Here is a 72,089-nt window from a genome sequence, read left to right on the forward strand (position 1 = left end):
TAGCCTGCTTAATCTGTAAAGCCCTCCTACCCCGATATCTAGGTCTGGTGAATGAAGCCCTGATTTGAGGACGCTATGGAGAATGAGGGCTCCTGGATGAATTCCCAGAAGGCCCATCCTGACCAGCTCCCGGCCAGGTACCACGCCTGCAAGGGCAGGGGCAGCATCGCACCGGCCTCCTAAGTGCCGACCCTAAAGCGGGAGTTCTCCATCAAGGACAGTTTCCTCAGAAGTACCCTAACCCCTTGGCCCTGGGCAGGGTTCTGGCTGGACATAGTCTGGAGTGAGGATCTGAGTGAAACCGCGAGGGCGACATTTCCCATTCAGACAAGGAATCTAGCAGGACCGGGTCCGACAAGTCTGCTCGGCCACTTCCACCCCTCTAGGCACCGGCCCCGCCCCCTCGTCCCTCGCAGGAGCCCTGGTTTCAGCCAGCCCCCGGCAGGGGCGCGAGCTGTCTGGAGAGGGGCAGCCGGTATCCATGACATGTCCTCTGGCGGCGGCTCCCGGGGCCTCCTGGCTTGGCTTCTGCTCCTTCAGCCCTGGCCCGGGCAGAACTGGGCGGGCATGGCGGCGCCACTCCTCCCCTCCCCTCTCCTTTCAGAGGAGGGCGGCGAGAACCCCGAAGCGAGCCCGGCTCCAGGACCTGCGGCGGGCCCCCCGCTCAATCTGTTTACGTCCTTTCCAGGTGACTCACTGCGTGGGAGGCCCGGAAGCGGAGGTTGGGGCGCCAGGCTGGGGCAGGTGCTACCTGGGAGCCTGCGGTCCACGGCCCGGGGAATCTGAAGTGTGGTTCGGGAGCCACGGGGGACACGGCCTCTTTCTTGGCTGTCGTCGGGGCGCCCGGGAGAGTCAAGTCCTGTGTCTTTGAGTGAGTTCTTCATCCTACACTATCCTCCCCCCAGTGTGTGGCTGAACCCCTCTGAGAATCGTGGGAGGAGTGGACGCGGAGGAAGGGAGGTGGCCCTGGCAGGTGAGAGTGAGGACCAAAGGCAGGCACATCTGCGGCGGCACCCTGGTCACCGCCACGTGGGTGCTGACGGCAGGCCACTGCATTTCCAGGTGAGGAGCGGCACGCGGGGCTGGGGGGCCTTCTGGGGCCAGGCCGGCCCTCTCAAGCACCCAGAGTTCCATTGCCCTGGCAATTTGGCGACAAAGAAATAAAACTCACAGTGAAGCCGGAGTGCATCGGTCGTCTTGCTATAGGCATGTCTAAGTCGGGCAGACAAACCAAGTTTAAGAGTGATCAAGGAAGGGTTTTTGGTGATGGAGATGGGGTGGTAGGGACAGTGGCCCGGGAGGTTGAGGCCAGTTTCAGAAACATTGGAAATGTATGGAAAAGGCACAAAGGATGTTTCCCAGGCCTTCTCTTAGAGGCATGTCCTCTCTTCCACAGCCGTTTCCATTACAGTGTCAAAATGGGAGATCGGAGTGTCTATAATGAAAACACAAGTGTGGTGGTCCCAGTCCAAAGAGCTTTTGTCCACCCTAAGTTCTCAACAGTTACAACCATTCGAAATGACCTTGCCCTTCTCCAGCTCCAACATCCTGTGAATTTTACCTCAAACATCCAGCCTATCTGCATCCCTCAGGAGAATTTCCAGGTGGAAGCTAGGACCAGGTGCTGGGTGACTGGATGGGGCAAAACACGAGAATGCAGTGAGACTTCAAGGCAGGAAGCAAACATGGGGCAGAGAGGAGGCACCCTTACCCCTGGAGTAGACATGAAGGCTACAGAGAGGGGCAGGGAGGCAAACTGCCTGGTGGGTGGCAGGTGGTGAGGGGCACACAGTTTAGCAGCAGTCAGGGTCATGGTTCCTGGTTGGCTTGGGTGACATCAGAAACTGGGTTGAGTTCTTTTGTTGCAACACAAATATTTGATGGCAGCCAGTTAGGAAGACTTCTGTCCTGGAACTGGAGTTGCTCAGCCAGGAGAAGAAGAAACACATGGGCAACATCTCCTTCTGTGGATTTGTAGGGGCACTGTGCTTGACTGGTTTGGGGGATTTTTAGGTTCCCTGGACAGAGCAAGATGCTGTAAAGTTCTCCCCAGGAACAGCTCAGAGGGTGATGAGCTGTCTGCCAGTCAGAGCTGCTCCTCATTGGAAGCACCTGCTTTGGTGGATAGGGTATTTCCTGTTCCTGGGGATGTAGAGAGAACCAGAAGACTCCTATGGGTGGGGTGTAGGCTCTCCTATCCCTGGGTAGAAGCTGGATTTGGTACTTCTGGGGCATTTTCTGCCTAAGAGTCTATGATCCTGCTCTAGACAGTAAAGATGCTTTACTGATGCACAGAACACACTCTCACTATTACTACTGATACTTAGAGTGACGATACTTGGTTGTCATTTCTCAAGTTGGCAAGGCCTTGCCTCTACCTCTCCTGAAATATTCTTCCTGTTCCTGTCTTGCTTTTGTTTCTTACATCCTCCTCTCCCCATGTCAACTTTGGGCCTTCTGTGTCAAATGAGAATAATACTCACTGCCTTGCCTTTTTCCAGAGGGATGCTGGGTGCTTAGGGGCCTATTGTCCACTTGTGCAGATCTGATGATCTTCTTTGATAGGAGAGAAACTTGCATCAGAAATTCTTCAGGAGGTGGACCAATACATCATGCGCTATGAGGAATGTAATAAGATAATACAGAAGGCCTTGTCATCTACTAAGGACATAATAATAAAAGGGATGGTCTGTGGCTATAAAGAACAAGGAAAGGATTCTTGTCAGGTAAATTCATGGATCCTTTCCCCATTCCCAGATGGCAGAGTCTAGGTTATTTGCTGCTTCCTCTATTCACGCCTAGTTGAGTTAAAGAGATTCATAGAGGGAAACCTGCCATGGCTGCCCTAATTTGGCTTGGTCTGTTCTTTCAAAAGGGAGATCACACTCCCTGGGGGCACTGCTGGCATGTGGGAAAGTTGGGGTGGGTAATACTAATAACATATGCTGTACTGATTGAGGTTCTCCTATGTGACGCTCACCATGCCAGTATGGACATTAACCCTCATTATCTCAGTTAAACCACACCACAACCCTGCAACATAAACATCACACCCCTTGTATGAATGTGGAAGGTGATATCCAAGGACATTACTTCAGGATCCTCCTGTGAGTACCAACTCCCAGACCCATGCTCTTCCCTCGGCACCAAGCTGCCTTCCTGAGGAGGGGGCATTAGAGAATGAGTATTTGGATTTCTTGGAAAGAGGAAAACAGCATTGTAAGAAGAGGGAATAGCATGTACAGTGGCTCAGAGGTCTGATGGAACTTCTCATGTTAAGGGACACTTTACACATTTGGAGAAATGAGGCAGCAAATGTGGCTGAGAAGTGGGTTGGAGTCAGAATGTGTATGGTTTGGAGTGTGGTGCCAAGTTTCTAGATTTTGCTCTGGCATGACTTGGGAGGGAGGCTTGGTGAGCATAATTAGATTTGCCTTTTAGATAAATGACTCCCTGAGCTGTGTGGTACATAGACAGAAGTCTAAATTCTTGTTTTCATCACCTAGGCTGTGATAAATGGAGTCCTGAGCAGTGCCTGGGGCAGGGAGGCCGGTGAAGGTATTTTTGAGGTTGACCCATTCATTCTTGTTGACTGACTGTATGTAGGGGTGGGGGTGAGGGAGAGGTTCAGGAGGACCCTGTTTTTCTGACCGAGACGATTGGTCAGCAGAGGAGGTTTGGGAAAGGACACGCAGAATTCTGCTTGAGTTGGAGGGTGTGGGGCTGTCTGAGAGTGGAACTGAAAATATGGAGGGAGCTGGCTATGTAGGTTAGGAGTTGTAGAGAAACTTCAGGCTAAATATGAGGATTTAGGGGGCTGCCATGCAGAGGTTCAAGACGTTTAACAGCCACTATGGTTTGGAAAATGAGAAGCCATCATTTTCTCAGAGCATATTAAAGTTTTCCCGTTAACTTTTTAGTTCCCATGCTCACATATTCAGTTGTCATATTCACAGAAATCTGGGTGATGGGGCCTTTGAGGTGCCAGAGGAAGCCCTACGTATGCCTGTCTCCTCAACACCTTGTAGTACAGTCAGTCTGCTCTGATATAGATCCTATTCAATTTCTGAAGTTCGTTTCTTTCTCTTTCTCCAGGGAGATTCTGGGGGCCCCTTGGCCTGTGAATATAATGACATGTGGGTCCAGGTAGGGATTGTGAGCTGGGGCATCGGCTGTGGTCGCCAAGGGTTGCCTGGAGTTTATACAGAAATTGGCGTCTACAATAAGTGGCTGATTGCAGGGGTGGATCAGGCTACCTGTTTGTATCCAGCAGTGTTCCTCATCTTACTCCTGCATCTGGTGCTGCCCCTGGGCATCCTGGTGGCCCAGTGATCGCCCCAGCTCACTCCCCTTTTGTTTCTGAGTCTCATACTAGGCCTCTCCTCCAACCTCCCACTCCTTCTCAATGCCCTTTCTGAAAATCCCAGTTGGAATCCATGGGCCCTCTGGAGATCCATACAATAGAGCACAGCAGGGAGACTGGCGCCTGGAAAGTGCCCCTGCCTGGTGCTCTGGTCACCTGCCTCAGCCATGCCTGCACCAGGGCTGTGCTCTGGCTGGTGGGAAGGAGGGTGTGAACCAATTCCAGCTAGAGGACCAGCCGCCCTGCCAGGTGGGCCACAGTGACTCATCAGTATCTGGGGGAACATCTATCAAAGAAGAGACATCATCAACAGTGAAGCAAGCGTTAGATGTTGTTCTGGTTTCAGGGCTCCCACCTAACACTTTGTGAAACCAGCCAGCTGGGTGATTGCTCAGAGTGAAGGAGGCGTTACCAGGTCCCTGCAGAGGTGTGAGGCCTGGGACTTCCACTCTAGGCTCAGTTGTCTGGGGCTGGGAGAAGTTCCCCTGCAGCCCAGTGTGGATCCATCTGTGAGTGGACAGCCTCTGCCACACTAACTCTCTTGGGGCAACCCATTCTTGGCACCCCCTTCCTCAGTGCCCTAGTGGCCGCTTTCAGGGACACTACAAGTTGTATTGAGGCAGTTATGGAGTGCGGAGTTTTCAGAAATCAACTAAATAAATGTTTGGAGAGTCTCCTGTGTTCTCCACGTCTACTGGCCTGGTTATTGGGGACACTGAAGAGAACTTACCTCACATTAAGCTTAGGAAGATGTTGATGATTCATTTTAAACTAAAGAGTGAGAGAGGAAGTCTCTGCCTGCCCAGTTGTGAGTTGGATGGATGGTTTTAGACAGTTGGGTTTTGCTGCCTATGCTCTCCATGGCCATCAGCATTTCCGCATGGAGCTTTGTAGCTGAGTTTGCTAGTCATTGCATCTGGGAAGGAGGAAGCGAGAGAAACTGGAAGCAAGAGAGTGGTCAGGGCACTACACCCCAAACTGCAACCTCCATTTTCTGCCTATTTCTGCCCCTCCTTCTCCAAGCCTTGAGCACCAGATCACTTTAATCAGGCTCTATGGAAAACACAGGGCTGAGGGTTAGGGAGATGACAGATTGGGGTGCTTACTGATTCTGGCTCATTTCCCTCATTACCCTATGGGTCCCAGGGTAGTTCTTTGATATGATTCAGAGCACATTATTGCTTCCAGTTTCCTTCTTTTTTTATGAAACATTGAAGTTGCCTCCTTTTAGGAGAGGATTAGTGTGTTTTGCCTATGGAAAGAAGGTGCATATGAATATTTACTTGAATAAAGATTGGTAGAGGCTGGACAGTGGCTCACACCTGTAATCCCAGCACTTTGGGAGGCTGAGGAAGGCAGATTGCTTGAGCCCAGGACTTCGAGACCAGCCCAGACAACATGGCGAAATCCTGTCTCCACTAAAAATACAAAAATTAGTTGGGCATGTTGGTGCATGCCTGTAGTCCAAGCTACTCAGGAGGCTGAGGTGGGAGGATTGCTTGAACCTGGGAGGTCGAGGTTGCAGTGAGCCGAGATTGTGCTGCTGCACTCCAGTCTGGGCAACAGAGTAAGACTTTGTTAAAAAAAAAAAAAAAAGGGGTAGAGATTGGTGGATAACTACTGTTCTGATTACTATCAGATTAGATTTGCATGTTATTGAACCTCATATAAATGGAGCCATATAGCAAATGCTCTTTTGTATCTGGCTTCTTACCCTCCACATATTTTTCCACACATTGTTTTTCAGATTCATCCATATTGGACCTAGAATTAACTGATGCAGATAACTATTGGATTTCAAGACCTACTATAAAGGTATGGTAATTAAGACAGAGTTGTATTGGCATAAGGTGTTGTGCTGGAGCCCTGTTGATTCTAATAGGGATGGCACCGTATCCATGAGGCTGAAGAAAAGAGCTGGAGGCAGTGAATGAGACATAGGGTTTATTGGAGGGACTTACATACAGGAGTGGTCCAGTGGCAGCAGGCTGGACAGGAGAACTGCTACTGTTTGTAAGAAACATGCATTTTCACCTAGCACCCTCCACCTAGCAACCTCCATCTAATCCAAAACAAAGGGCCTTGATCCCCCTATATGGCCTGTGTTCCAAGGGATGGGCTGGGGGTTCAGATGTCCTTCATAGGTAAGGAGGAAATCTCCAGGTTGGCCACTCCTGGATTCCTTAGCTCAGGACTTTGAATACACATTCTTCTTAGATGGTAGGGTCATTCTCCAGGTACGCTTAAGTTAAATTATTGCTTTCAGGTGCATTTGCCATACGTATATATATCAATGAAACAGGACAGAGAGTCCAGAAATAGGCCCCCACCCATATGGCCAATTGATTTCAACAAAAGTGCTGAGGTAATTAATTGGGGGAAAGGGTAAGTCTAATAAATGGTGCTGGAATGATGGGATATTCCTATGCAAAAAAAAAAAAAAAAATGAGCCTTGATCCTTATCTTGCATTATGTAGAAAAATTAGCTCAAAACATATTATAGAACTAAATGTAAAACCTGAATTTATAAAACTTCTCTAAGAAAGCTTGAAGAAAAATCTTTCTGATCTTTAGCAGGCAAAAATTCTTTAAATAAAATTCAAAAAGTATGTACCACATAAGAAAAGAATGATATATTGGATCTTAACAAAATTAAAATCTTCTGCTCTTAGAAAGACAGTATTAAGAAAATGAAAGTAAAAGCCACAGACTTGAAGAAGATAGCAACAATGTTCACTGTTAAAGAAAAAATTATTCAGTAATATTTATTAAAGCACAGCAAGGAAGACTTTATTGAAGACCATCAAAACAGGTTTAGGGATCACTGCAATAGGGTCTCCCAGCATGAGGAAGAGAGACTGGACTCAACTTTGAATATGGCGTAGACATGTGGGAATTTATAACCAAAGAGCAGTGTGGGGATCAGTGGATGGAAAATTACTGAGAAGAAACGTCAGGGGTGTCTTAGTTCATTTGTGTTGCTTTAACAGAATACCACCGTCTGGGTAATTTATAAAAGAAGATTTATTTTTTACAGTTCTAGAGGCTGGAAAGTCCAATCTTCAGGTGCTGGCATCTTGTGAGGGCCTTCTTGCTGTGTTATCCTGTGGCAGAAGGCAGAAGGGTGAGAGAGAGAGAGAGAAAGAGAGAGAGAGAGAACTTATAACCTGAAGCCTTTTCATAATCAGCATTAATTCTGTTATAAAATTTGATTATAATGTATTAATTGGTGGAGCCCTCATGACCTAAACACTTCCCATTAGGCCCATCTCCAAACACTTTTGCTTTAGGGATAAAGTTTCCAACACATGAACTTTGGGGGACACAGTGAAACCATAGTAAGGGGTAAGGGGGATCCTGGCTAATCTGACCTAACAGGATTCTTGCATAGGCCAGAGTGATCAGACATCACCTGGGAGATGGGAGAGGGTGAGGAACCTGATCAGATAATGAGGATAATCAGATATCAAGAATGGGAGTTTTGGCTAAATGGACTTAGCAGAATTCTTTTGCTAAAAGTAGATCTTATGAGGAAGTGCACAGAGAGACCCAGGAGAAGATTTAGAAGCCTGACAAAAGTTTGGCCAGGCAAATAACTTTTGTCACCATTCAAAGACTTATATATGAATGTTTATCGCATCTGTATTCATAACAGCCAGGATCTGGAAACAATCCTAATGTCAACAGTTGACTGATAAACAATGAAATACTACTCAGCAATAAAATAATTAACTTTTGTTTATTTAAAAATAAATGAAAAGAAAAAGTAAATTACATTTAAAAAGTAAGAAAAAGAATAAAAATAAACTATGAATACACAAAATAACATGGATGAAATTTAAAAAACATTATGTTGAGTGAAAGAAATTAGACTCCCTCAATTTAGATTGCAAGTAGTCTTCCAAGTTAGCAGAACAATTGAGGACTTTCCTATTGCTGGTTAGAGACTGTCCCTCACCACACGTTTGTCCTTTATGACTTCTTTGGTTCAAGTGCTATGTCTTCGCTTAATGACCTTTAAGGTTCCTCCTATAGGTCAACAGCATGCACTTTAAAAGCTACTGGCCGGGAGTGGTGGCTCATGCTTGTAATCCCAGAACTTTGGGAGGCCGAGGCAGGCGGATCACGAGGTCAGGAGATCGAGATCATCCTGGCTAACACGGTGAAACCCTGTCTCTACTAAAAACACAAAAATTAGCCAGGTTTGGTGGCTTGCATCTGTAGTCCCAGCTACTCGGGAGGCTGAGGCAGGAGAATCGCTTGAACCTGGGAGGTGGAGGTTGCAGTGAGCCGAGATTGCGCCACTGCACTCCAGCCTGGGTGACAGATCAAAACTCTGTCTCAAAAAAAAAAAAAAAAAGCTAGCTTTAACTTTTACACACACATAAAAAGCTAGCCTTACCTTTCACACATGTTACTTTCCTGCAGGTCACCAGTTGCAAAACAGAAATTTAAGACTACTAAACACTTGGGTCTTGAGTAGCCGGAGGAGTAATGAAAAGGAAAGAACGAAGATTCTGAAGTTACCCAACTTCTTTTCTTCCCTACATTTCTATGTGATTGCCTTATCTAAGAAAGTCAGATGTCTCACAGCAAGGAGTATGGGAGGAGAAGGGAGTAGCCAAAGAGATTCTGAGATAACTTCATCGCCAGATTGATTAGGAATTTATCAAAATCTGGGCTAACTCTAGTCTTTGGTTAGACATTTTTTTTAAAACAAAAAGAGTGATGTGGAAATTTCAGATCAAGAGACCTAGAAATCAGTCCAAGCATTATTCTATTACCTATTTTTTAAAAGACACAAAATGATATTGTAGGGCCATTAAGGAATATTCACTAAAGAACTTCCTTTCCGACTACAAACAATTAGAAAAAACTGGACAGAATAAAATAAATAACTTCAGATATTAGGACAATAGCCAGTATAGTTCTGTGATCCTAGAGAGAAGGAAAACAAGTGAAGTGAATTCTATAATTATATTGGCCTCCTTTGTGGAGGCAATTTTCAGATGGCACAGAGAGGGAAACCCAAACAGGACACTGATATCACTAAGTGAAGGAGACAGAGATTGGAGTTCAGGAAGGCTAGGTATCTGGAGTTTGCAGATCAGAATACTGTAGAGCAGAGGTTGGCAGACTATGGTTGTGGACCAATTCAAGACATAGTCTTTTTTTTTACAGGCCTAAGATAAGAATGATTTATACACTTTTAAAAGACTTGTTTTAAAAAAAAGAATATAGCAGAGACTATGTGTGGCCTACAAAGCCTCAAATACTTACTATCTAGCTATATATAAAGTTTACCAAACCCTGCTATATAGGATGAAGATACACAGAGAAAGTTCCAGAAATCTGCAGAGCACTCCCTTTTAGTCTTTGGCTGAATGTTAATTTGCACATGAATAGGGTAAATTTCCAGATGACTAGGCAAAGAACAAATGCTAAGGAGCCATAAGCTGAGCAATTATCAGAACTTACACAGTACGAGGAGACATTCAAGATTCATCCAACCAGAGAGGAGAGATCTCATTGAATACTTGGGTGATCAGTAGAGATCCTACAAGATTCATACCTTAATATCAAGGGTAAGGTAGCTGATATGGTTTGGCTCTGTGTCTCCACCCAAATCTCATCTTGAATTGTAATCCCTGTGTGTCTATGGTGGAACCTGGTAGGAGGTGATTGGATCATGGTGGTGGTTTCCCCCATGCTGTTCTCATGATAGTGAGTGAGTTCTCATGAGATCTGATGGCTTGAAAGTGTTTGGCAGTTCCCCATTTGCTTGCTCTCTCTCTTGCCACCATGTAAACTGTGCATTGCTTCTCCTTTGCCTCCCACCATAATTGTAAGTTTCTTGAGGCCTCCCCAGTCATGTGAAATTGTGAGTCAATTAAGCCTCTTTTGTTTGTAAATTACCCAGTTTCAGGTAGTGCTTTTTAGCCGTGTGAAAATGGACTAATACAGAAAATTGGTACTGGAATAGTGGGGTATTGCTATAAAGATAACCTGAAAATGTGGAAGCAACTTCGGAACTGGGTAATGCAGAGAGGTTGGAACAGTTTGGAGGGCTCAGAAGAAGACAGGAAGATGTGGGAAAGTTTGGAACTTCCTAGAGACTTGTTGAATGCTTTTGACCAAAATGTTGATAGTAATATGGTCAGTGAAGTCCAGGCTGAAGTGGTCTCAGATGGAGATGAGGAACTTATTGGGAACTGGAGCAAAGGTCACTCTTGCTATGCTTTAGCAAAGAGACTGGTGGCATTTTGTCCCTGTCCTAGAGATCTCTGGAACTTTGAACTTGAGAGAGATGATTTAGGGTGTCTGGTGGAAGAAATTTCTAAGCAGCAAAGCATTCAAGAGGTGACCTGGCTTTTTCTGAAAGTGTAGAGTCAGCCATATGCATTCATAGAGAGATGATCTGAAATTAGTACTTACGTTTAGAAGGGAAGCAGAACATAAAAGTTTGGGAAATTTGCAGCCTGACCATGTGGCAGAAAAGAAAAACCCATTTTCTGGGGAGAAATTCAAGCCAGCTGCAGAAATTCACATAAGTAAGGAGGATCCAAATGGTAATAGCCAAGATAATGGGGAAAATGTCTCCAAGCCATGTCAGAGATCTTCATGGCAGCCCCTCCCATTACAGGCCTGGAGGCCTAGGAGGGAAAAATGGTTTTGTGGGCCAGGCCCAGGACCCTGATGCTCTGTGCAGCCTTGAGACATGATGCCTTGTGTCCCAGTTGCTGACACTCCAGCCATGGCTAAAATGGGCCAAGGTACAGCTGAGACCATTGCTTCAGAGAGTGCAAGCCCCAAGCCTTGGCAGCTTCCACATAGTGTTGGGCCTGTGGGTGTACAAAAGACAAGAGTTGAGGTTTGAGAACCTCCACCTAGATTTCAGAGGATGTATGGCAATGCTTGGATGTCCAGGTGGAAGTCTCCTGCAGGGGCAGAGCCCTCATGGAGAACCTCTGCTAGGGCAGTGCAAAAGGGAAATGTGGGGTTGGAGCCCCCACAAAGAGTCCCCACTGGGGCACTGCCTAGTGGATCTGTGAGAAGAGGGCCACTGTCCTCCAGACCCCAGAATGGTAGATCCACTGAGAGCTTGTACTGTGTACCTGGAAAAGCCACAGGCACTTAATGCCAGCCCATGAAAGCAGCTGCAGGGGCTGTACCCTGCAGATCCACATGGTTGGAGCTGCCCAAGACTTTGGGAGCCCACTCTGCATCAGTGTGCCCTGGATGTGAGACATGAGTCAAAAGAGATTATTTTGGAGCCTTCAGACTGCCCTGTTGGGTTTCAGACTTGCATGGGGCCTGTAGGCCTTTTGTTTTGGCGAATTTCTCCCATTTGGAATGGGAACATTTACTCAACGCCTGTACCCACATTTTATCTGGGAAGCAACTAACTTGTTTTTGATTTTACAGGCTAATAGATGAAAGAAACTTGCCTTGTCTTAGATGAGACTTTGGACTTGGACTTTTTGAGTTAATGCTGGAATGAATTAAGACTTTGGGGACTGTTGGGAAGGCATAATTGTTTTTTATTATTTTATTTTATTTTTTGAGACACAGTCTCATTCTGTTGCTTAGGCTGGAGTGCAGTATCATGATCTTGGCTCACTGCAAGCTCCACCTCCTAGATTTAAGTGCTTCTTATGTCTCAGCTTCCCAAGTAGAGTAGCTGGCATTACAGGTGTGTGCCACCACACCCAGCTAATTTTTGTATTTTTAGTAGAGATGAGGTTTTTCCATGTTGGCCAGGCTGGTCTTGAACTCCTGGCCTCAAGCAATCCACCTCCTTTAGCTTCTCAAAGTGCTGGGATTACAGGTGTGAGCCACTGCACCTGGCCCATGATTGGTTTTTAAATGTGAGAAGGACATGAAATTTGAGAGAGGCCAGCAGAATGATATGGTTTGGCTGTGTTCTCACCCAAATTTCATCTCAAATTGTAATCCCCATGCATCAATGGAGGGATCTGGTGGGAGGTGATTGGATCATGGGGTGGTTTACCCCATACTGTTATTGTGATAGTGAGTGAGTTCTCACAAGATCTGATGGTTTAAAAGTGTTTGACAGTTCCCCCCCACTTGCTTTCTCTCTTGTTGCCGTTGTAAGCCATGCCTTGCTTCCCCTTTTCCTTCTGCCATGATTGTAAGTTTCCTGAGTCTTCCCCAGCCATGTGGAATGGTGAGTGAATTAAACCTCTTTTGTTTATAAATTACCTGATCTCTGGTAGTTCTTTATAGCAGTATGAAAATGGACTAATGCAGTATTCTTAGCATAAAGGCTGCTCTAGACTCATCCTAACAGACTTCAGAATCAACCTCAATTAGATCAAGATGAATTGCAAGTAATTTAGCTGTCTGCCAAATTTCAACATTTCTTAAAGAAAGACAATGTAATTGAAATAGTCAACAATGTAACATTTAACAGTGGTCAGCATTTATTAAAAATTATAGATACGTGAGAAGGCAGGAAATTGTGACCTGTAATTGAGAGGAAAGTTATTTAATAGAAACAGGCACAGAAGTGACGGAGATTAAGACAAATACTTTAATATATCTATTATTAATATTATAAATTTGATCAAGGATTTAGAAGAAAACATTAACATAATTAGGAGAGACATTGAAGATGTAAAAAGAGCCAAATAGGACCATTTGAGCTGAAAAATACATCTGAAATGAAAAATTAACTGGATGGTTTTAGCCACAGATTACACTGCAGAAGAAAATATTAATGAAATTGGAGGCATAGCAATGGAAACTATCCAAACTGAAGTACAGACCAAAAAATTTGAAAAAAATTAAGTATGTTAATTTCACCTGGGGGTCTATAGCAAGTAGTGTGACATGTGAAAAACTAGAGTACAGAATGACAGAAGAAAATAGTGGGAGCCAAAAATATATATTTGAAGAAATAATAGCTAAAAATTTTCAAATTTGATAAAAGCTAAAAGCCACAGATTCTAGAAGCATAATGAATCTCAAGCAAGGTAAACACAAAGCCACACTACAGAATATAATAATTGAATTGCTATTTAAAACTCAGTTGTAGAGTTTAAAAGCAGCTGGAAAAAAGGACATATACAGAGAAACAAAAATAAGAATGATTACAGACTTCTCTCCAGAAACAATGCAAGTCAGAAGACAGTAGAGTATCATCAAATGCTGAAAGGAAAAAAAGTGAATGTAGAATTCCATTATTAAGTAAAAGTATCTTTCAAAATTGAAAGTGAAATAAAAACTTTTATAAACAAAAGCCGAGTGAATACCTTCCTGGACTTCATGCAATGTTAAGGAAGTTCTTCAGGGTGAACAGAAATGATATCAGGTGGAAATTTGTATCTGTACAAAGAAATGAAGTGGACCAGAAATGACAGCTTTGTTAGTAAATATTGAAGCCTTTGTTTTAAAATTTCTTTTTTATTATTTTTTGAGATTGTCTTGCTCTGTTGCTCAGGCTGGAGTGCAGTGGCATGATTATGGCTCACTGCAGCCTCGACCTCCCCAGGCTCAGGTGATCCTCCCACCTCAGCCTCCCAAATAGCTGGAACTACAGGCACACACCACCATGCCCATCTAATTTGTTTTAGAAATTCTTTAGGCTGGGTGCGGTGGCTCACACCTGTAATCCCAGCACTTTGGGAGGCCAAGGTGGGCGGATCACGAAGTCAGGAGAACGAGACCATGGTGAAACCCTGTCTCTACTTAAAATACAAAAAATTAGCCAGGCGTAGTGGCAGGCACCTGTAGTCCCAGCTACTCGGGAGGCTGAGGCAGGAGGACAGCGTGAACCTGGGAGGTGGAGCTTGCAGTGAGCCGAGATTGTGCCACTGCACTCCAGCCTGGGCGACAGAGTGAGACTACGTCTCAAAAAAAAAAAAAAAATTCTTTAGAAAATTACATCAAATGTGAAGTGGTATAATATTGTCTAGCCCGTTTTCATGCTGCTGATAAAGACATACCTGAGATTGGGCAATTTATAAAAGAAAGAGGTTTAATTGGACTTACAGTTCCATGTGGCTGGGGAAGCCTCACAATCATGGCAGAAGGCAAGGAGGAGCAATTCATATCTTACATGGATGGCAGAAGGCAAAGAGAGAGTTTGTGCAGAGAAACTCCAATTTTTAAAAACCATCAGATCTCATGAGACCCATTCACTATCACGGGAACAGCACGGGAAAGACCCACCCTATGATTCAATCATCTCCCATCGGGTCTCTCCCACAAGTGGGAATTATGGGAGCTACAAGATGAGATTTGGGTGGGGACACAGAGCCAAGTCATATCAATATTTGAAGGTAAGCTGTAATAATTTAAAGACATACTGAAAACACTCAAGCAACCACTAAAAAATAAAAAATATATACAATAAGGCAGTTTAGGATATTAAATGGAATCAAAACAAACAAACAAACAGTTAATCCAAGATTTGGCAGGAAAAGAGAAAAGATGGGATAGAGAACAAATGGAATACAGAAGAAATAGCAAGATGGTAAACTTAAACTCAACCACATAAATAATTACATTAAGTGTAAAGAAGCTGAATAATCCATTTAAAAGACACATTTTTAGATGGAAAAAGAAAGACCCAACAATATGCTGTCTACAGGAAATGCCCTTTCTTTTTATTTTTTTTTGAGACAGAATCTCTCTCTGTTGCCCAGGCTGGAGTGCAGTGATGCAATTATGGCTCACTGCGCTTCAACCTCTTAGGCTCAAGTGATCTTCTCACCTCAGCCTCCTGAGTACCGGAGACCACAGGCAAGTGCCACCACACCTGGCTAATTTTTAAATTTTTGTAGTGATGAGGTTGTACCATGTGGTCCAGGATGGTCTTGAACTCCTGGGCTCAAGTGCTTCTCCTGCCTTGGCCTCCTCAAGTTGGATTTACAGGTGTTAGCCACTGTGCCTGGCAGGAAATGTGCTTTAAATATAAGGCATAATTAGATTAAAAGTAAGAGGAAGAAAAATGATATACTATGCAAATACTAATACTGAGAAATATGTAAGGCTTTATTAATATTAGAAAAGTAGATGTCAGGAAAAGGAAGATAGCCATACACAAAGAGGGACATTTCATAATGATAAAATGTGTAATTCATCAAGAACACTTAATAATCCTAATTACAGAGTTTCAACAAAAGCAATAAAGCAAAAATTGACAGAACTGCAAAGAAAAATAGACAAATCTATAATTATAATGGGGGATTTCAACACTCCTTTCTTAATAATAGATAGAACCAGTAGACCAAAAAATCAATAAGGATGTTGAAGACTTGAGCAGCACTATTAAACAATTTGACTTCGTTGATATGTATAGAATACTTCATCTAACAACTGCAGAACAGATTCTTTTCAAGTGCACATGTAATATTTCTCAAGAAAGATCATGTCCTGAGCCATAAAACATGTCTTAATAAATGTGAAATGACTGAAATCATTAATAGTATGTTTTCTGATGAGAATGGAATAAAAAAGTAACAAATAGATATCTTGAAAAATCCCCAAATATGTGAAAATTAAAGAATACTCTTCCAAATAACTTATGTATCAAAGATAAATCACAAGGGAAATTAGAAAATATTTTGAACTGACTTATAATGAAAACATAAAATGTCAAATTTTGTGGGATGCAGCTAAAGCAATGCTTAAGATATAAATTTATGACTTCAAATGCTTATGAAAAAAGAAGAAAGATTTTAAGTTCATTATCCAAACTTCCACTTTAGGAAGCTAGAAAAAGAAAATTATTCTCAAATGAAAAAGAGGAAGGAAATAAAGACTGAAATGAAAATCAATGAAACAGTAAATGGACAACAAATAGAGAAGAAGCTCTCAAACATTTTGGTCTCATGATCACCTTACACTCTCAAAAATTATTGAGAATCCTAGAATCTGGTTGATGTGTTATATATCTACCAATGTTTACTGCTTTAGAAATTAAAACAGAAATTAAAAATGTATTTTATTATTTATTTAAGAATAAAAATAAACTCATACATGTAAACATGAATGACAGACTTTTATGAAAAAACTATATTTCCCAGAAGAAAAAAATTAGTGAAAAGAATGGTATTATTTTTTAATTTTTCAAATTTCCTTAATGTCAGGCTTAATGTCTCTTCTGCATTGTTTATTGTTTTGATTGAAGTTTATGAAGAAAACCTAGCCTCATACAGATACACAGTTGGAAGTGAAGGGGTAGTTTAATAGCCTTTTCAAGTAATTGTGCCTTTTCAAATTACTGTTTACACTCTGCCAGAACTTGACAAGTGGTAGATTTTTGTAATGTAGAATATAAAACTGAACTTTTGTACTCATTACGTTAAAATCTGCTGGCCCTTCACTGTGAAAGGGCCTTTTAGCCATGCATAACTTTGTAAAATCATTGGAAAATATTGGTTTACTTAGTTATGCAGATTTTCCAAAAGTTGACACATTTCATTATACAGTACTGTACAATATCAGAAAAGAATTGCCTTCACTCATATCACCACCAGTGTCATCAGAAAAGTCTTTAATTATTGGAAAGCTGTTGTGTTCATGGTAGCACATACACATTTTCCAAAATTCAAATTTTCACTTGAAAGCTCAAGTTTTAACATTGGCAACAAATACTTTCAGTCATTTTTCTTAAAGTCACAGATTCTAACTTAGTTTATTTTTGAGAAAAAGCCTGCCAAATACTTAGGTCGAAATAACAATAGTTCTATTGTGATTCATTCTTTGAAAGTAAAAATGATGTCCCATGATAAAACCAGCTAGTTCAGTTCACAACTCAAACAACTGCACATGTGTTTTCTTGAGTCAACATCATACTTCTGTGTACAGCAGCAGTGCTTTATACATACTTGCCATTTCATCACACAAAATAATTAAATGCATGTGCATTAAAAGATCAATACTTAATAAATTAGTAATTTTTACAAAGATTATTTATAAGATATACATATATGTATTTTTTAATAATATGTATGAACCCCAGTAAGGATGAGATATTGACCCTCCAGGGTAGAAGGGGGTTGATATAATCATCTTCCTACCAAATAGCTAGTTGGTTTCCTTCAGGAATGTAGCACATCCAAGGCTTGGCATTGCTTTCTGATGCTGACAGATTAGACATTCAGAGCAGTAGTAGCTAGATCATCTTTGTTCAGAGGAAACTCATGCTGTTTTGTTGGGTGAATGAATAGCCTCTAATCCTGCCAACACAATTATACTCTTTTCCTGAGCACAGTGTGTAGTGCAGAGGTTGACAAGGACAGGAGCTAGCTGACCTCTACTGGAGGAGTCATCCTATCCACTTGGTTGTTGAATGCTTCCTCTTCAGCGGATACCCATTGGTGGGCATTGGTATGAGATTTTAAAAAGCCACACATATTATACCCACTCCTATAGGTCTAGCCATGTGCTTCTTCCCCAGATGTTTGAATTTTGCTCTAAGGCCCAACCAACCAGACAAGCCATTCATCACTGCTTGAGGGTCCATATATATTCTTACTCAGGCCACTTCTCCCTTTACAACAAGCTGATGACCAGATGTACTGTGTGAAGCTCTACATACAGGATTTCCTCTCACCACTGTCTTTTAGGGCCACTCATGAATGGGGGATTGTGATAGTTGATACTGAGTGTCAACTTCACTGGACTGAAGGATGCAAAGTATTGATCCTGGGTGTGTCTGTGAGGGTGTTGCCAAAGGAGATTAACATTTGAGTCAGTGGGCTGGGAAAGGCAGACTCACCCTTAATCTGGGTGGGCACCATTTAATCAGCTGCCAGGACAGCTATAATATAAAGCAGGCAGAAAACATGAAAAGACTACTCTGGCCTAGCCTCCCAGCCCACATCTTTCTCTTGTGCTGGATGCTTCCTGCCCTCGAACATCAGACTCCATATTCTTCAGTTTTAGGACTTGGACTGGCTTTTCTTGCTCCTCAGCTTGCAGATGGCCTATTGTGGGACCTTGTGATAGTGTGAGTTAATACTTAACAAACTCATATATATATGTCTTCTGTCTACAGAACCCTGACTAATACAGATTTTGGTACCAGGAGTGGTTCTAAAGGAACAGAATATTAAGGATGGAGTTCTTTCATTGGTTTTGGGGTTTCTGGAGTTGGCTGCTTAATATGATTAGACCCAAAAATGCGGACTCTACTTCTAAACTTTTTTTTTTTTTTTGAGATGGCATCTCACCCTGTTGCCCAGGCTGGAGTGCAGTGGTGCGATCTCGGCTCACTGCAACCTCCGCCTCCCGAGTTCAAGCGATTCTCCTGCCCCAGCCTCCGGAGTAGCTGGGATTACAGGCATGGGCCACCACGCCTGGCTAATTTGAAAAATATTTTTAGTAGAAATGGGGTTTCACCATGTTGGTCAGGCTGGTTTTGAACTCCTGACCTCGTGATCCGCCCGCCTTGGCCTCCCAAAGTGCTGGGATTGCAGGCGTGAGCTACCATGCCCAGCAGGACTCTACTTCTAATAGTATGGAGAACACTGATAGTCCTTGGCATGAACTGTTTAGAGAGTTATGCAAAATAAATGCATTTGACATTCCTGATTCACCGTTCATGAAAGGCAAGGACTTTAGTGACTCTATACATATAACCTTTGACCATATGTGGAGAGCGAAGGAACATAATGAAGCTGGTTGTTTGCTCTTAAGTTCTGTGGACAAAGTGAAGAAAGAAAATGATGAACTCAGGGATTCTAACACCCAGTTTCAGAAGCAGATACTGAGCCTCAAATCTGCCAAGATTGCCCTGAGTGAGAGTCTTATCTCCTGTAGAGAAAGAGCTGAAATTGTGGAAAAACAGACATAAGCGCTTATCATGCGAGTGGCTGACCTGCAATGAAATGTGCATGCACAGCCTCGCCAAGTGTCTACTGTTAAAGTGAGGGCATTGATTGGAAAAGAATGGGACCCTGCAACTTGGAATGGGGACTTGTGAGAGGACCCTGATGAAGCTGGGGACACTGAATTTGTAAACTCTGCTGAACCTTTTTGGCCAGAAGAAAAGCTTTCCCATCCCCAGTAGTGACAACATCCCCTCCCTGACCCATGCTGCCATCAGCCTTTCTACCTTTCTACCTGTGCTGCCTGAGGCAACAGTGATGGCCTATTCTGAGGCAGTTGCCAGACAATGTAATGTTGATTCTCCTCAGGAGCCACCCCCAACACCCCCATTTGCTTCTAGACTTGTAACTAGACTAAAGTACTGGTGGGCCCTTAGAGGTGAAGTTGAGAGTATGACCCATGAGAAGGTGCACTACACTTGAAAATAACTACTTGAGTTTTCTCATTTGTATAAGCAGAAATCTGGAGAATAGGCATGGGAATGGATATCAAGGGTGTGGGATAATGGTGGAAGGAACACAGAGTTGGGTCAGGCTGAATTTATTGCTTCGGGCCCACTGAGTAGGGACTCTGCATTTAATGTTGCAGCTCAGTGAGTTAAAATAAGGTTCTAATAGTTTATTTGCTTGGTTAGCTGAAATATGCATTAAAAGATGGCCCACTGTGAGGGAGCTGGAAATGCCTGATCTCCCTTGGTTTAATATAGAAGAAGGCATCCAAAGGCTTAGGGAGATTGAGATGGTGGAGTGGATTAGTCACTTTAGATCTACCTATCCCAGCTGAGAGGGTCCAGAAGATATACCCTTGATCAATGCCTTGTGAAATAGATTTGTGAGGGCAGTACCTGCATCTTTGAAGGGCCCTGTAATTGCTCTTCTCTGTATGTCAGCTCTAACAGTGGGAACTGCAGTCACTAAACTACAAAATTTAAATACATTGGGAATAACTGGATCCCAAGGTGGCAGGGGCCAAGTGGTGGCACTCAACCATCAAAGGCAAGGTGGACATAGCTACTGTAATGGGCAGCAGAGGCAAAGCTGCAATCAGAATAGTCTGACTCGTGTAGAACTCTGGCATTGGGTAATTAACCAAGGTGTTTCTAGAAGTGAAATTGATAGGAAGCCTGCTGCATTCCTACTTAATTTGTATAAGCAGAAAACTTCTAGATCGGATGGACAACAGACTAATTTGAATTATAAACATAGAGAATCATGGCCCCTCAATCAATTTGCAGACTTGAGCCAGTTTACAGACCCAGAACCTCTTGAATGAAGGGGAGGCTGGGTCCCCTTGAGGAAGGACCCCATTACACTACCGACAACTTATGCTGTTAATATTTCTCCCATCCTTCCCCAAGGAGACCTATGGCCTTTTACCAGGGTAACTGTGCACTGGGGAAAGGGAAATGGTCAGACATTTTGGGGACTACTGGACACTGGTTCTGAGCTGACATTGATTCCAGGGTACCCAAAATGTCACTGTGGTCCAGTTAAAGTAGGGACTTATGGAGGTCAGGTAATTAATGGAGTTTTGGCTCAGGTCTGACCTCGGTCCAGTGGGTCCCTGGACTCATCCTGTGGTCATTTCCCCATTGCCAGAATGCATAATTGGCAGACATACTTAGCAGCTGGGAGAACTCCCACATTGGCTCCCTGACTGGTAGGGCGAGGGCTATTATGGTGGGAAAGGCCAAATAGAAGCCCTTAGAGCTGCCTCTACCTAGAAAAATAGTAAATCAAAAACAATATTGCATCCCTGGAGGGACTACAGAGATCAGTGCCACCATCAAGGACTTGAAGATGCAGGGGTGGTGATTCCCACCACATCCCTGTTCAACTCTCCCATTTGGCCTGTGCAGAAGACAGATGGATCTTGGAGAATGATAGTGGATTATCATAAGTTTAACCAAATGGTGACTCCAATTGCAGCTGCTGTACCAGATGTGCTTTCATTGTTTAAGCAAATTAACACATCTCCTGGTACCAAGTATGCAGCCATTGACTTGGCAAATGCCTTTTTTCTCCATTCCTGTCCATAAGGCCCACCAGAAGCAATTTGCCTTCAGCTGGCAAGGCCAGCAATATACCTTTACTGTCCTACCTCAGGGGTATATCAACTCTCTGGCTTTGTGTCATAATCTTATTCGGAGAGCCCTTGATTGCTTTCTGTTTCTGCAAGATATCACACTGGTACATTACACTGATGACATGCTGATTGGATCCAGTGAGCAAGAAGTAGCAAACACACTGGACTTATTGGTGAGACATTTACGTGCCAGAGGACAGGAAATAAATCCAACTAAAATTCGGGGACCTATTACCTCAGTAAAATTTCTAGGGGTTCAGTGGTGTGGGGCCTATTGAGATATTCGTTCTAAGGTGAAAGATAAGTTGCTGCATTTGGCCCCTCTTGCAACCAAGGAAGAGGCACACTGCCTAGTGGGCCTATTTGGATTTTGGAGGCAACATATTCCTCATTTAGGTGTGTCACTCCAACCCATTTATCAAGTGACCTGAAAGGCTGCCAGTTTTGCATGGGGTCCAGAACAGGAGAAGGCTCTGCAACAGGTCCAGGCTGCTGTACAAGCTGCTCTGCCACTTGGGCCATATGACCCAGCAGATCCAATGGTGCTTGAGGTGTCAGTGGCAGACAGGGTTGCTGTTTGGAGCTCTGGCAGGTCCCCATAGGTGAATCACAGCGGAGGCCTCTAGGATTTTGGAGCAAGGCCCTGCCATCTTCTGCAGATAACTACTGTCCTTTTGAGAGGCAGCTCTTGGCCTGTTACTGGGCTTTGGTGGAAACTGAATGTTTGACTATGGGTCATCAAGTCACCATGTGACCTGAACTGCCTATCATGAGCTGGGTGCTTTTGGACCCATCTAGCCATAAAGTGGGTTGTACACAGCAGCATTCCATCATCAAATCGAAGTGGTATATACGTGATTAGGCTTGAGAAGGTCCTGAAGGCACAGTAAGTTACATGAGGAAGTCGCTCAAATGCCCATGGTTTCCACTCCTGCCACCCTGCCTTCTCTCCCCCAGCCTGCACTGATGGCCTCATGGGGAGTTTCCTATGATCGGTTGACAGAGGAAGAGAAGACTAGGGCCTGGTTCACAGATGGTTCTGCACGATGTGCAGGCACCACCCGAAACTGGACATCTGCAGCACTACAGCCCCTTTCTAGGACATCCCTGAAGGACAGTGATGAAGGGAAATCTTCCCAGTGGGCAGAACTTCGAGCAGTGCCCCTGGTTGTGCACTTTACATGGAAGGAGAAATGGCCAGATGTGCAATAATATACTGATTCATGGGCTGTAGCCAATGGTTTGGCTGGATGGTCAGGGACTTGGAAGAAGCATGATTGGAAAATTGGTGACAAAGAAATTTGGGGAAGAGGTATATGGATAGACCTCCCTCGTGGTCAAAAACTGTGAAGATATTTGTATCCCATGTGAGTGCTCACCAATGGGTGACCTCAGCAGGGGAGGATTTTAATAATCAAGTGGATAGGATGACCTGTTCTACGGACACCACTCAGCCTCTTTCTGCAGCCACCCCTGTTACCACCTAATGGGCCCATGAACAAAGTGGCCATGGTGGCAGGGATGGAGGTTATGCATGGGCTCAGCAACATGGACTTCCACTCACCAAGGCTGACCTGGCTATGGCCACTGCTGAGTGCCCAATTTGCCGGCAGCAGAGACCAATGCTGAGCCCTCGATATGGCACCATTCCTCAGGGTGATCAGCCAGCTACCTGGTGGCAAGTTGATTATATTGGACCTCTTCCCTTATGGAAAGGGCAGAGGTTTATCCTCACTGAAATAGACACTTACTCCAGAAATGGGTTTGCTATTACATGCAATAGAGTAAGCATTGCATGCAATGCTTCTGCCAAGACTACCATCTGTGGACTCACAGATGCCTTATCCACTGTCACGGTATTCCACACAGCATTGCCTCTGACCAAGGCACTCACTTAACAGCTAAAGAAGTGTGGCAGTGAGCTCATGCTCATGGAATTCACTGGTCTTACCATGTTCCCCATCATCCTAAAGCAGTTAGGTTGATAGAATGGTAGAACGGCCTTTTGAAGTCACAGTTGCAACGCCAACTAGGTGACAATACTTTGCAGGGCTGGGGCAAAGTTCTCCAGAAGGCTGTGTATGCTCTGAGTCAGCATCCAATATATGATACTGTTTCTCCCATAGCCAGGTTTCATGGGTCCAGGAATCGAGGAGTGGAAGTGGAAGTGGCACCACTCACCATCACTCCTAATGATCCACTAGCAAAATTTTTGCTTCCAGTTCCTGCAGCATTACATTTTGCTGGTGTAGAGGTCTTAGTTCCAGATGGAGGAATGCTGCCACCAGGAGATTCCATTAAATGATTCCATTAAATGATTCCATTAAACTGGAAGTTAAGATTGCCACCTGGACACTTTGGGCTCCTCCTATCTAAGTCAACAGGCTAAGAAGAGAGTTACAGTGTTGGCTGAGGTGATTGACTTGGACTATCAAGATGAAATCAGTCTACTACTCCACAATGCAGATAAGGAAGAGTATGTATGGAATACAGGAAATCCATCAGGGTGTCCCTTAGTATTACCACCCTGTGAATAAAGTCAATGGGAAACTACAACAACCCAATCCAGGCAAGATTGCAAATGGCCCAGACCCTTCAGGAATGAAGGTTTGGGTCACTCCACCAGGAAAAAAGCCACGACCTGCTGAGGTGCTTGCTGAAGGCAAAGGGAATACAGAATGGGTAGCAGAAGAAGGTAGTCATCAATACCAGTTATGATCACGTGACCAGCTGCAGAAACAAGGACTGTAACTGTCATGAGTATTTCCTCCTTTGGTTAAAAACGTGTTTGTACACACTTGCACTAAGAAAATATAATTTTATTTCCTTTTTTCTTTATCAATGTGACATAAGATTTATTCACTTCATATCAGCATTTAAGTATTGCTAACTTTATGCAACAGTATTTGGGTTGGGGATTGGTGTGTTTCCAGTTGTACAAAGGATAGCTGTATTGTGTTAGGTGTAATTATGACCTTATTATTATCTTTATCTGAAAATTATGTGTGATCTCAGGAGATGTGTATGGGTTCAAGCCGACAAGGGGTGGACTTGTGATGGTTAATATTGAGTGTCAACTTGATTGTATTGAAGGATGCAAAGTATTGGTCCTGGGTGTGTCTGTGAGGGTGTTGCCAAAGGAGATTAACATTTGAGTCAGTGGGCTGGGAAAGGCAGACCCACCCTTAATCTGGGTGGGCATCATCTAATCAGCTGTCAGCATGGCTAGAATATAAAGTAGGCAGAAAAACGTGAAAAGACTAGACTGGCCTAGCCTCCCAGCCCACATCTTTGTCTTGTGCTGGATGCTTCCTGCCCTCGAACATTGGACTCCATGTTCTTCAGTTTTAGGACTTGGACTGGCTTTCCTTGCTCCTTGGCTTGTAGATGGACTATTGTGGGACCTTGTGATCGTGTGAGTTAATATTCCTTAATAAGCTTCCATATATATATATAAAATAAGTTCATATATATAATAATTATATATATAATAATTATATATATATAAAATCCTATTAGTTCTGTCCCTCTAGAGAACCCTGACTAATACAGGGATATAATGCAATAGCAGCCTATTTTCAGCTGGCACAGGATTTTGAGTCCATTTTTGAACCAAGCACAGGTTTTTCCTCCTAATTTAGCTAGGACGCTCGCCATAAGGCTATGAGTGTAAACTGAGGGAGACATTTCAATGCATCACAAATAGGTGACATGGGGATCTAGGTTCATCTCTTTGTGTAACTTACTTGTGTCTTCAAGACTTGTCATAATCCAGTTCCAAAGTATCACTTCCATTGAATGACGGATTGCTGTTTAGTCCAATTGAGTTTATGACTTGGTGAGTCTGACTAAATATCTACCTTATGATAGGAAGCTCCAGTCTCTTGGTCACTTAATGTTTCATGGTCTGACACTTAGTTTCCTTTAGGGTTTAGTAGTGTGTCAGGAGTTGCTTTTCAAATAATGTACAGTTTCTTTGCTGCAGATGGTATGATCTTGCGCCAGAACTGAGAGATCTATACTGTGACTCTCTAGGTATGACATATCAGAGACTCTTTACAGCATTTTAATTAACCATGGGAAACTCTAGCACCATGTTATTTGCCAGGTCATATACCCCAAGTGACAAGGCTGCTTATACCACAGCCTGACTCCATCTCTTGACAGGAGGAACTGCAAAGTATTGTGGTCATTTTTGCAGTCTGTCACAGAGGTCTTTATGTATTAAATGACACCTTTTGTTATTCCTGTGTAAATAAACTGCTTGAATAATAAAAAAACTATTGAATTAATGGTATGGAATCAGAAAATTGCTAAGCAACTCATTTGGTCAAATTTGCCCTAATGGAAGGAACTTTACCACAAGGGGGGTCTGTAAAAGCAAAAACCAACACTCTACCTTACTTCTAATGCCCAAGTATTTTCCCATGGCATAGTCGGGGGATTGATTCCAGAAATAAACCAAAATGTAACAGGGGCATCCTATCTAGTTGTGATACCAAAGTAATAAAACTGTCAATATTCCTGCAAACCTAGACTTCAAAACAAAACAAAAATGATTTTATCTTTTAATTTTACTCTGCTGATGTCTCAATATATGTCATAACCTTTGTGAACATGATGGTCATGTGAGAAAGTTGCTGTGTTCTCAGTTTGAACAGACTCGTTTAAGCCTGGTGATCTTGGTAATTTTGTGACATTTTTCCTTTAAATGCTCACTGTGTAAGTTTGATGAATCAATTCTTCTGAGGTCTGACTTTCTTGCACCCTACAAAGAAACTTCTTTATTTTCTAAATGCATTTATTTCTGAATCCTCCTTTGTCACTCTTATTGGCCATTTGGATTTCCTCTTTTGTGCAGCGCCTTCAAGGTGTCTGCCATATTGCGAGTGATTTTCAGTTCTTTTGATATTCTGGATACTGGTTTTTCGTTGGTTATGTGTGTTGCAAATATCTCCCCCCCATCATATGGCTTTTAATTTTTTCCACAAATTTTTATGGTGCCTTTTGATGAACAGTGGTTCTTAATTTAAAGGTGTCACATTTATTAATCTTTCTTCACGGTCAGTGTTTTTTGTATCTTGTATAAGAAATAATTCTCTACTCCATGGTCATGAAGATACTTCCTTATAACCAGCGTCTTATTGATGAGAATTTATGTTTTTTTAAATGATGTTTTGCTATTACAAACAGTTGCTGCAGGGCCTTGTTATATATATTTTGGCATACTTGGCATGTTTTCTGAAAGGATATCTATATAGAATAAACTGCCATCAGAGAAATTACTAGGTAGGATGATATTTTAAATGTTGATAGTCACTAAAAAATTGGCTTTCAAAACATATCATACATATCTTTCATTCAAGATACTTATCACTCTGTATTACAACTATTGGTCAATCTGTTCATCCACCTATGAAGAGGTAATCATAGCTTCCCATATGGTTCTGGATGCTGAAAAAAACAAAGCAAGTCTGTTCTTTAACACCATTGTAATTGGGTTGAATTTATCAACTGCAAGGGAGAAAAACAGGAGAGATTGTGAAAAATGTTGTCTGGACATGGACTGCAGCAAAGGATGTTTCTCCTTCAAGGAAATAATTTACAATTATTTCAAAAGAAGTATTCTAATACATTTTGAGATAAACAAAGGTTGGATCAGTACACCTAAAGATGACTAGAAAAGATGGCAAATTGGACTCCGATGTTGATTATTTTAGCTTTTTTAGATTTTTAACAGAATATATTTCTAACAGAATATATTGTTACATGAAAAAATGGGCTCCAAAATATGTGCCCAATTATGAAGATAATGAGATTTCCCTCTTCATTTTGCTTGTTTTTTCTTATTTTTCTACAATGAAAATAACTTGTCTTCATAATGATAATGTATTGCTAATATTTATATCAGATAGGCTAATTGACTTTAAAAGTAAAGATTCTGGGGTCAAGATTAGACAATAGCAATACTATATATGAACTTTTATCTTTATTTCTTTTGTTTTATTTTGAGACAGGGTCTCACTTTGTTGCCCAGGCTAGAGTGCAGTGGTGAAATCATGGCTCACTGCAACCTCGACAACCCAGGCTGAGGTGATCCCCCTACCTCAGCCTCCTGAGAAGCTGGGACTACAGGTGTGTAGCACCATGCCTGGCTAGTTTTTATTTTTTCGTAAAGAATGGGTCTTGCTATGTTGCCCATGTTGGTCTTGAATTCCTGGCTCCAGCCATCCACCCATATCAGCTTCCCAAAGTGTTGGGATTACAGGTGTGAAACACCGTGCCTGGCCAAATTTTTATCCTATTAAAGCTTTATGATTGAGTGTGTTGTTTTTTAAATTAAGCCTAAAATTTTTTTGAGATAACTTATGAAATTGAATAGATTCACATGCAATTGTAAGAAATAATAATAGAGATCCTCTATACCATTTACCCAGTTCCTGCAGTGGTAACATCCTGAGAAACGGTAGTACCACATCACCAGGATATTGACATTGATACAATCCATCTATCTTCCTCAGATTTCTCCAGTTTTACTTGTGCTAATTTATGAGGGTGTACAAGTCAGGATGTATGTATAATTCTATCCAATTTAATCATATGTGTAAGTATCTACCACCATAGTCAAGACACAAAACAATTTCATTACCAGAGTATTCCTTGTATTGCCTTTTCAAAACCATGCCTACCTCCCTAACTCTGGACAATCACTAATCCACTTTTCATTTCTCAAATTTTATCTCTTCAAAAATGTTATATAAATGGAACTATACAGCATGCAACCTTTTGGGATTGGTTTTTTTGATTCAGCATTATTCCCTGGAAATTCATTCAAGTTGTTGCCTCTATTGATATTTTATTCTATCTTTTGCTGAGTAGTATTCTGTGGTATGAATGTACCACAATTTGTTTAACTATTCACCCACTGAAGGACATTTGGGTTTGTATTCATTTCCTATTACAGCTGTAATAATTTACCATAAATGTAGTGGCTTGAAACAACCCAAATGTATTATCTTGTAGTTTAGAGGTTAGAAGTCCTAAAATCAAGGTGTTGGCCAGCTGTCTTCCTTCTGCAGGCTCTAGGGGAATATCTGTTTCTTTGCCATTTCCAGTTTCTAAAGGCTGCTGCATTCCTAGGCTTGTGGCCCCTTCTTTAACCTTTGAAGTCAGCAGTATAGCATCTTCAAAACTCTCTCTCTGACCTCTGCTTCTGACATCACATCTCTCTCTCTGACTTTGACTCTCTTTCCTCCCTCTAGGATACTTGGTATTACATTGGGCCCACCAGGATAATCCAGAATAATCTCCTGTCTCAATATGCTTAATTTAGTCACATTTTGTTCGCCATGTACGGTGAAATATTCACAGGTTCCAGGGATTAGAATGTGCCCATTTTTGGGAGGCCATTATTCTGTTCATTACAGGATTGTTTCCAGATATTGGCTATATGAGTACAGATACTATAAACATTTATACAGCTTTGTGTGTGTGAACATCTTTATTTCTCTGGGATGAATACCCAGGAGTATAAGTACTGGGTTGTATAGTAATTGCTTATTTTGTTGTATAAGAAACTGCCAATCTGTTTTCCAGAGTGGCTGTAATAGTTTACATTCCCACCACAATTTATGAGTGATCCAATATCTCTGCATCCATGTCAGCATTTGATGTTGTCACTATTATTTATTTTAGCCAGTCTGATGGGTGTGTAGTGATATCTCATTGTGATTTTAATTTCCATTTTGTTATTGACTCATGATGTTGTTGACAGCTGTTGTGATACTTTCGTTATTGTCTTCTTAGTTTAAAAAAATTTAAATAAGAGATGCATAGCAAAGGAGATGGAGCATAGAGTAATTTATTGTAAAGGGAAAATAATATTTTGAAAGTTAAGTGCAGAATAGACAGTACACCCTGAGAGAGAGAGGATTCAGAGTGGTATACTTATGAGGATGGACAGCGAAGACTGGCACTAGGGAGACTCTCTTTATGGGAGTCTTACATGGTTATTTATAAGGAGTGGGAAGAAGTGTTATTAGTAAGCTTGTTCTGGGTGGTCCTCTGGGTGCACATGCACAGTAGCTGTGCATGCTTGTTCATATGTCGCATATCTCATCAGCATCTGAAATCTCCACCCAGGGGTGTGCTTTTCACTATGATAATGAAAAAAGGGTCATTTTGAGAAAAGGTAAAATCGAAGTGCGCATGCTCTCTACAGGGGAAATTTCTTACTGAAGATAGCTTTGCTTGAATGAGCTCAATTACAATGCGAATGCTGTGGCTTACTGCGTTAATTGTGGAACGGTCACCACAGCTGCTGTGTCCTGAGGACATGGTCTATCTATCCTGCCTTAATGTTGAACATCTTTTCATGTGGGTGTTGATTTTCTTTTTTCTTTTCTTTTTTTTTTTTTAGAAGAAATACGGACTTTAATGAAGAGTTTTCCCTTTGGTATAAGTGAGACCCGTGGAAACATCCAAACAACAGCAAAAGGAGGCCAAGATGAAAACGGTCAACTCTCCCTTATCCACAAGGCCAAAAGAGGGGGGCCGGCTTGCTGTGGTGTGGCCACCCCGGGCCTAGGCTGGGCCAGGCCTGTAGAAGGTACTCAGGAACTGCAGGTTTTGCGTTTTCCCTCCATGAAACTGACAGGCATTCGGGCTGACTTCGGCCTCTCAGTCTCGCGGTAAGAGACCCAAGTTTTTCTAGTCCTAGATGGAAATAAATTTCATCTGCCTCAGGTCTCTGGTATAAAAGGTGCAATCCCAGTTACCTCACAGGCCTGGGCGAGGAAAATGCCAAGAGCTGTAAAAGGGCTTGGAAAAGTAAAAAAGGTGATGTATAAATGTAATAATTGATTATCATTTTGTGCTCAAGAATAAGCCATGGAACACAAAATAGGAAAGTAAGTCTACAGCCCTAAAATATATGCATATAAAACTTTAAAAGAATGCAGTTCCAACTCTATAGATGGTATTTGGGGATTGTCTACTGCTTTAGAGTCTCAATGCCCCTTTTCTCACGTGGGTGTTGATTTCCCAAAAGGTAGCAGTGTCGTCTCTAATGTGGGTGTTGATTTTCAAAAAGGTAGCAGTATTGTCTCTAACGCAGTGGTTAGTAATGTTAAGTGCAACATGCATGTTAAAGAGTTTTAATTTTTATTGCAAACAAGTAAGGGAAGGTGACTCTAAAGCCCTGGCTGGAGGAAGCTCTGCCGTAGAGTAGTGGTCGCATCTTTGTGTGAACAAAGGGCTAGACAGCTGCCACTCTGAGGCGAGGGCCCTAGGCCAGGAGACGCTGAGTGCCTGGGTGGCGCCCGATGAGGTGGAGGGCCCTGAGTCCACCGAGAGCTGCGAAGAGAGAGAGGACTCATCTGAGTCAGGACTGCACGGCGCGGCCCCGCCCAGGCCCCGCCCCTCGGACGGCCCTGTGGCCCCGCCCCGCCCCCTCGTCCCTCGAGGGCGCTCCAAGTTCCCGCCAGGACCCATGGCAGGCGTGGAAACCGCTGCGAGGCGGCACCACGACGTAGGCTGAGGTCGCCGGCAGTATCCATGGCGTCCCAGGGCGGCAGCTCCCTGGAGCTCCTGGCCTGGTTCTTGCTTCTGCAGCCATGGCTCGAAGAGGCCCAGGCAGGCAGGGTGGGTGCGCAGGGAGGCGTAGCACTGCTCTTCCCCTCCGCTCTCCCCTCAGGGCCAGGTGGCCAGGACGCCGGAGCGAGCGGATGGGAGCCGCCACCTGTAGGGGCTCCAGGATCCCCAGCGGCCCGCCAGTCCAGGGGGAACGCAGTGCTCCCCGCGTCGGTGTTACTTCCCTCAGGTGAGTCTGATTCTTACCAGGCTCTGGCAATCCCACACACACTATCTTCAACATGGACCAAAGGGACAGACAGTAGCATTAAACGTCAGGTGACGCTTCCGGGCCATGCTCAGCCGCAGAGAACTGGCCTGGTTTGAAGGGGAAGGGACCTGCCCTAGAGGAGGAGGGGCTCAGGGGACACGATCTGTCCAGGGGCGGGGCGGCTCCCTGAGACCTGGGAGGACACAGCCATTTTCCGAAGAGCCTCAGGAAATGCAGGCCTTGCTTTGAGGGTTCTGAGGCGCATTTGGCTCTGGTGAAGGTGCTGCAGCAGTGTTACTCTTAGTTCCTTCCTTTCATTGACCTGCCCCAGCCTGTGGCCAGCGGACTTCAAGGATAATTGGAGGACTGCCGGCCCCAGACAGGAAGTGGCCCTGGCAGGTGAGCCTGCAGACCAGCAACAGACACATCTGCGGAGGCTCCCTTATCGCCAGGCGCTGGGTGCTCACTGCCGCTCACTGCTTCTCTGGGTGAGTGTTTGGGGCTCAGAGCTTGGGCCCTGATCAGGCTGTGGGACCTGGAGCCAGTCTGTCCCCCTCCCTGAACTTCCTCTTCCTCATCTGTAAAAGAGGGTGACAGCCCCATAGTTTTTATCCAGTCTGGGTGAGACCTGACGATTTGCATTTCTAACAAGTTTCTGGGTGCTGCTGCTGCCACGGCTGATCTGGGACCACCGGCTAAAGTGGTCAGGGGTCCTGGAGGGATGTGGCTTGGAGAGAGGGAGGTAGCTGCTGGCTGGCATAGGAAGATGGCACCAGGCGGGAAGCACCTGGAAGGTGTGGAAACAGAGTGTAGACCCTGGAGGATCTTCCTGCAGCCATCTGGAATACACAGTGAAGCTAGGAGACACAAATGTGCATCATTGCTCCAAAACGGCACTTGTGGTCCCAGTTCGTGACATCGTTATCCACCGATATTTTACGTCTCCTGGAATAATTGAAAATGACATTGCCCTTGCTCTGCTTGACTTCCCTGTGAATTACTCCACGCACATCCAGCCTGTGTGCCTCCCTGAACAGGCTTTCATGGTGCAAGCTGGTATGAAGTGCTGGGTGACCGGATGGGGCAACGTAAATGAAACAGGTGAGACTATGAAGCAAGACTACAGCAGCCCCAGACCAGGGAAAATGTTGCTTGGTGCCCTGAGGTTGATCTACAAGCTAAAGGGAGGGACAGGGGGGCAGATTTTTTTAGTAAGTCAGGGAGGAGGGTGCAGTAGATGCTGCCAGGGAATAATTTTAACAACTGGTCTATGAAATTATTTTGGTTTGTCAGGACCTGGGGGTTTGGGTGCCAGGCATGATGGGTTCTCTCTAGGGTGGATTTTACCTCTGGGGGTGATGAGCTAGCTGTCTGCCCTTTTAAGCTGTCCCTCCCTGGAAGTACCTGCCTTGGTAGATAGGGAGCTTCCTGTGTGTGAGAAGAGGCCAGAGACCTTTCAGAGAGGTGTAGGGCCTCCTATCCTTGGGGAGAGGCTGGATTTGGTACCTTTGGGGCATTACCTGTCTGACAGTCTGTGATCCTGCTCTAGAAAGTATAGATGCTTTACTGATGTACAGGATACTGTGTCACTATTAGTACTACTATTCAGAGTGACAGATGCTTGGTTTTGGTTTCTCAGAGTGGTAACGCCTTGCCTTCCCTTTCCTGTCTGTTCTTATTTCTCCTGTTTTGGTTTGGATCTTATGTCCTTATCTCCCCATGTCAACATTGGGCCTCATATCTTCCTTTGTCAAATGGGACAATATCCAATGCCTAAGAAGGTGTCTGTGTGTGAACACATGGTATTGAGACCCAGAGTGGGTATGGGGTTCTCCTGTCCTGTCCCACTTATACACACCCACTCAGTTGTAAATTGTCTCTCTGTAGATTCATCAGAAAATATAGTAACTGAGCTTCAGGAGGCTGAGCTAAGCATTATGCTTCATGAGAAATGTAATGAGGTGCTCAAGGAAAAGATAAGAATGAGGAGTGAAATGGTCAAGAAAGGGACCATCTGTGGCTATAATGACCAAGGGAAGGATGCCTGTCAGGTCAGTTCATGGGCCTCTTGCTGCCTTAGCATTGCAGTTGTCTCCTCAAAGCTTCCTCATCCCCAGCCAGTAGGACCTGGGTTATCTCCTAGCACCTCCGTTTACCCTTATTCATGGTAATGGGACGTGAGGACAAGCCACCAAGGCTTTCCTGGGCAGCCTACCTGATCCTTCAAAAGAGAGCAGCTGACACAGCCTGGAGTGGGAGGAGGGGTGAATCAGGCAGGTCCCGCCAACAATACATGTTCCATGTTTTGAGCCCCTTCTGTGTGACAGGCAGTGTACTCAGGTAAGCACTTGACTCGTATTGTCTCAGAGTAGGCACGATTTCATTAGGTATATTCCGTTTTTTGGAACACGCCTTTTTAGTAGGTACATGATTTTGGTTTATTGGAAATTGTCAATTCTCAGATCTCATATTGACAGATACCTAAGGCTAGGAGGGTCTTAGGGGTTCCTGGGGAAGCCCGCTGAGTGCCTAGCTCTGCAGCGCATTGCAGTGCAATTAGCCTGCTCTGATGTGGATCCTATTTCTTTCCTACAGTGACTGTCTTTCTTTTTCCAGGGAGATTCTGGGGGGCCCCTGGTCTGTGAATTAAATGGCACATGGGTCCAGGTGGGGATTGTGAGCTGGGGCGTTGGCTGCGGTCGCAAAGGATACCCTGGAGTTTACACAGAAGTTAATTTCTACAAGAAATGGATTATTGATCACCTGAGACAAGCTTCCTGTTTGAATTCAGCAGACTTCGTCGTCCTAGTCTTGTGTCTGGTGATGCCCCTGGGCATCCTGGTGACCCCGTGATCAGACCCCATTCCACTCTTCTGCTGTTTCTGAGTCTCACACTTAGGTGTCTCCTCTGACCAACTTCCCACTCCTTCTCAATGCCCTTTCTGCAAATCCCAGTTGGAATCAACGGGCCCTCTGGAGATCCGTACAATAGAGCATGGCAGGGAGACTGGGGCCTGGAAAGTGCCCCTGCCTGGTGCTCTGGTCACTTGCCTCAGCCATGCCTGCACCAGGGCTGTGCTCTGGCTGGTGGGAAGGAGAGTGTGAACCGATTCCAGCTAGAGGGCCAGCTGCCCTGCCAGGTGGGCCACAGTGACTCATCAATATCTGGAGGAACATCTATCAAAGAAGAGACATCATCAACGGTGAAGCAAGTGTTAGACGTGGTTCTGGTTTCAGGGCTCCCACCTGAGACTTTGTGAAACCAGCCAGCTGGGTGATTGCTCAGAGAGAGTGAAGGAGGCATTACCAGGTCCCTGCAGACGTGTGAGGCCTGGGACTTCCACTCTGGCTCAGTTGTCTGGGGCTGGGAGAAGTTCCCCTGCAGCCCAGTGTGGATCCATCTGTGAGTGGATAGCCTCTGCCACACCAGCTCTCTTGGGGCAACCCATTCTTGCACCTCTTTCCTCAGTGCCCTAGTGGCCACTTTCAGGGACACTACAAATTGTATTGAGTCTGTTATGGGGTGTGGAGTTTTCGGAAATCAACTAAATAAATATTTGGAGAGTCTCCTGTGTTTCTGAAGCTCTGCTCACTGGGGTGTGAGGTTGTATATAACATACTCTGTAAAGAATTGGCTTCCCATTTATTAGGAAGATATTCATGGTTTTTATTAAACTCTGGCAGAGCCAGGGATGAGGAGCTTGTCTGCCCTCATTTAAGTCTGACAGGTGGCTTTTCCCAGTGGGTCCTGCTGCCTGTTTTTTTTTTTTTTTTTTTTTTTTTTTGCCATCAGCATCTCTGTAGCTGGGAGTGTGGTACTTGAGTTTAACAAACCCTGCATCAGGAGTGGGGCATCAAGAGGGACAGAGACTGGAGTGTGGCACACTCAGACACCTTCCCGCTTCTCCTTGCTGCCCTATAACAAGTGTGCCTTGAGGAGACAAAATGGACTATGGGCTGGTCCTTGAGCCCAAAGAGCTGAGTACCCACAGGGAGGAGGGTGGGAAGGAAGAGCTCATTCTCTCTTTGTACGTGTATGTGTGTGTGTGTTTGTGTGTGCATGCAGGAGAGGGGGGGGGAGAGAGAGAGAGAGGAGAGAGGGGGAGGGGGAAAGCGGGAGAGAGAGAGAGAGAGAGAGAAGGGGGAGGGGAGAGAGAGAGAGAAAACCTGCTGCCTGAGGGAGCTGGGGCTTAGTGAGTGAAAACACTCTGCTTTTCAAACTCTACATGGTTACAGCTAAACCCTGCAAGTCTTAGGTCATGACCTACAGAAATGCCCATGAAGAAGAGTTGGATGCCCAAGACTTGCCACATATTTCTGTTACTTGCAGCTTTCTTTCAGAACAGACTGACTGACCTTTTTCCATGTTCCATCTGCGGGGAATGCCAGTATGGCTTCCCATTTCCTTCTTTCTTCTTCCTCATCAGTTCAGCCCCAATATAAGCATTCCTCCTTTCCACAAACCACTCCTGTGGACTCTGCTGGGCTGTGTAATGTAATGTGCCTTCTTCTGGGCTCCCTGGACTCTGCAGTCTCTGTGCCTGTTAATTTCTCTGTTTCCACTGGTTGACATTTTGTTCCTCATGGCCATGGGACTCTGTCTAATCTTTCCTTATCGTCCATCCTCCAGTTCCAGGCATGGAACAGAGCAGGAGTTTAGGAACTATTTGGTGAGTGAGTGAGTGAATGAATAGATAATTAGGTGCTCATATATCCTCTATTGCCTTACTTTTTTCTGTCTCTGACCTTTCACCACATTGCTTTGTCCTCCTTTTGCTTTCCAGGTTGCCTTCGTGGAGGGGGAAAAAACACAACTGGGTAGGCAAGGGTTACAGCCTCTGCAGTGGGGAAAGTCCCAGGCTCCAGGAAGTTTATGGTTCTGGATGGGGTACCCTTTGGTCTGCCAATATTAGAGCATGTTTCTTGCTATAGGAGAATAGAAATTCCATTCAAGCATCTTGGCTACTGAGGAATAGCCTCTGGTTACCAGAAAAGATGGGCATGACCCCCCAGGGAACAAAACATCAAGTGCCAAGTAAACGTTAGTCGATTTTACTCTTTCCAACAAAACTTTTGAATTATCTTTTATGAATGAGGCACTGGCCTTCATCCACAGATAAGATGTAGATGGCAGTTGGGGGATAGAGGTGGTCATTAGGAGGACTCCTAGGTAAGGAGCTTGGTGGCTGGGTAGAACCTGAAAGAGATAGATGACACAGGGAGAGGAGTTGTTGACTGGCAGGCAATCAGTTTTACTAAAAATGCCAGACTTGAACAAAAAGGAAATAAAAACAAACAACAAAATTCCCTATGGGTTTCTAGTCATAAGGGGCAAGTGACATAGGGCGCAATAAGCATTTTTAGTGGTCTTGAAATACCATTTGCCGGCTAGGCACGGTGGCTCATGCCTGTAATCCCAGCACTTTGGGAGGCCGAGGTGGGTGGATCACCTGAGGTCAGGAGTTTGAGACCAACCTGGCCAACGTGGTGAAACCCCGTCTCTACTAAAAATACAAAAAAATTAGCCAGGCATGGTGGCAGGTGCCTGTAATTCCAGCTACTTGGGAGGCTGAGGCATGAGAATCGCTTGAACCTGGGAGGCAGAGGTTGTAGTGAGCCGAGACCGCTCCATTGCACTCCAGCCTGGGCCACAAGAACAAAATTCCATCCCCCCCTAAAAACAACAACAACAACAACAACAACAAAAAGAAATACTGTTTGCAACCAAAAGAAACCAGGGCTTCTTGGAGAAATGGCTTGAAAAATTTACAGGTATGAAACAGGAAATGTATAAAATAAGCCTGAAATTTCTTGTCATACCAGATAGCAAGGAAGCTATCATGTCAACAGGACTCAGAACCAATCAGAAGAGGCACCCTGTGTTCTGACATGTGATGCTCCTGCTAGATCCCATTGCAGAGAAATCAGAGCCATCCCTCAGCTTCTGAAGATACTGATTCACAGCTGCACCCCTCACAAAATGAGCACTCAGCCACAGGGAACTGATTCCCTCAAGATTAAGTCTCTTCACAGGGGTATCCCATAGCAAATAATTGCTATGCAGAGATATAAAGGCCCAGTCTTCTTCCCTCAATTTGGGACAACTTGGAAAGGCCTCTTGTAGGATCAGCTGAGATGTCAGTTGCAACTGCCTTCTGTGAGCAGCTTCTCCTATGAGCACTCCTCAACAAACCATTGGACAGAATTCTCTCTCAGAGCCTATGTTCAGGGAACCCAATCTGAGTCACTCTGCCTGGCAAAAGATGTCTTTGTGTGTTTCAGGATTCTATTGCTGTGTAACAATCACCCCAAACTCAGTGGCCTAAAACAACACATTGTATTATGGTCAATTCTCATTATTCAAGCATTCGTACCTGCAAATTCACCTACTTGCTGAAATTTATTTTAACCCCCAAATCAGTACTCGGAGTGATTTGTGGACATGCACAGGGCAGTGGAAAAATTTGAGTTTTCTGATGCCTAAGTTCCTAGCTGAGGCTGTACAATGTGCTATTTTGTCTGCTTTCATCTCTCTTACTGTAAACAAGTATCTTTTTTGTCATCTCTTAACTGTCACTTTTAAAAAAACATTTTTGTGCTTGTTGTTGGTGATTTTGCTGTTTAAAAGGGCCCTAGGGCCAGGTGCGGTGGCTCACACCTGTAATCCCAGCACTTTGAGAAGCCAAGGCGGGCAGATCATAAGGTCAGGAGTTCGAGACCAGCCTGCCCAACATGGTGAAACCCGGTCTCTACTAAAAATACAAAAATTAGCTGGGCATGGTGGCGCATGCTTGTAATCCTAGCTACTCAGGAGGCTGAGGCAGGAGAATTGCTTGAACCTGGGAGGCGGAGGTTACAGTGAGCTGTGATCATGCCACTACACTCCAGCCTGGGCGATGGAGCAAGACTCCATCTCAAAATAAATAAATAAATAAAAGGACCCCAAGAGTACTGCTGAAATGCTGGTTAATGCTCCTAAGTGCAATAAGGCTGTGATGTGCCTTTCGGAGGAAAAATAGGTGTGTTAGATAAGCTTTGCTTAGGCATGCATAGTTCTGTTGCCTGGGAGTTCAACCAGTCAAGAGTGTACTAAAGGAGGTGTCTTTAAAGGAACGTACATAAAACAAGGTTATATGTTGACTGGTTGATGAGTCTATTTTGACTAGAGGCTCGCAGGAATCTAACTCTACATTTCCTCTAGGAGCAATGGTTCAGTATTCACTCATTCAGTCCTCATGATGACTTTATAAAACATAACTTCTGTGAATAACGAGATTCAATTGTATTTCTCATAATTTTGTAGAATAGTTGGCAGTTCTGCTGGTCTAGTCTGAACTAATTCCTGTAGTTACACTTCAAGCATGGCGGGGATGTCCCAAGATGCGCTCAAATGGTGAGTGGTTATATGGGAATATAGGTAGGGGTGCCCTAACTTTTCCTCCAAAGGCCTTTCATCCTCCTGTAGATTAGATCAGGTGGACTCAGGACAGTGCTCCAAGTGGGTGAAAGCAGAAATTGCCAGGCCTCTTTATGCCTAGATTCAGAAGTTGTAAAACTGAATTTCTACCACATTCTGTTGGTCAGAGCATGTCACAAGGCCAGTTCAGTTTAAATGAGGATGGAGAACTTAATTTCATTTCTTGATGGGAGAATATGCAAAATATTGTGTCCATATTTTCTAATCTACCACAGTAAGCATAACAATTACAATGCATAAAAACTCATAAAATATGTTAAAATCCAAAATCTTCATAAAACTTTTCGACCTCAAAAAGAGAAATGATACCATTAGATTACTATTTTTCAGCCTTCAGTGAATTAGTAGATCCAGGCAAAAATAATCGACAGCTGATAACATCAGAAAATGAGCCCATCCAGACATTGTGTGTCTCCAAGTGAAAGAATGTAACACCTACTATGTTGACAAAGGGATTGAACCTGAGACTAGCTGCTGATTTACAGGAAATACAGAAGACAGAAGAACATGTTGAACCACACCATGAAGGCAATTAACAAAGTCCAGACTGTGGGAGACTCTACAGGTCAGGCAGCCCAGATTCTTCAACAGATGAACTGTAAGGCAATACAGGGGAAAATTACAAGTGAAGAGTGTCTCTAAAGACATATCAAATACGAAACAGTCATAGCAAGACAAAAGTGTAGTGTTCAGGAAAACACATTTGGGTGATAAAATTATAAAGAAACACAAGGAAAGAATTACATAAAAGTCAGATTAATGGGTTATATTTGAGAGACAGAGGCAATTGTGTTATGGAAGGCACAAGGAAGGGCTTCAAGCATGACTGGCATAGCTCTATTTCTTGACCAAAATTGCAGTAACAAGTATGGCCCCCTTATGATGATTACTTAAATGAAATGGTTTTTATGTATCATTTTTTTTAACCATGTGAAAGGTAAAAGGAAAGTGGTGGAACTCATCTTTAAAACTGCTATTGTGTGAAGCTTTGTGGGGATGGGTTGGGGGAGACTTTTATTATTTATTTATTTCATGGTTATTGGTCTTCAGGTTGTCAATCTCTTCTTGTGTTATTATTGATGTTTTAATATTTTTCTAGAAATATATTTAATCTAGATTTTCAAATTTTTGGCATACATTTTTTAAAAAAAGAAAACAGCTTTATTGAAGTATGATTGACATACAATAAACTGCATTTATTTAAAATGTACAATTTGATAAGTTGTGATATATGGATACACATCTGCAGCTATTACCGTAATCATGAAAGTGAACATTTCCCCCAAAAGTTTCTTTGTTAGCCTTGGTAATCCCTCTTTCCCAGCCCTTCTGGTTGCTCCTCTGTCCTCAACTGGTGATCTGCTTTCAGTCGCTATTCATTAGTTTGTAATTCCTAGGATTTTATGTAAAGGGGAAACATAGAGTATTCTTTTTCAGGGGGGTCTGGCCTCTTTCACACAGCACAATTATTTTGAAATTTATCCACAGTCGCAGTGTGTATCAATATGTTATTTTTATTGACGAGTAGTATTTCATTGTATGGATATACCACAGTTTGTTTACCCATTCATCTATTGATGGACATGTGGGTTGTTTCCAGGTTTAACTATTACAAATTAAGCTACTATGATCATTTATGTACAAGTATCTGTTTTTTAATTATTTTATACTACTCTAGTTTATTAAATAAATGAAACAAGGTTTATGCCACGTTTCAACAATGTTTAAATAAAGAGCTTGAAATATAAAGGCTTATGAAAACTTCATACTCTTTATATAATGTATACTATTTCTAGCACGTGCATAAATATGGAGGACAGGAGTCATTCTTTATATTACGAATCAGCAACAGTAAGCATCAATGATTATGCAAATCTGCAAGCAAGCAAGCAAACAAACAAACAAAAACTATTGGTTATAAAAACTAGAAATCCTTTTGCCATATTTAAGCAATATCCAAAGGTGGGGAGGGAGTTATAGGCACAGCCCTGAAAACAAGGGGACCAAGTCTCCCAATTACTTAAGTTCTGTCTTGGTTAGAAGCTTCAACAACTGCATTAGCTCTTTCAAGAAACAGAAAAAGCAAATCAAAACCCTGTCCTATAAGGCATTTAATAAATCTACACTGAAGAAATACTATACTTTTGTCTTAAATTGTGCTGAAGTTTGAATACCTTTTCCTCTTGGTATGAATATGTTGTGTACAAGTCTTTGCATGTACACTTACTCTCATTTCTCTTAGGTAAATAAATATGTGGGAGTGGAATGGATGAATCATAGAATAAGTGTATATTTACATTTTTAAGTAATTGCCAAACTTTTTTTCCAAGTGGTTGTACAATTTTAGGTTCGCAGCAGTGTACGAGAGTTCCATTTCCTGTACATCCTTGCCACTAGTTGGTATGGTCAGTCTTTCCCGTTTGTAGTCATTTGAATAAGTTTATAATGGTCTCATTGTGGTTCTAGTTAGCATTTTCCTAATGACTAATGATATGCCCCTTTTCTTGTGCTTATTTGCCTCTATATATTCTTTGGTGTGTTTGTTCAGATCTTTTGCCTATTTCTAAAAATTGGGGTTTAAATCTTTTTAAACTGAGCTTTGAGAGTTTATATATTCTGGATATAACTCATTTATCAGATTCATGGTTTGTAATTATTTTTTCCCAGTCTGTGACTTGCCATTTCATTACCATAGGAACATTTTAAGAAGGGTAGATGTTTGTAATTTTGATGAAGTCCAGTTTATCAATGTGATCTTGCCCAACCCAAGGTAAAAGATTTCGTTTATGCTTTCTTCTATATGTTTTATAGTTATTGGTTTTACATTTAGGTTTATGATGCATATTAAGTTAAACATTTTATATATCATGAGGAATGGATTGAAGTTTATTTATTTATTTATTTGCACATGAATATCTAAATGTTCCAGCACCATTTGTTGAAAATACTATCCTTTTGCCATTGAATTGTCTTTACACTTTTGTCAAAAAGTAGCTGTCCCTATATGTGTGGGTCTATTTCTGGACTCTTTCTCTATTCTATTCTATTTATCTATTTGTCAGTTTTTATGATAATACCACAACAACTTGATTACTGTAGCTTTATAATATGTCTTGAAGTGAGATGGTATTAGTCCTCCAACTGTGTTCTTTTTCAAAATTGCTTAAGTATTCTAGGTTCTTTGCATTTTCATATGAACCTCAGAATAAGTTTACTGATTTCTATGAAAAAAAGTATGCTGGAATTTTTACTGGGATTGCATTGGATCTGTAGTACATCAATTTGGGAAGAATTGACACTTTAACAATATTGATATTTTTCAACCCATGAACTTGATCTATCTCTTCGTTTATTTAGGTCTCATTTAATTTTTTTAAGCAATGTTTTGTAATTGTCTCTGTACTTCTTTAGAGGCATCCCACAAATTTTGATATGTTGTGGTTTCATTTTTACTCACTTAAAAATACTTCGTAATTTTCCCTTTGATTCTTTGACCCATCAGTTGTTTGGAATTGTGTTATATAGTTTCCAAATATTGGAGATTTCCCAAATATTATTCTGTTATTTATTTCAAATTTAATTCCACTGTGATGAGATGACAGATTTTTTATGAATTCACTCCAAATATGACCCTTCTTGGTAAAAGTTCTATGAAAACTTGAAAAGGATGTGTATTCTGCTGTTGAGTGGCATATTCTATAAATGTCACTTGTTGATAATATTGTTCAAATCTTCCCTTTCTCTACTGGCTTTTGTCTACCTGTTTTATCAATTATTGATAGAGGAGTCTTGAAATATCTGACTATAATTGTGGATTGGCTATTTCTTCTTCATCTTCTATCAGTTTTTGCTTCATGCATTTTTTTTTTTTTTGAGACGGAGTCTCCCTCTGTCGCCCAGGCTGGAGTGCAGTGGTGCAGTCTCGGCTCACTGCAAGCTCCGCCTCCCGGGTTCATGCCATTCTCCTGCCTCAGCCTCCTGAGTAGCTGGGACTACAGGTGCCCGCCACCGCACCCGGCTAATTTTTTGTATTTTTAGTAGAGACGGGGTTTCACCGTGGTCTCAATCTCCTGACCTCGTGATCCGCCTGCCTCGGCCTCCCAAAGTGCTGGGATTACAGGCTTGAGCCACTGCGCCCGGCTGCTTCATGCATTTTTTAAAATAAAAGCTTTACTTTGGAATAATTTTAGATTTACAGAAATGTTGCAAAGATAGTACAGGGAGGTTCCTGTATACTTCTCATCAGGTTTCCCTAATGTTAACAACTTATATTACCATGGTATGTTTGTCAAAACTAAGAAATCAACACTGGTACCTTAATATTAATTAAACTTCAGACTGTGTTCAGATTTTACTAGTTTTTCTCACAATGTTCTTTTTCTGTTCTAAGATCCAGTTCAGGATACACATGGTATTTAGTCACAATTCTTCCTCAGTCTCCTCTGGTCTTCTCAGTCCTACCTTATTTTGATGACTTTGACAGTTTTGAGGACTTCTGATGAAATATTTGGTAGAATGTCTTCAACTTGGGTTTGTCTGATTTTTAAAGAATATATATATACTGGTTATTTTTTGTTGGGCATTGTATTAGTCAGGATTCTCCAGAGAAACAGAACCAATAGGATATATTAAGTATATATAACAGGATACTTCTTATGGGAATTGGCTTGTACAATTATGGAGGTCAAGAAGTCCCATGAAATGCTATCTATAAGCTGGAGAACAGGAAAGCTGATGGTGTAATTTATTCAGAGTTCAAATGCCTGAGAACCTGGGGGTGATAAATAAGTTCTTATTCCAGTGGTGCATTGGAATAAGTCCTGGACTCTGAAGGCCAGAGACCAGGAGATCTGATGTCCAAAAGCAGGAGAAAATGGATGTCCCAGCTCAAGGAGACAGAGAGAGAATTTGCCCTTCCTCCACATTTTTGTTCTGTCTGAGCCCTAATTGGATTGGATGATGCCATTCACATTGGCGAGGGCAGATCTTTACTCAGTCTACTGATTCAAATACTGATCTCTTCCAAAAACACCATCAACAGAAATAATATTTCACCAGCTATGTGGATATCCCTTAATCCAGTCAAGCTGACACATACAATTTATCATCATAGGCATAAATTCTCAATTAAGATAGGAAAAGTTTCAATAACAACTGTATTCCTCAAGGAATGATGCCAGGGCAAAGAAAGTCACAGTAAGAAATGCAGTGTATGTCCTTTGCATTGGCTTCCACTTCAGTAGTACTTGTATAACCTTTCAAGTTTGAGCTCCTTGTAAGAAAGGCAGTAGTTGAAAAACATGTAAGCTGCCGACAGCATAGAAACCCTGAAAGTGCTCCCTTTCTTCACTTTGACATACTTGTAATACCAGTTGTGGCTGTATTGAAGTGCCCCAACAGTGCCTTTAGGGATGAAATCCCACATCAGTATCCAGCGTGTCATCCCTCTATTTTGACATCCATGAGTACAATTCTTTTCCTAAACTGGTAGAACTGACACCATCTTGGAGTCTTGGATGTCCACTGTCCTAATGTTTTTGTTATGATTAGCCTGGAGTTATGGGTTTTGGGGGAAAATACCACAGAGATGAAGTACCCTTCTTGTCACATCGTATCAGAGGTTACATCCTATCAGCATGGCATCACTGGTGATCTTAACTTTCGTCTTTGGTTAAGATTATATTTGCCAGGTTTCTGTACTTTAAAGTCACATTTCTACATATAAAAAAACTCTTTCAATATCCAATTCTTTGAAAGCAAGTTACTAAGTCTTGCCAACACTGAAGTGAGTGGGGAAATTAGACCTTTCAGCAGACAGAGCTAGGATATATATACTAACTCAAGTAAACACACATACATATTATCATTTCTGTATTTATCTATATACAGTCATGTGCTTCTTAATGATGGGGATACATTCTGAGGAATGCATCGTTAGGCAATTTAGTCATTGTGTAAGCATCATAGTGTACTTTCACAAACCTACTACACACCTAGGCTATCTGGTGTAGCCTATGGCTCCTAGGCTGCAAATCTGTGCAGCATATTACTGTACTGAATACTGTAGGCAATTATAACACAAGGGTAAATATTTGTATATTTAAACCTATCTAAATATAGAAAAGGTACAGTAAAATATGGTATAAAAGATAAAAAATGGAAAACCTGTATAGGGCACTTACCATGAGTGGAGCTTGCAGGACTGGAAGTTGCTATGGGTGAGTCAGTGAGTGAGTGGTTGGTGAATGTGAAGGCTGAGGACATTACTGTACACTCTTGTAGACTTTATAAACACTGTACATTTAGGCTATACTAAATATATAAAAATATTTTGTTCAATAATAAATTAACCATAGCTTACTCTAACTTTTTTTTTTCTTTTTTTGAGACAGGGTCTTGCTCTGTCATCCAGGCTGGAGTGCAGTGGTGCGATCTCGGCTCACTGCAACCACTGCCTACTGAGTTCAAGTGATTCTCCTGCCTCAGCCTCCCAAGTAGCTGGGATTACAGGCACCTGCCATCATGCCTGGCTAATTTTTCTATTTTTAGTAGAGACGGGGTCTCACCATGTTGGCCAGGCTGGTCTTGAACTCCTGACCTCAGGTGATCCGCCCACCTTGGCCTCCCAAAGTGCTGGGATTACAGGCATGAGCCACCGCGCCCGGCAAGCTTACTTAACTTTTTAACTTTGTACACTTTTAAATTTTTAAAAACTTGGTTCTTTTGTAATAACACTTAGCTTAAAACACAAACACATTGTACAGCTATACAAAAATATTTTCTTTCTTTACATCCTTATTCTACAAACTTTTTTCTATTTTAAAAATTATTCATTTACTTTAAATTTATTTTTATTTTTTATCTTTTTTGGACAGGGTCTTACTCTCTCACCCAGGCTGGAGTGCCATGGTGCCATCTCGGCTCACTGCAGCCTCTACCTCCCAGGCTCAAGCAATCCTCCCACCTCAGCCTCTCGATTATCTGGGACCACAGGTGCCGCCACTGTGCCCAGCTAACTTTTTTGTATTTTTTTGTACAGACAGGGTTTAGCCATGTTGCCCAGGCTGTTCTCAAACTCCTAGGCTTACGTGATCCACCCTCCTCAGCCTCCCAAAGTGTTGGACTATAGGCGTGAGCCACCACGCCTGGCTAATTTCTTTATTACTCTTTAAGCTGTTGTTGTTGTTGTTATTAAAAACTAAGACACAAACACACACATTAGCCTAGGTCTATGCAGGGTCAAGATCTTCAATATCACTGTCTTCTCCCTCCACATTTTGTTCCACTGGGGCAATAACACGCATGGAACCATCACCTATGATAACAATGCCTTCTTCTAGATACCTCCTGAAGGACCTAACTGAAACTGTTTTACAGTTAACTTAAAAAAAATAAGTAGAAGGAGTATGCTCTAAAATGATGATTAAAAGTATAGTATTGTAAATACATAGACCAGTAACATCATTGTTTATTATCATTATCAAGTATTATGTACTGTACATAATTGTATGAACTATATTTTTATATGACTGGCAGTGCAGTAGTTTTTTAAAAATTTTTATTTTTTATTATACTTTAATAATAAAGTATAATACATGTGCAGAACATGCAGGTTTGTTACATAGGTATACATGTGCCATGGTAGTTTGCTGCACCCATCAACTAGTCATCTAGATTAGGTATTTGTCCTAATGTTATCCCTCCCCTTGCCCCCAACCCCCGACAGGCCCTGGTGTGTGATGTTCCCTTCCTTGTGCCCATATTTCCTCATTGTTCAACTCCCACTTATGAGTGAGAACATACAGTGTTTGGTTTTCTCTTCCTGTGTTAGTTTGCTGAGAATGATGGTTTCCAGCTTCATCCATGTCCCTGCAAAGGACATGAACTCATCCTTTTTTATGGCTGCGTGGTATTCCATGGTGTATATGTGCCACATTTTCTTTATCCAGTCTATAATTGATGGGCATTTGGGTTGGTTCCAAGTCTTTGCTATTGTGAATAGTGCTGCAATAAACATATGTGTGCATGTGTCTTTACAGTAGAATGATTTATAATCCTTGGGGTATATACCCAGCAATGGGATTGCTGGGTCAAACCGTATTTCTGGTTCTAGATCCTTGAGGAATTGCCACACTGTCTTCCACAATGGTTGAACTAATTTACACTCCCACCAACAGTGTAAAAGTGTTCCTAATTCGCCACATCCTCTCCAGCATCTGTTGTTTCCTGACTTTTTAATGATCACCATTCTAACTGATGTGAGATGGTATCTCATTGTGGTTTTGATTTGCATTTCTCTAATGACCGGTGATGATGAGCTTTTTAAATATGTTTGTTGGCTGCATAAATGTCTTCTTTTGAAAAGTGTCTGTTCATATCCTTCACCCACTTTTTTGATGGGGTTGTTTGTTTTTTTCTTGTAAATTTGTTTAAGTTCCCTGTAGATTCTGGATATTAGCCCTTTGTTAGATGGATAGATTGCAAACATTTTCTCTCATTCTGTAGGTTGTCTGTTCACTCTGATGATAGTTTCTTTTGCTGTGCAGAAGCTCTTTAGTTTAATTAGATCCCATTTGTCAATTTTGGCTTTTGTTGCAATTGCTTTTGATGTTTTAATCATGAAATCTTTGCCCATGCCTATGTCCTGAATGGTATTGCCTAGGTTTTCTCCTAGAGTTTTTATCATTTTAGGTCTTACATTTAAGTTTGTAATCCATTTTGGGTTAATTTTTGTATAAAGTGTAAGCAAGGGGTGCAGTTTCAGCTTTTTGCATATGGCTTAGCCAGTTTTCCCAACACCATTTGTTAGATAGGGAATCCTTTCTCCATTGGTTGTTTTTGTCAGGTTTGTCAAAGTTCAGATGGTGTAGATGTGTGGCATTATTTCTGAGGCCTCTGTTCCTTTCCATTGGTCTATGTATCTGTTTTGGTACCAGTACCATGCTGTTTTGGTTACTATAGCCTTGTAGTATAGTTTGAAGTCAGGTGGTATGATGCCTCCAGCTTTGTTCTTTTTGCTTCGGATTGTCTTGGCTGTATGGGCTCTTTTTTGGTTCCATATGAAATTTAAAGTAGTTTTTTCTAATTCTGTGAAGAAGGTCATGGTAGCTTGATGGGAATAGCATTGAATCTATAAATTACTTTGGGCAGTGTGGCCATTTTTGTTATATTGATTCTTCCTATCCATGAGCATGGAATGTTTTTCCATTTGTTTGTGTCCTCTCTGATTTCCTTGAGCAGCGTTTTGTAGTTCTCATTGAAGAGGTCCTTCATATCCCTTGTAAGTTGTATTCCTAGGTATTTTATTTTCTCTGTAGCAATTGTGAATGGGAGTTCACTCATGATTTGGCTTTCTGTTTGTCTGTTATTGGTGTATAGGAATGCTTGTGATTTTTGCACATTAATTTTGTATCCTGAGATTTTGCTGAAGTTGCTTATCAGGTTAAGGAGTTTTGGGGCTGAGACAATAGGGTTTTCTAAATAGACAATCATGTCATCTGCAAACAGAGACAATTTGACTTCCTCTCTTCCTATTTGAATCACTTTATTTCTTTCTCTTGCCTGATTGCCCTGGCAAGAGCTTCCAATACTATGTTGAATAGGAGTGGTGAGAGAAGGCATCCTTGTCTTGTGCCAGTTTTCAAAGGGAATGCTTCCAGCTTTTGCCCATTCAGTATGATATTGACTATGAGTTTGTCATAAATAGCTTTTATTATTTTGAGATATGTTCCATAATACCTAGTTTATTGAGTGTTTTTAGCATGAAGGGGTGTTGGATTTTATCAAAGGCCTTTTCTTCATCTATTGAGATAATTATATGGTTTTTGCCATTGGTTCTGTTTATGTGATGGATTACATTTATTGATTTGCGTATGTTGAACTAGCCTTGCATCCCAGGGATGAAGCCAACTTGATTGTGGTGGATAAGATTTTATTGTGCTGCTGGATTTGGTTTGCCAGTATTTTATTTAGGATTTTCACATTGACGTTCATCAGGGATATTGGCCTGAAATTTTCTTTTCTTGTTGTGTCTCTGCCATGTTTTGGTATCAGGATGATGCTGGCCTCATAAAATGAATTAGGGTGGAGTCCCTCTTTTTCTATTGTTAGGAATAGTTTCAGAAAGAATGGTACCAGCTCCTCTTTGTACCTCTGGTAGAATTCGACTGTGAATCCATCTGGTCCTGGCCTTTTTTTTTGTTGGTGGGCTATTAATTACTGCCTCAATTTCAGAACTTGTTATTGGTCTATTCAGGGATTCGACTTCTTCCTGGTTTAGTGTTGGGAAGGTGTACGTGTCCAGGAATTTATCCACTTCTAGATTTTCTAGTTTATTTGCGTAGAGGTGTTTATGTGGGATCAGTGGTGATATCCCCTTTATTATTTTTATTGTGTGTATTTGATTCTTCTCTATTTTCTTCTTTATTAGTCTGGCTAATGGTCTATCTATTTTGTTAATCTTTTCAAAAAACCAGCTCCTGGATTCATTTATTTTTTGAAGAATTTTTCGTGTCTCTGTCTCCTTCATTTCTGCTCTGATTTTAGTTATTTCTTGTCTTCTGCTAGTTTTTGAATTTGTTTGCTCTTGCTTCTCTAGTTCTTTTAATTGTGATGTTAGGGTGTTGATTTTAGATCTTTCCTGCTTTCTCATGTGGGCATTTTAGTGCTTTGAATTTCCCTCTAAACACTGCTTTAGCTGTGTCGCAGAGATTCTGGTACATTGTGTCTTTGTTCTCATTGGTTTTAAAGAACTTATTTATTTCTGCCTTAATTTTGTTGTGTACCCAGTAGTCATTTAGGAGCAGGTTGTTCAGTTTCCATGTAGTTGTGTGGTTTTGAGTGAGTTTCTTAATCCTAAGTTCTAATTTGATTGCACTGTGGTCTGAGAGACTGTTTGTTATGATTTCCATTCTTTTGCATTTGCTGAGGAGTGTTTTACTTCCAATTATGTGGTCAATTTTAGAATAAGTGCTATGTGGTGCTGAGAAGGATGTGTATTTTGTTGATTTGGGGTGGAGAGTTCTGTAGATGTCTATTAGGTCTGCTTGGTCCAGAGCTGAGTTCAAGTCCTGAATATCCTTGTTAATTTTCTGTCTCATTGATCTGTCTAATATTGACAGTGGGGTGTTAAAGTCTCCCGTTATTATTGTGTGGGAGTCTAAGTCTCTTTATAGGTCTCTAAGAACTTGCTTTATGAATCTGGGTGCCCCTGTATTGGGTGCATATATATTTAGAATAGTTAGCTCTTCTTGTTGCATTGATTCCTTTACCATTATGGAATACCCTTCTTTTTCTTTTTTGATCTTTGTTGGTTTAAAGTCTGTTTTATCAGAGACTAGGATTGCAATCCTTTCTTTTTTTTTTCTTTCCATTTGCTTGGTAAATATTCCTCCATCCCTTTATTTTTGAGCCTATGTATGTCTTTGCATGTGAGATGCATCTCCTGAATACAGCACACCAATGGGTGTTGACTCTTTATCCAATTTGCCAGTCTGTGTCTTTTAATTGGGGCATTTAGCCCATTTACATTTAAGGTTAATATTGTTTGTGTGTGAATTTGATCCTGTCATTATGATGCTAGCTGGTTATTTTGCCCGTTAGTTGATGCAGTTTCTTCATAGTGTTGATGGTTTTTACATTTTGGTATGTTTTTGCAGTGGCTGGTACTGGTTTTTCCTTTCCATATTTAGTGCTTCCTTCAGGAGCTCTTGTAAGCTCTTTGTCACCTGGTGGTGACAAAATCCCTCAGCATTTGCTTGTCTGTAAAGGATTTTATTTCTCCTTAGCTTATGAAGCTTAGTTTGGCTGGATATGAAATTCTGGCTTTAAAATTTTATTCTTTAAGAATGTTGAACATTGGCCCCGACTCTCTTCTGGCTTGTAGAGTTTCTGCCGAGATCCACTGTTAGTTTGATGGACTTCCCTTTGTGGATAACCTGACCTTTCTCTCTGGCTGCCCTTAACATTTTTTCCTTCATTTTAACCTTGGTGAATCTGAAGATTATGTGTCTTGGGGTTCCTCTTCTCAAGGAGTGTCTTTGTGTTGTTGTCTGTATTTCCTGAGTTTGAATGTTGGCCTATCTTGCTAGGTTGGGGAAATTCTCCTGGATAATATCCTAAAGTGTATTTTCCAACTGGTTCCATTCTCCCCGTCACTTTCAATTATGCCAATCAAACATTCAAACATAGGTTTGGTCTTTTTAACATAGTCTCATTTTTCTTAGAGGCTTTGTTCGTTCCTTTTCATTCTTTTTTCTCTAATCTTGTCTTCACACTTTATTTAATTAAGTTGCTCTTCAATCTCTGATATCCTTTCTTCTGCTTGATCGATTCAGCTATTGAAACTTGTGTATGCTTCACAAAGTTCTTGTGCTGTGTTTTTCAGCTCCATCAGGTGATTTATGTTCTTCTCTAAACTGGTTATTCTAGTTAGCGGTTCCTGTAACCTTTTTTCAAGTTCTTCGCTTCCTTGCATTGGGTTAGAACATGCTCCTTTAGCTTGGAGGAGTTTGTTATTACCCACCTTCTGAAGCCTACTTCTGTCAATTCGTCAAACTCATTTTCTGTCCAGTTTTGTTCCCTTGCTGGCGAGGAGTTGTGATCCTTTGGAGGAGATGAGGCATTCTGGTTTTTGGAATTTTCAGCCTTTTTGTGCTGGTTTTTCCTCATCTTTGTAGATTTATCTACCTTTGGTCTTTGATGTTGGTGACCTTCGGATGGGGTTTTTGAGTGGGCATCCTTTTTGTTGATGTTGATGCTATTGCTTTCTGTTTGTTAGTTTTCCTTCTAACAGTCAGGCGTCTCTTCCGCAGTTCTGCTGGGGTTTGCTGGAAGTCCACTCTAGACCCTGTTTGCCTGGGTATCACCAGCGAAGGCTGCAGAACAGCAAAGATTGTTGTCTGCTTTTTCCTCTGGAAGCTTCATCCCAGAGGGGCACCCACCAGAGCTCTCCTGTATGAGGTGTCTGTCGACCCCTGCTGGGAGGTGACTCCCAGTCAGGAGGCATGGGGGTCAGGGACCCACTTGAGGAGGCAGTCTGTCCATTAACAGAGCTCAAGAGCTGGGCTGGGAGATATACTGCTCTCAGAGCTGGCGGGCAGGAATGTTTAAGTCTGCTGAAGCTGGCAGCGCAGTAGTTTTGTTTACACCAGCATTAATACGAACGGGTGAGTTATGCATTGTGCTATGATGTTACTACGATGGCTATGACATCACTAGGCAATAGGAATTTTTCAGCTCTATTATAATTTTATGGGATCACTGTCATATATATTGTCCATCCTTGACCAAATGGTTGCTCTTCGGTATGTGACAGTATTCATTTTTTCTACTCCACTGTACATGTAAAGCAGTTTCAGAATTGTAACCTGTACCTCTGTGAGAAAAACTTTACAAACTAGTGTTAACTCTGTAGAGTTTCCAGTCAAATACCATTTTTCCAAACGTACTTAAGTCAGTTACCTTTTCCCACATCCCCGTCAGTAAGATTATGTCAACACTTGTAATATAGTTAGATTATTTCATCACAGTCTGTGTTTCAGACCAAGACCTCCTGACTTCTTGGTTGAATTTTAAAATGTTCCCACTTTCAAATTTGTTCTTTGTGGATGTACAGTTCTATGTGTAGAGCCTGTGTATCAAACACCCTGTACCATGTAGCACAGTGTTATCACTCTAAAAATTTCCCTATGCCATCCTTTTTTATAGTCAACCACACATAGCCATGAACCCCTGGAAACTACTGACCTATTTTTCATTTCTATCTTTAAAAAATTAGCAGTCTCTATATTTGAGCAGTTTTAGTTTTTCAGAAAAAATGAGTGAAAGTACAGAATTCACATATATTCTTTTAACCTTTCCATCCACTTTCCCCTTTTATTAACATTTTGCATTAGTGTGGTACATTTGTTATGATTGATGAGTGAATATTGACACATTATTGACTAAGCTCATAGATTAGAGTTTGCTCTTTGTGTGGTATATTCTATAACTTTAGACATATGTATAATAAAATGTATCCACAATTAGAGTATCATGTTGTATAGTTTCACTGCCTTAAAAATACCCTGTCTTCCCTATCCATCTCACCTTCCCTCTTCCCCACTCCCCGAATCCTGACAACAACTGATGTTTTTTATTGTCTTCATAGTTTTGTCCTTTCCAGAATGTCATATGGTAGGAGTCATGCAGTATGTAGCCTTTTCAGATTGGTGTCTTTAACTTAGCAATGTGCATTTAAAGTTCCTCCATGTCTTTTCATGGCTTGATAGCTCTTTTTAAAATTGCTGAATAATATTCCATTGTATGGCTATCCTACAGTTTGCTTATTTATTTACCTATTGAAGTATGTCTTGGTTGCTTCCAAGTTTTGTCAATTATTAAAAAAATGCTATAAACATTTGTGTGTAGGTTTTTGTTTGGACATAAGCTTCCAACTCACCTGATTAAAAAGACTGAGTGCAATTGCCAGATCATATGGCAAAATATATTTAGTTTTATAAGAAACTGCCAAACTGTCTTCCAAAGTGGTTATACCAGTTTGTGTTCACACCATTAATAAATGAAGCTTCTTGCTGTTCTACATCTTTGACAGTATTTGGTGTTGTATTTTGGATTTTAGCCATTCTAATAGGTGTATAGTGGTATCTCATTATTGTTTTAATTTGCATTTCTCTGATGATATATGATATGGAGCATCTTTTCATATATTTATTTTCTATTTGTGCATTTTCCTTGGTGAGGTGTGTGTTCAGATCTTTTGCCTGTTTTGAAATCTATTTAAAAATTGTAAATCTAATTGTTTTCTTATTGTTGAGTTTTAAGAGTTCTTTGTATATTTTGGATGCCAGTCCTTTATCAGATTTGAGCTTTGCAAATATTTTCTTCAAGTCTATGGCTTCTTGTCTTTTCCTTCTCTCAACAATGTGTTTTGCAGAGCAAACATTTTTCATTTTAATGAGATCCAACTTACCATATTTTTTTTCTTTCATGGGGTCATGCTTTTGGTGTATCTAAAAAGTCATTGTCAAACCCAAAGTCTCTAGATTTTTTCCTATGTTATCTTCTAGGAGTTTTATAATTTTGCATCTGTGATACATTTTGAGTTAATTTTTGTGAAAGATGCAAGGTCTGTGACTGGATTCTGCCCTCCCCCATGTTCTCCTTGTGTTGGCATGTAGATATGGATTCCAGCACTATTTATTGAAAAGACTATCCTTTCTTACTTGAATTGCCTTTGTTCCTTTATTAAAAATCTGTTGATTATATTATTTGTATGAGTCTATTTCTGGGCTTACTATTCTGCTTTATTGATCTATTTGTCTATTCATTCACCAGCATCACACTGTCTTGATTGATGTAGCTTTGTAGTAAGTTTTGAAGTTGAGTGGTGTTGATCCTGACTTTGATCTCCTTCAATATCGTGTTGGACATTCTGGGTCTTGTGACTCTCCATATAAATTTTAGAATCAGTTTGCCACTACAGAATAACTTGCTAGGATTTTGGTTGGAATTGCATCAAATCTGTGGGTCAGGTTGGGAAGAACTGACTTCTTGACAATGTACAATTTATATATGTACATGGAGCATCTCTCTGTTTTTAGATCTTTGTTTTTAACATGTATTTCTTTCATCAAAGTTTTGTAGTTTTCCTCATATGCATCTTGTAGATATTGTGTTAGATTTATACTTAAGTATTTGATTTTTGGGGGGTGCTAATGTAAATGGTATTACATTTTAAATTTCAAATTTTGGCCGGGTGTGGTGGCTCACACCTATAATCCTAGCACTTTGGGAGGCCGAGGTGGGCAGATTGCCTGAGGTCAGGAGTTTGAGACCAGCTGGGCCAACATGGTGAAACCCCGTCTCTACTAAAAATAAAAAATCAGTCGAGTGTGGTGGCAGGCACCTATAATCCCAGCTACTTGGGAGGCTGAAGCAGGAGAATCACTTGAACCCAGGAGGCAGAGGTTGCAGTGAGCCAAGATTGCACCATTGCACCCCAGCCTGGACGTCAAGAGTGAGAGACTCCATCTCAAAAAAAAAAAAAAAAAAAAAAAAAAAAATTCAAATTGCAATTGTTTATGGCTGGTATAAAAGAAAGAAATTGACTTTTAAAAAATTTCTTTTTTCATTTTTTTGGGTCTTTTTTCAGGCCCAAAGAGACACAAGTATGACTTTTGTTTATTAGCCTTGTATCCTGCAACCTTGCTATAGTCCAGGAGCTTTTTTGTTGATATTTTGGGATTTCCATTACAGACATTCATGACATCTGTGAACAAAGACAGTTTTATTTCTTCCTTCCCAATTTGTATATTTTTCATGTCATTTCTTTTCTTGTTGCATTTACCAGGACTCCCAGCGCGAAGTTTAATAGGAATGGTGAGAGTGGACCTCTTTGACTTATTCTTGATCTTAGTGGGAAAGCATCTAGTTTGTCACCATTAAATATGATGTTTGCTGTAGGTATTTTAAAAAATAGATGTTCCTTATCAAGTTGAATAAGATCTCTTCTATTCCCAGCTTTCTGAGAGACTTTTAAAATCATAAATGAATATTAGATTTTGTCAAATGACTTTCCTACATCTAGTGACATAACTATGAAATTTTTCTTCTTTAGCCTGTCGATGTGATGGATTACATTAACTGATTTTCTGATTTTTCATACCTGAGATAAATCCCATGTAGTCATGGTGTATAATCTTTGTCCACATTATTATATTAGGTTTGCTAATATCTGCTGATTATTTTTGCATCTATGTTCATGAGAGATATTGGTCTATAGTTTTCCTTTCTTATAATGTCTTTGGTTTGGATATTAGGTAATGCTGGCCTCATAGAATGGGTTAGAGAGTATTCCCTCTGTTTCTATTTTCTAGGAGAGATTATACCAATTACAGTTGGTTTAATTTCTTCCTTAAGTATTTGGTAAAATTATCTTATTAACCCATCTGGGCCTGATGCTATTTTGGAAGTTTATTACTTTTTATTAAATTTATTTAATAGAGCTATGGTTAAAATATGATTTGTTCCCACCAAAACTCATGTTGAGGCTTGGTTGAGGCTGCCCAATATGGCAGTGTTGGGAGGTGGTTCCTTTAAGAGGTGATTAGGTCATTAAGATGGATTGATGTGTTTCTCATAACACTGTGTTAGTTCTCTTGGGAATGGATTAGCTCCCATGAGAGTAGGTTGTTATAAAGCGAGGTTGTCTCTCATGTTTTGCCCACTTTGCACACTCCTGCTTCTCCACCACCTATGATTCAGCATGAGGCCCTCACAGAGGCTGTCTAGATGGGGCTGCCCAATCTTGGACCTTCTAGCCTCCAGAACTGTAAGCTAAATAAACCTCTTTCCTTTACACATTACCCACTCTCAGATATTTTGTTATAGCAACAGAAAATGGACTAAGACAGGAAATTAGTATTGAGACTGGAGTGTTACTATACAGATACCTGAAAACGTGAAAGCAGCTTTGAAACTGGGTAATGGGTTGTAGCTGGAAGAATTCGGAGGAACAGGCTAGGAAAAGCCTGTATTTCCATGAATGGAGTACTAAGGGTGATTTTTGGTGAGGGTCCAGTAAATGGGAAATGAGACTAAGGAAAGTTGGGAACTTTCTAGATATTGGTTAAGTGGTCATGACCAGAATGCTGATAGAAATATGACCAGTGAAAGCCATTCTGATGAGTTCTTTGATGGAAATGTAGAATAGCTTACTGGAAACTTGAGTAAAGGCCACCCTTGTTATATAGTAGCAAAAATCCTGGCTGCATTGTGTCCATGTCCTTGAGCTTTGTGGAAGGCTGAATGTAAGAGTGATGAAATAGCGAATGTAAGAGTGATGAAATAGCAATCTCACAGAAGACATTTCTAAGCAGCAAAGGACTTATTTTTGACTTCTAATACTTATTATGTATTATGTATTCTGGATATGAGGTCTCAAAAACAGTGAGGCCTCCAATTTTGTTATTCTTTTTCAAAATTGTTTCGGTTGTTCTGAGTCCCTTGTGTTTCTTTTTCTTTTCTTTTTTTTACTGTCAGCTTTATTGAGAGATAACTGACTAAAAAAAATTATGTATATCCAAGGTGTACAACATAATGATTTGATGTACATATAAATTGTAAAATGAATGCCACAATCAAATTAATTAACACATCTATACACATAATTACCATTTTGGGTATGTATGTAGTGACAACTCTCTCTTAGTAAATTTTAAGTAAACAATAGAGTATTATTAACTATAGTCACCATGCTGTACATTAGATCTACAGAGCGTATAAACCTTAGAACTGAAATTTTAACCAATGTCTTCTCATTTTTCTGGGGCACCCTCAGCCCCTGGCAATTACCATTGTACTTTCTGCCTCTGTGAGTTTGACTTTTTTAGATTCCACATATGAGTGAGATTATACAATATTTGTCTTTCTGTGCCTGGCTTATTTCATAGCATAATGTCTTCCAGGTTTATCCATGTTGTCACAAAGGACAGGATTTCCTTATTTATTTATTTTTTTTGATAGGATAGTACTCTGTCACTCAGGCCGGAGTGCAGTGGTGCGATCACAGCTCATGGCAGCCTCATCCTCCTGGGCTCAAACAATCCTCCCACCTCAGCCTCCCAAGTAGCTGGGATCACAGGCATGTACCACCACCTTCAGCTAATATTTAAATTTTTTGTAGAGGCAGGGTTTCACCATGTTGCCCAGGCTGGGCTCGAACTCCTGGGCTCAAGCAATCTTCCCAAAGTGCTGGGATTGCAGCGTGAGCCACCATGCTTGGCCATGTATTTCCTTCTTTTTTATGACTGAATAATACTCGATTGCATATGAGTCTGTGTGTATTTCAATGTATATATGGGCCTATAAAATATATACATATAATGTATAAATATAATATATGTAATATGTAAAATGTGTATATGTGTGTATGTTTGTGTGGGTGTGTGAATAATACCTTTTCTTTATCCATTCATCCATTGATGTACACTTAGGTTGTTTTCATATCTTGACTGTTGTAAATAATGCTGCAGTGAACATGGGACTGCAACTATCTCTTCAAGGTACTGATTTCATTTCTTTCTGATATATATTTAGAATTAGGATTGCTAAATCATAGGGTAGTTCTAGCTTTAATTTTTTGAGGAACCTCCATACTCTTTTTCATATGGCTGTTCCAGTTTACATTCCCACCAACAGTGTCCTAGGGTGCCTTTTCTTCAGCTCCCTCGCCAACACCTGTTATCTCTTGTTCTTTTGATAATAGCCTAACAGGTATGGAGTAATAGCTCATTGTGGTTTTGGCTTGCATCTTCCTGATGAGTAGTGATGCTTAACACCTTTTCATTTCCTTATTGGCCATGTGGAAACATATCTGCTTAGGTCTTTTAACTAACATTTCCCCCACCCTCGGCCCCTGGCAATTGCCATTGTACTTTCTGCCTCTATGAGTTTGACTATTTTTAATTGTATTGTTATTATTATTATTAAAATAGAGATGGGGTCTTCCTATGTTGCCCAGGCTTGTCTCAAAACTCCTATCCTCGAGCAATCCCCCTGCCTTGGCCTCCCAAAGTACTGGGATTACAGGCATGAGCCACTGCACCTGGTTTTGCCGATTTTTAAAATTGGGTTATTTTTTAAACTGTGGAATTTTATGAGTTCCTTATATATTTTGGATATTAACCCCTTATCAGATATATGGTTTGCATGTATTTTCTCCCATTCTGCAGGTTGCCTTTTCATATAGTGATTATTTCCTTTGCTGTGCAAAAGCTTTTTAGTTTGATGTAGTCCTACTTGTTTATTTTTGCTTTTGTTGCCATATGCAAAAAATCACTGCCAAGACCAATGTCAAAGAGCTTTTTCCCTAATTTTTTTTCTTAGGAGTTATGGTTTCAGGTCTTACATTTATGTCTTTAATCAATTTCTAGTTGATTTTTGTGTATGATTTAAGATAAAGGTCTAATTTTATTCTTTTGCATGTCAACACCCAGTTTTCCCAACACAATTTATCAAAAACACTATCCTTTTCCCATTGAGTGTTCTTGGCATCCTGGTCAAAGATTAGTTGACTCTGTATGAGTGGGTTTATTTTTTGGCTCTCTGTTCTTTTCCATTCGTCTATGTGTTTGTTTCTATGCCAGTACCAAACTGTTTTGATTACTATAGCTTTGTAATATAGTCTGAAATAAGGATGTGTGATGCCTCCAGCTTTGTTTTTTCTTTCTTGTGATTGCTTTGGTTATTCAATGTCTTTTGTGGTTCACATGACTTTTCAGATTGCTTTTTCTATTGCTTTGAAAAAAATGACATTGGAATTTTGATAGGGATTGCACTGAATCTGTAGATCACTTTGGGTAGTATGGACATTTCAACAATACGATTTTTTCCAATCCATGAACACAGAATATCTTTCAATTTATTTATGTCTTTTTCAATTTCTTTTATCAATGTTTTCTTTTATCTATAATTTTCCATATATAGATCCTTTACTTTGTTAATTTGTTCCCAAGTGTTTTATTATTTTTGGTGCTATTGTAAGTGGGATTGTTTTCTTTTCTTTTCTTTTTTTTTTTTTTTTTGAGATGGAGTCTTGCTCTGTCACCCAGGCTGGAGCACAGTGGCGCGATCTCGGCTCACTGCAAGCTCCGCCTCCTGGGTTCACACCATTCTCCTACCTCAGCCTCCCAAGTAGCTGGGACTACAGGTGCCTGCCACCATGCCTGGCTAATTTTTTGTATTTTTTAGTAGAGACGGGGTTTCACCGTGTTAGCCAGGATGGTTTTGATCTCCTGACCTCGTGATCCACCTGCCTTGGACTCCCAAAGTGCTGGGATTACAGGCGTGAGCTACCACGCCTGGCTGGATTGTTTTCTTAATTTCTTTTTTAGATAGCTTGTTAGAGTGTAGAAAAATAACTGATTTTTGCATGTTGATTTTGTATCCTTCAACTTTACTGAATTCCTTTATTGGTTCTAATCGTTTTCTTGTGGCATCTTTAGGGTTTTCTATATGTAAGATTATTTCTTTTCCAACATAGAAAATTAATTATCCCCTTTCCAATTTGGATGCCTTCTATTCCTTTTTCTTGCCTAATTGCTCCAGCTAAGACTTCCAGTACTATGTTAAATAGAAGTGGCAAGAGTGGGCAATCTTGTCTTATTCCTGATCCCAGAGGAATAAGACAGCTTTTCACTGTTGAGTATGATGTTAACTTGTCATATATGGACTCTATTATGTTGTGGTACATTCCTTCTATGCCTAATTTGTTTTTTTGTTTTGTTTTGTTTTGCTTTTTGAGACAGAGTCTTGCTCTGTCACCAAGGCTGGAGTACAGTGGTGTGATTATAGCTCACTGTAACCTCAAACTCCTGGACTCAGGAGATCCTCTTGCTTCAGCTTCTTAAGTAGCTAGGACTACAGGCATGTGCCACCATGCCCGGCTAGGTAAAAATTTTTTTTTTGTAGAGATGGGATCTTGCTATGTTGTCCAGGCTGGTCTCAAACTCCTGGCCTCAAAAATCATACTGCCTTGGCCTCCTAAAGCACTGGGAGTATAGGCATGCACCATCATGCCTGGCTCTCCTAATTTGTTGGGAGGGTGTTTTTTAAAAATAATGAAAAGATTTTCAATTTTGTCAAATGCTTTTTCTGCATCTATTGAAATGATCATATAATTTTTATCCTTAATTCTGTTAATATGGTGTATCACATTTATTAATTTGCATATGTTGGACCATCCTTGCATTCCAGGACTAAATCTTACTTGATCACGGTATATGATTCTTTTTAATGTGCTCTTGAATTTGGCTTGCTGCTATTTTGCTGAGGGTTTTTGAAGCTATGTTCAGCAAAGATATTGACCTGTAATGTTTTTCCTATAGTGTCTTTAACTGGTTTTGGTATGAGGTAATTCTGGCCTCATAAAATGAGTTTTGGGAGTATTCCCTCTTCTTCAATTTTTTTGGAAGAGTTTGAGAAAAATTGGCATTAATTCTTCTTTAAATGCTTGGCAGAATTCACATGTGAAGCTGTCTGGCCCTAGGCTGTTTCTTTATTGGGACTTTTGCTGATGGATTCAATCTCTGTACTCAGTCTGTTCAGATTTTCTATTTCTTCATGATTCAGTCTTGTTTGGTTGTATGTTTCTAGGAATTTATCCATTTTTTCTAGGTTATCCAATTCATTGGCATATAATTGTTCATAGTCTCTTATAGTCCTTAGTATTTCTGTGGTATCAGTTGTAGTGTCTCTTCTTTTATTTATAATTTTATGTATTTGAGTCCTCTCAGTTTTTTCTTGGTTATTCTACTAATAGCTAAAGCTTTGTCAATTTTGTTTATCTTTACAAAAAATCAACTCTTAGTTTTCTTGATCTTTTCTATTATCTTTCTAGTCTCTGTTTCATTTATTTCTGCTCTCTAATCTTATTATTTCCTTCTTTGTGCTGATTTGGGGCATAGTTTGTTCTTTTTCTAGTTTTTTAAAGTGTAAAGTTAGGTTGTTTATTTGAGTTTTTTTTTCCCTAATGTAGACATTTATTGCTACAAACTTCCCTCTTAGAACTGCTTTTGCTGCATTCCACACATTCGTATGTTGTGTTTCAATTTTCATTTGTCTCACTTATTGATTTCTGTTTTGATTTATTCCTTGACCTATTGGCTATGTAGAATCCACATATTTCTGAAATTTCTAAAATTTATCTTGTTAATGATATTTATTTATTTATTTATTTATTTTGAGATGGGGTCTTGCTCTGTCACCTAGGCTGGAGTGCAGTGGCTTGATCTTTGCTCACTGCAACTTCTGCCCTCCATGTTCAAGCAATTCTCCTGTCTCAGCCTCCCTAGTAGCTGGGATTAGAGGCATGTGCTGCCATGCCTGGCTAATTTTTATATTTGTAGTAGAGACAGGGTTTCGTCCTGCTGGCCAGGCTTGTATCGAACTCCTGACCTCAAGTGATCCACCCACCTCAGCCTCCCAAAGTGTTGGGATTACAGGTGTGAGCCCCTACTCCCAGCCTCGACATTTAGTTTCATATCTTTGTGGTCAGAAAATACATTTGATATAATTAAAATCTTCTTCTGAAATTTGTTAAGAATTGTTTTGTGATCCAATATATAATCTATCTTGGGTAATGTTCTGTGTGTGCTTGAGAATAATGTGTATTCTGCTGCTGTTGAATGGAATATTCTGTATTATTCGTCTGTTGGATCTATTTGGTCTGTTTGGTTTGTAGTATTATTCAAGACCACCATTGCTTTATTGTTTTTCTGTGTGTATAATCTATCTACTATTGGCAGTGGGGTATTGAAGTTCCCTACTATTATTGTGTTGCTGTCTATTTTCCCCTCTGTTTTGTTAATATTGCTTTATACAATTAAGTGCTCTAAATATTAGGGCACATATATACATAGATAGAAATAAAATATACATAATGTATACATTTTTCAATTGTTATACTCTCTTAATGAATTGGTCCCTTTATCATTATATAGTGACCTTTGTCTCTTGAGGCAGTTTTTGAATGAAATTCTATTTTGTCTGATGTAAGTATAGCTACTTGTACTCTCTTTTGGTTACCATTTGCATGGAATATCTTTTTCCATTTCTTCACTTTTCAGCTTATGTGTGTCCCTAAGACTGAAATGAGTATCTTGTAGGTAGCATATTGTTGGATCTTGTTTTTAAATTTGTTCAGCCATTCTGTTTGTTGATTGGAGAATTTAATTCATATACATTTAAGGTAATTGTTGATAGGTAAGGACTTATTATTGCCATTTTGTTAATTGTTTTCTAGTTTTTAGTTCCTTTTTTCCTGTCTTGCTGTCTTCCTTTGTGATTTGTTGATTTTTTTGTAATGGTATGCTTTCATTTCCTTTCTGTTTATTTTTTGCAGGTCTAGTAGAGGTTTTTCTTTGTGGTTACTATGAGGTTTATATAAAATATTTTAAAGTTATAACATTCTATCTTAACCTAATAACAATGTAATTTCAATTTTATACAAAACTATACACTTTTGCTTCTCCCCCATCTCCACATTTTATGCTATGTCACACTTTACATCTTTTAATGTTATGTATCCATTAACAAATTATTGTTAACTACAGTTATTTTTAATCTTTTTGTCTTTTACTTTATATTCTAGATTTCAAAGTGATTTATACACCATCATTACAATATTTAGATTTGATGTTATACTTACCTTTACCAGTGAGTTTTATATTTTCATGTTCTCACATTGTTACTTAACATCCTTCTATTTCAACTTGAAGAACTTCTTTTCCTTTTTCTTTTCTTTCTTTCTTTCTTTTTTTTTTTTTTTTTGAGACAGAATCTTGCTCTGTTGGCTAGGCTGGAGTGCAGTGGCATGATCTCGGCTTACTGCAATCTCTGCCTCCCGGGCTCAAGCAATTCTCCTGCCTCAGCCTCCCGAGTAGCTGGGATTACAGGGTTGTGCCACCGAGCCCAGCTAATTTTTGTATTTTTAGTAGAGACGAGGTTTCACCATGTTGGCCAGTCTGGTCTTGAACTCCTGACCTCAGGTAATCCACCCGCCTCAACCTCCCAAAATGCTGGGATTACAGGCGTGAACCACCGTGCTTGGCCTCCTTTTTCTTTTCATTCTATTTTTGTTGTTGTTGTTGTTTATTTTTTAAAGACAACGTCTTGCTTTGTCACCCGCACTGAAGTGCAGTGGTATGATCATGGCTCATTGCAGCCTTGACCTTCCAGCTCAAGCAATCCTTCCATCTCAGCCTCCTGAGTAGCTGGGATCACAGATGTGTACCAGCACACCTGATTAATTTTTAATTTTTTGTGTAGAGGTGGAGTCTCCCTATGTTGCTAGGCTGGTCTTGAACTCCTGGGCTCAAGCAATCCTCCTGCCTCAGCCTCCCAAAGTGCTGTGATTACAGGTGTGAGTCACTGGGCCCAGCCTTGTAAGGCAGATTTGCGGTGATGAACTCCCTCAGCTTTTGTTTGTCTGTGAATGTCTTTATTTCTCCTTCATTTCTGAATTACAGCTTTGCTGGCAATAGTATTCTTGGTTGGCAGCTTTTTTTTTCTTTTAGCACTTTAAATCTTTCACCTACCCTCCCCTAGCCTACAGGTTTTTACTGAAAAGTCTACTGATATCCTTATGAGGGTTCTCTCATGCTATGGTTTGAATGTGTCCCCACAAAAGCATGTGTTAGTAACTTAATCCCCAGTGCAACAGTGTTAAGAAGTGTGACTTTTGAGAGGTCATTAGGCTATGAGGACTCCACTTTCATGAATGGATTAATGCTGATTATGAAAGGGTTTGAGGCTTCTAGTTTGATCTCTTTTGCTCTCTTGCCATGTGATGCCTTCTGCCATGTTAGGATGTAGCAGAACACCAAGATGTCAAAGCACCTTGATGTTGAACCTCCCAGCCTCTAGAACTGTGGGAAATAATTTTTTTTTCTTTATAAATTACCCAGTCTGTGGTATTCTGTTATAGCAACACAAATGGACTAAGAGACTTTGTGATTAATCTCTTTTCTCTTATGCTTTCATGATTTTTTGTCTTAGGCGTTTGATAATTTGACTATACAATCAAGCCTTCAAATTTGTGATTTCTGCATCCATGGATTCAACCAATCACAGATTGAAAATATTAAAAAATAAATAAAATAATAATGCAACAATAAAAGCTAATACAAAAATACAATATAACAACTATTTACATAGCATTTACATTGTATTAGGTATCATAAGTAATCCTGAGATAATTTAAAGTATATGGAAAGTTGTGCATAGGTTACATGTGAATACTATGCATTTTATTTAAGGTATTTGAGCATCCATGGATTCTGGTATCTGTGGATGATCTGGAACCAATCTTCCATGGAGAGAGAAGGACCACTGTAATGTGTCTCAGGATATTCTTCTTTTGGTTGATCCTCCTTGGGATCCTTTAGGCATCAGGAATCATTACTTAAACTACATTTAATTAAACATTCTGCCCCTTTCTCTTTTTCTTCTTCTTTTGGAACTCCCATAATTCATAAATACATTACCTTGATGGTACCCCATAGATCTCTTATTTTTTATTTTTTAATTTTTTTAAGATGGAGTCTCACTCTGTCACCCATGCTGCAGTGCAATGGTGCAATCTTGGCTCACTGCAACCTCCACCTCCTGGGTTCAAGTGATTCTCCTACCTCAGCCTCCTGAGTAGCTGAGACTACAGGTGTGTGCCACCATGCCCGGCTAATACTTATATTTTTAGTAGAGACGGGGTTTCACTATGTTGGTCAGGCTGGTCTTGAACTCCTGACCTCAAGTGATCCACCTGCCTCAGCCTCCCAAAGTGCTGGAATTACAGATGTGAGCCACTGCACTCAGCCCCTTTATTCTTTTACTTCTCTTGTATTTTTATTTCTCTAGTGGCTGATTTCAAATGACCTATCACTGAGTTCACTGTTATTTTTCTTCTACATGATCTCTTCTGCTGTTAAAATGTTTTATTAGGCCGGGCGCAGTGGCTCATGCCTGTAATCCCAGCACTTTGGGAGGCCGAGGTGGGCAGATCACGAGGTCAGGAGATCAAGACCATCCTGGCTAACATGGTGAAACCCCGTCTCTACTAAAAATACAAAAAATTAGCCTGGCGTGGTGGTGGGCACTGGTGGTCCCAGCTACTCGGGAGGCTGAGGCAGGAGAATGGTGTGAACCCGGGAGGCGGAGCTTGCAGTGAGACGAGATAGCGCCACGCACTCCAGCCTGGGCGAAAGAGTGAGACTCCATCCAAACAAAAAAAAAGAAAAAAATTTTATTGACTTTTCAGCTCTGTCATTGTGTTCTTCAGCTCCAGGACTTTTTATTGTTTTAATTTCTTTATTAAATGTCTAATTTTGTTCATGCATGATTTTGTTTAGTTGTCTATCTGTGTTCTCTTGCATCTCATTGAGCATCTTTAAGATGGTTATTTTAAATTATTTGTCAGGCAATTTGTAGATGTCCATTTCTGTGGGGTCAGCTACTGGAACTTTATTAGTTTCCTTTGCTTGTGTCATGTTAGCCTGACACTTTGTTATCCATGCAGAATTTTCTGTAGAATTCTGTAAAAATTTCTGTAGAATTCTGTAAAAATTTCTGTAAAATTCTGTAGAATTGGAAGAGCCAAGATGGCCGAATAGGAACAGCTCCGGTCTACAGCTCCCAGCATGAGCGACGCAGAAGACAGGTGATTTCTGCATTTCCATCTGAGGTACCGTGTTCATCTCACTAGGGAGTTCCAGACAGTGGGCGCAGGTCAGTGGGTGAGTGCACCGTGCGCCAGCCGAGGCAGGGGCGAGGCATTGCCTCACTCGGGAAGTGCAAGGGGTCAGGGAGTTCCCTTTCCAGGGGTGACAGACGGCACCTGGAAAATCGGGCCACTCCCACCTGAATACTGTGCTTTTCCGACGGGCTTAGGAAACGGTGCCCCAGGAGATTATAGCCCGCACCTGGCTCAGAGGGTCCTATGCCCACAGAGTCTCGCTGATTGCTAGCACAGCAGTCTGAGATTAAACAGCAAGTCGGCAGCGAGCCTGGGGGAGGGGTGCCTGCCATTGCCCAGGCTCGCTTAGGTAAAGAAAGCAGCTGGGAAGCTTGAACTGGGTGGAGCCCACCACAGCTCAAGGAGGCCTGCCTGCCTCTGTAGGCTCCACCTCTGGGGGCAGGGCACAGGCAAACAAAAAGACAGCAGTAACCTCTGCAGACTTAAATGTCCCTGTCTGACAGCTTTGAGGAGAGCAGTGGTTCTCCCAGCACGCAGCTGGAGATCTGAGAACGGGCAGACTGCCTCCTCAAGTGGGTCCCTGACCCCTGACCCCTAGAGCAGCCTAACTGGGAGGCACCCCCCAGCAGGGACAGACTGACACCTCACACGGCCGGCCAGGTACTCCAACAGACCTGCAGCTGAGGGTCCTGTCTGTTAGAAGGAAAACTAACAGAAAGGACATCCACACCAAAAACCCATCTGTACAGCACCATCATCAAAGACCAAAAGTAGATAAAACCACAAAGATGGGGAAAAAACAGAGCAGAAAAACTGGAAACTCTAAAAAGCAGAGTACCTCTCCTCCTCCAAAGGAACGCAGTTCCTCACCAGCAACGGAACAAAACTGGACGGAGAATGACTTTGACGAGCTGAGAGAAGAAGGCTTCAGACGATCAAATTACTCCGAGCTATGGAAGGATATTCAAACCAAAGGCAAAGAAGTTGAAAACTTTGAAAAAAATTTAGAAGAATGTATAACTAGAATAACCAATACAGAGAAGTGCTTAAAAGAGCTGATGGAGCTGAAAACCAAGGCTCGAGAACTACGTGAAGAATGCAGAAGCTTCAGGAGCCGATGCGATCAAATGGAAGAAAGGGTATCAGCCCTGGAAGATGAAATGAATGAAATGAAGTGAGAAGGGAAGTTTAGAGAAAAAAGAATAAAAAGAAATGAGCAAAGCCTCCAAGAAATGTGGGACTATGTGAAAAGACCAAATCTACGTCTGATTGGTGTACCTGAAAGTGACGGGGAGAATGGAACCAAGTTGGAAAACACTCTGCAGGATATTATCCAGGAGAACTTCCCCAATCCAGCAAGGCAGGCCAACATTCAGATTCAGGAAATACAGAGAATGCCACAAAGATACTCCTTGAGAAGAGCAACTCCAAGACACATAATTGTCAGATTCACCAAAGTTGAAATGAAGGAAAAAATGTTAAGGGCAGCCAGAGAGAAAGGTCGGGTTACCATCAAAGGGAAGCCCATCAGACTAACAGCGGATCTCTCGGCAGAAACCCTACAAGCCAGAAGAGAGTGGGGGCCAATATTCAACATTCTTAAAGAAAAGAATTTTTTGTTAGACCTAAAACCATAAAAACCCTAGAAGAAAACCTAGGCATTACCATTCAGGACATAGGCATGGGCAAGGACTTCATGTCTAAAACACCAAAAGCGATGGCAACAAAAGCCAAAATTGACAAATGGGATCTAATTAAACTCAAGAGCTTCTGCACAGCAAAAGAAACTACCATCAGAGTGAACAGGCAACCTACAAAATGGGAGAAAATTTTCGCAACCTACTCATCTGACAAAGGGCTAATATCCAGAATCTACAATGAACTCCAACAAATTTACAAGAAAAAAACAAACAACCCCATCAAAAAGTGGGCGAAGGACATGAACAGACACTTCTCAAAAGAAGACATTTATGCAGCCAAAAAACACATGAAAAAATGCTCACCATCACTGGCCATCAGAGAAATGCAAATCAAAACCACAATGAGATACCATCTCACACCAGTTAGAATGGCAATCATTAAAAAGTCAGGAAACAACAGGTGCTGGAGAGGATGTGGAGAAATAGGAACACTTTTACACTGTTGGTGGGACTGTAAACTAGTTCAACCCTTGTGGAAGTCAGTGTGGCGATTCCTCAGGGATCTAGAACTAGAAATTCCATTCGACCCAGCCATCCCATTACTGGGTATATACCCAAAGGACTATAAATCATGCTGCTATAAAGACACATGCACACGTATGTTTATTGCGGCATTATTCACAATAGCAAAGACTTGGAACCAACCCAAATGTCCAACAATGATAGACTGGATTAAGAAAATGTGGCACATATACACCATGGAATACTATGCAGCCATAAAAAATGATGAGTTCACGTCCTTTGTAGGGACATGGATGAAATTGGAAATCATCATTCTCAGTAAACTATCGCAAGAACAAAAAACCAAACACCGCATATTCTCACTCATAGGTGGGAATTGAACAATGAGAACACATGGACACAGGAAGGGGAACATCACACTCTGGGGACTGTTGTGGGGTGGGGGGAGGGGGGAGGGATAGCACTGGGAGATATACCTAATGCTAGATGACGAGTTGGTGGGTGCAGCGCACCAGCATGGCACATGTATACATATGTAACTTACCTGCACATTGCGCACATGTACCATAAAACCTAAAGTATAATAATAATAATAATAATAATAATAAAAGAAAAAAAAGTTTAGTATGATTTAAATTTATGTACTAAAATTGTGTTATAAAATTATAATAAAAAATCTAAATTTAAAAAAAAAAAAAAAAAAGAAAAGAATTTTCAACCCAGAATTTCATATCCAGCCAAACTAAGCTTCATAAGTCAAGGAGAAATAAAATACTTTACAGACAAGCAAATGCTGAGAGATTTTGTCACCACCAGGCCTGCCCTAAAAGAGCTCCTGAAGGAAGCGCTAAACATGGAAAGGCACAACCGGTACCAGCCACTGCAAAATCATGCCAAAATGTAAAGACCATCGAGACTAGGAAGAGACTGCATCAACTAACGAGCAAAATAACCAGCTAACATCATAATGACAGGATCAAATTCACACATAACAATATTAACTTTAAATGTAAATGGACTAAATGCTCCAATTAAAAGACACAGACTGGCAAATTGGATAAAGACTCAAGACCCATCAGTGTGCTGTATTCAGGAAACCCATCTCACGTGCAGAGACACACATAGGCTCAAAATAAAAGGATGGAGGAAGATCTACCAAGCAAATGGAAAACAAAAAAAGGCAGGGGTTGCAAACCTAGTCTCTGATAAAACAGACTTTAAACCAACAAAGATCAAAAGAGACAAAGAAGGCCGTTACATAATGGTAAAGGGATTAATTCAACAAGAAGAGCTAACTACCCTAAATATATATGCACCCAATACAGGAGCACCCAGATTTATAAAGCAAGTCCTGAGTGACCTACAAAGAGACTTAGACTCCCACACATTAATAATGGGAGACTTTAACACCCCACTGTCAACATTAGACAGATCAACAAGACAGAAAGTCAACAAAGATACCCAGGAATTGAACTCAGCTCTGCACCAAGCAGACCTAATAGACATCTACAGAACTCTCCACCCCAAATCAACAGAATATACATTTTTTTCAGCACCACACCACACCTATTCCAAAATTGACCACATACTTGGAAGTAAAGCTCTCCTCAATAAATATAAAAGAACAGAAATTATAACAAACTATCTCTCAGATCACAGTGCAATCAAGCTAGAACTCAGGATTAAGAATCTCACTCAAAACCGCTCAACTACATGGAAACTGAACAACCTGCTCCTGAATGACTACTGGGTACATAATGAAATGAAGGCAGAAATAAAGATGTTCTTTGAAACCAACGAGAACCAGGACACAACATACCAGAATCTCTGGGATGCATTCAAAGCAGTGTGTAGAGGGAAATTTATAGCACTAAATGCCCACAAGAGAAAGCAGGAAAGATCCAAAATTGACACCCTAACATCACAATTAAAAGAACTAGAAAAGCAAGAGCAAACACATTCAAAAGCTAGCAGAAGGGAAGAAATAACTAAAATCAGAGCAGAACTGAAGGAAATAGAGACACAAAAAACCCTTCAAACAATTAATGAATCCAGGAGCTGGTTTTTTGAAAGGATCAACAAAATTGATAGACCACTAGCAAGATTAATAAAGAAAAAGAGAGAAGAATCAAATAGATGCAATAAAAAATGATAAAGGGGATATCACCACCGATCCCACAGAAATACAAACTACCATCAGAGAATACTATAAACACCTCTACGCAAATAAACTAGAAAATCTAGAAGAAATGGATAAATTCCTCAACACATACACCCTCCCAAGACTAAACCAGGAAGAAGTTGAATCTCTGAATAGACCAATAACAGGAGCTGAAATTGTGGCAATAATCAATAGCTTACCAACCAAAAAAAGTCCAGGACCAGATGGATTCACAGCCGAATTCTACCAGAGGTACAAGGAGGAACTGATACCATTCCTTCTGAAACTATTCCAATCAATAGAAAAAGAGGGAATCCTCCCTAACTCATTTTATGAGGCCAGCATCATCCTGATACCAAAGCCTGGCAGAGACACAACAAAAAAAGAGAATTTTAGACCAATATCCTTGATGAACATTGATGCAAAAATCCTCAATAAAATACTGGCAAACAGAATCCAGCAGCACATCAAAAAGCTTATCCACCATGATCAAGTGGGCTTCATCCCTGGGATGCAAGGCTGGTTCAATATACGCAAATCAATAAATGTAATCCAGCATATAAACAGAACCAAAGACAAAAACCACGATTATCTCAATAGATGCAGAAAAGGCCTTTGACAAAATTCAACAACCCTTCATGCTAAAAACTCTCAATAAATTAGGTATTGATGGGACGTATCTCAAAATAATAAGAGCTATCTATGACAAACCCACAGCCAATATCATACTGAATGGGCAAAAACTGGAAGCATTCCCTTTGAAAACTGGCAGAAGACAGGGATGCCCTCTCTCACCACTTCTATTCAACATAGTGTTGGAAGTTCTGGCCAGGGCAATTAGGCAGGAGAAGGAAATCAAGGGTATTCAATTAGGAAAAGAGGAAGTCAAATTGTCCCTGTTTGCAGATGACATGATTGTATATCTAGAAAACCCCATTGTCTCAGCCCAAAATCTCCTTAAGCTGATAAGCAACTTCAGCAAAGTCTCAGGATACAAAATCAATGTACAAAAATCACAAGCATTCTTATACATCAATAACAGACAAACAGAGAGCCAAATCATGAGTGAACTCCCATTCACAATTGCTTCAAAGAGAATAAAATACCTAGGAATCCAACTTACAAGGGATGTGAAGGACCTCTTCAAGGAGAACTACAAACCACTGCTCAAGGAAATAAAAGAGGATACAAACAAATGGAAGAACATTCCATGCTCATGGGTAGGAAGAATCAATATCATGAAAATGGCCATCCTTCCCAAGGTAATTTACAGATTCAATGCCATCCCCATCAAGCTACCAATGACTTTCTTCACGGAATTGGAAAAAACTACTTTAAAGTTCATATGGAACCAAAAAAGAGCCCGCATCGCCAAGTCAATCCTAAGCCAAAAGAACAAAGCTGGAGGCATCACACTACCTGACTTCAAACTATACTACAAGGCTACAGTAACCAAAACAGCATGGTACTGGTACCAAAACAGAGATATAGATCAATGGAACAGAACAGAGCCCTCAGAAATAATGCCACATATCTACAACTATCTGATCTTTGACAAACCTGAGAAAAACAAGAAATGGGGAAGGATTCCCTATTTAATAAATGGTGCTGGGAAAACTGGCTAGCCATATGTAGAAAGCTGAAACTGGATCCCTTCCTTACACCTTATACAAAAATTAATTCAAGATGGATTAAAGACTTAAATGTTAGACCTAAAACCATAAAAACCCTAGAAGAAAACCTAGGCATTACCATTCAGGACATAGGCATGGGCAAGGACTTCATGTCTAAAACACCAAAAGCAATGGCCACAAAAGCCAAAATTGACAAATGGGATCTAATTAAACTAAAGAGCTTCTGCACAGCAAAAGAAACTACCATCAGAGTG

At 41.1% G+C, this 72,089-nt stretch overlaps 1 protein-coding gene across 3 annotated transcripts; it reads left to right on the forward strand.

Moving 5' to 3' along the window:
• The first annotated feature begins 402 nt into the window (after window positions 1-402).
• LOC129033402 (serine protease 44) lies at window positions 403-34,761 on the forward strand. 3 transcript variants are annotated; one of them, XM_054481938.2, is made up of 9 exons: window positions 403-871; window positions 2,566-2,726; window positions 6,111-6,178; window positions 29,730-29,918; window positions 31,005-31,130; window positions 31,483-31,639; window positions 31,987-32,252; window positions 33,039-33,202; window positions 33,768-34,761. In XM_054481938.2, exons 4-9 carry the CDS (start codon window positions 29,747-29,749, stop codon window positions 34,002-34,004), a joined length of 1,122 nt encoding a protein of 373 aa, XP_054337913.1. In that variant the 5' UTR covers window positions 403-871; window positions 2,566-2,726; window positions 6,111-6,178; window positions 29,730-29,746; the 3' UTR covers window positions 34,005-34,761. The 3 variants fall into 3 exon arrangements, with proteins under 3 accessions (XP_054337913.1, XP_054337914.1, XP_054337915.1); XM_054481939.1 differs by lacking the exons at window positions 403-871; window positions 2,566-2,726 and adding an exon at window positions 4,567-4,612; XM_054481940.2 differs by lacking the exons at window positions 403-871; window positions 2,566-2,726; window positions 6,111-6,178 and having other exon boundaries at window positions 29,807-31,130.
• The last annotated feature ends 37,328 nt before the right edge of the window (window positions 34,762-72,089 follow it).

This window comes from Pongo pygmaeus, chromosome 2 (assembly GCF_028885625.2).
Source record: "Pongo pygmaeus isolate AG05252 chromosome 2, NHGRI_mPonPyg2-v2.0_pri, whole genome shotgun sequence".
Taxonomy (NCBI): Eukaryota; Metazoa; Chordata; class Mammalia; order Primates; family Hominidae; genus Pongo; species Pongo pygmaeus.

Excerpts from the sequence above, each read along its gene's own strand:
- LOC129033402 (XM_054481938.2), top strand. The coding sequence starts at position 29,747 with ATGAAGAGTTTTCCCTTTGGTATAAGTGAGACCCGTGGAAACATCCAA. Across the intron at positions 31,131-31,482 it reads GTCGGTGTTACTTCCCTCAG|CCTGTGGCCAGCGGACTTCA; the intron begins GTGAGTCTGATT and ends GACCTGCCCCAG. Across the intron at positions 32,253-33,038 it reads GGGCAACGTAAATGAAACAG|ATTCATCAGAAAATATAGTA; the intron begins GTGAGACTATGA and ends GTCTCTCTGTAG.